Source organism: Humulus lupulus, chromosome 8, assembly GCF_963169125.1.
Source record: "Humulus lupulus chromosome 8, drHumLupu1.1, whole genome shotgun sequence".
In the NCBI taxonomy this organism is placed as follows: domain Eukaryota; kingdom Viridiplantae; phylum Streptophyta; class Magnoliopsida; order Rosales; family Cannabaceae; genus Humulus; species Humulus lupulus.
Window position 1 is genome coordinate 159,552,685 of NC_084800.1, and position 72,089 is coordinate 159,624,773.

The 72,089-nt window shown below is 42.4% G+C and overlaps 1 protein-coding gene across 1 annotated transcript; it reads left to right on the forward strand.

The window, feature by feature from the left end:
- Nucleotides 1-26,283: 26,283 nt before the first annotated feature.
- LOC133796203 (uncharacterized) lies at nucleotides 26,284-26,784 on the forward strand. The gene has a single exon (XM_062233683.1). It carries the CDS (start codon nucleotides 26,284-26,286, stop codon nucleotides 26,782-26,784), a length of 501 nt encoding a protein of 166 aa, XP_062089667.1.
- Nucleotides 26,785-72,089: the final 45,305 nt, after the last annotated feature.

The following is a 72,089-nucleotide window of genomic DNA, read 5'->3' on the forward strand; positions in this document are numbered from 1 at the left end:
ATGGAGGTGACTACCCCGAACTCCACTAAGGCCAAGATGGCATTATACGCTAAGGAGAAATCCACCACCACGAAGGTGCAGTACTTAAAGGCCTGGTGAGGCATTTCTCCAAGTGTTACGAGGAGCTTGATCTGGCCCATTAGTATGGTACCTTCCGTCGAGAACCCATAAAGAGTTGAGGTGCACGGGGACAGGTCACTTATGGTCAACCCAATCTTCTTGTAGGTTAAATTCAATAGGATTTTCATTGAACTCCTATTTTCCACCAGAATCTGAGCCACCATCTTATTGGAAACCTAGATTTTGATCACCAAATGATCGTGGTGTGGAAAGTACACTCTCTGAGCATCATCCTCAGAGAATGTGATGACTTGCTCGGTCATCCTTGGCATCTAGAATATCAATTGAGCTAATGCCAACACCTCATTGTTATGATTTTTAAGGCCCGCTCATACCTATTCTGCCAGCCCCGAGAGGTGCCCCCCAAGTGGGGATGGTTCATGGACTATCTGCTGCTACGAAGCTGTGGGCACTGCACCTAGAGCCTGTAGAGCTACGGACTGTGCGAGTGCTCCTGCGGCCGGGGCATGAGTGTGGCATTCTCCATTCCAAGCATACTGATGGAGGTGTCCCAGTTTGGTGAGGGTTTTGATCTCATCTTTGAGTTGGCGACACTCATTGGTGTGGTGCCCCACATCGTTATGAAAATGACAAAATTTATTGGGATCTTGCCTTTCCCTGTCTCTCTGAATGGATTGTAGCTTCTGGTAATGGATGTGCTGGTTCGTGGCCACAAAGATGTTCTCGCGAGAGTCCACTAAGTTGGTGTACTCAGAGTATTGTGAGACATACTTCTCGTCGGGGGCACCTCCTTGTCCCGTCTACACTATCCCATTTCCTTTAGACTTTCTACCATTGCCTTTGCCCCCACGTCCACTGCTGTTGGAGGTGCAGCTGACTAGGATGGAGCAGCAACTCCAGCACTGAATACAGGCTTATAAGAACTGTATCTAGTGGGCGCTGCTCCATATCCCGTCGGAGCGGCACTGAAACCAGCGGGTGGCACGACCCTAAAGCCAACTGGCGAGACAATTGGACTAGATTAGGCTCTCACCACACTCGGTTGGATAGGAGTGTAGGGCAGATACTGGGTCCCCGAAGCCAAGGGTCTTGGTGTCGTTAGAGCATGAAAGGCCATAGGCCCACCAAATGCTCCAATCTGGGCATCATCCCAATTAATACACTCTTGTGCTCGATAAATGAAGTCATCGAGCCTATGGCATCCTCTCCGTTGGAGGTCATCCCATATCAGGGATCCCGCGTGGATGTTGACCTACAAGGCCATCAGATGCTGGCCATCTACGACTGTAACGCCCTAATCTCCAGGGAATGTTACGGTGGGCATTTTAAACAGTGTTAAACTCGCTAATCGAGTCATTTGTCCATAATTGTGTAATTAAGTATGATTAACGATTTAGGATTAAAATTTTTGGTTAAGATACAACGTTTCACTAAAATGTTTATTGTATACATTAGGATCCCAAAAATATAATTTCAAGTTAACTACAACAAAAGATTTATAACCAACCGACCTAAGCGGCAAAATAGGGTTTAACCCTAGTTCCTCTTTAAACCCTCGGCCGTGGCGGTCGAGCAGCCGTATATGTACACATTGTCACCTAAGCTCTCCAACTCAATGATGGTCCAGCTTTCTTTTGCCTTTACCTGCACCACATAGCACCCGTGAGTCGAAGCTCAAGAAGAAAACTCAATATGCTCATAAAAAAGTAATAACATGTTACTAAATCATAATAGGCATGCCTAGCAGTAATAAGTCTCTCTCTGAATAGAAGACTAATAAGTCATACTCTGTTTATATGACTGATAAGTCTATCTCTGTATAGATGACTGATAAGTATATCTCTGTGTAGATGACTAATAAGTCTATCTCTGTGTAGATGACTGATAAGTCTATCTCCGTGTAGATGATTGATAAGTCTATCTCTGTGTAGATGATTGATAAGTCTATCTATGTATAGATGACTGATAAGTCTATCTTTGAGGTCCCATACCCTCCTAGCCATGTGACGTGTAGGTCACCTTAGCCTTTCGGCTCTAGCTCTAAATAACTAGCCTTTAGACTAGACAAGCACTTTTAGTTTTCATCGAACTTAAGGTTGGTCAAGCATTTCATGCTGTTTACCGAGTTTTTCGGAAACGAATACAAACAGAATAATAAAAAGATAAGAACTGTAGAAGTGCTGAAATGTAACTAAACAAACAGTGTTTTTACGTGGTTCAGGCGTTAACAAGCCCTAGTCCACGAGTCGATGTTATTATACTTGGAAAAGGTTACAGTAAGATGGCTGGTGTACATGAACTTCACACACTCACAGTGTTTCTCTCGGGTTCCCTTGAAGAAGATGAAGCTAGAGATATTTTAGTAGAGTTTTTGCTATATGATCTGTTGGCCGTCCCTCTTCTTGTAAAATGAAGGGATCTTTATAGCTAGGGTTTTGGATTAGGGTTTTTCTCTACGTACAGGAGTCTTAATTACTCCAGCCATAAATAGGGAATACAATTACTGTAGTAGCATGGCTACAAAACTCTATGTGGGTATATTTCCATGAAAGTATGGGGAACACACAAAGTCAGCCGTCTTTTCCAAGTTGTCAGCGGAACAGTAGGCGAAAAGGTACCCTTAGGCGTGCTGGGATGTGTGCGGCTTTGACCTGTTGGGCGTGTCAGGCGGGATCCTGTGTCAGGTGGATATCATTCCAAATATGCCTCCTCCATGACTCGACCGCTTGGTGTTGTTCCGTGCGAGGCACGGAACCGTTTCCGCGAAGAACACTCGAAGAGCTTCTCCTGGAAGGAGCTTCCCCGAAGGATACTCCTTCGGGAGTCCGAGGGGGTTGACGGGTTTCCGTGTCGTGTTTGCTTGGAAGAGTAATCCGGACACTAAACAGGAGAGGCGAAGCCTTTCTGTCCATCCGCGAGCTCTGGTCACCTACCGTGAAAGACATCGATAATTCTGCTTCCCCGAGGACATCAATCTAAGCGCTATCCGGAAATCTGGATAACATTTACCCCCCAAGGTCATGGAGCTTTGAGAGATCCAGGAGCTTGTACAGTCCTCCGGGTATTTTGGTCTCTTAGATTAGGCGAGGGGCCACCTTCTGTGTTCCCGGAAGGGTTCCTTTATCCCGCCTGAGTGTTAGTATGAAAAAGAAAGGGAATTTCTTCTGTTTGAACTCAAGTACTCAAGTGCGGCAAGGACCACGTGTCATGCTGGGAATGGTTCTGCGACCAAGACGTGTGCGTGAGGCGACTGGTTGAGTATGCGTGCGTCAGTCATCTGAGTAATGATTTGACGGTTTTTAATGGTACTCCGGGCCCGAGGTGGTGTAATGATGGGAAATAAATACTTTATTCCCATCCGAGGAGTCATAAATAGGATCGTCGCTTCATCTCCAGCCGTTGGATCTGATGCACACGGAATGGGAAGATCGGGACCGTCCATTTGAGGAATTCGAAACGACTTCTTCCCTGCTATAAAAACGAGGGAAAGGACCTTTCTTCCTCTTTACGCTTTCAAATTCTCTGTCTTTAGGATTTTCAGATTTCCAAACCTTCGAACTCTCAGGCTTCCCAGCTTCCGTTCCTCCGAACTTGCCATTTCTTTTGGTAAGTATCTGGAAACTTTTCTTTTGATTTGGCAGTGGGTTTATTCGCCGAAGTTCCTGGTTTGAATCGCCGTTCGTCTTTGCAGCTTTTACTTCTCGCGATCGTGCTGTGCAGTGATCCAGTTACTCCTTCAACCTCCAACTACCCGAATATCAGTAAGTATTTCTACTTTGCTCTTTCCTCCCAAACCTTAGGTTGTTGGTAGTTGTTAGAGTAGAGGTTTCTGCCATTATCGCTTATGTGCATGCGTGAATAGGGCTTTGGTAGGCATGTGATTGATGTGAGTCGATAAGTAGCCTTTTTTGCATGCTTTGGCGATTTGCGTTTGGAAAGTCGCTCCTTGTTTTGCTGTTTTAGGGCATAAGCATGAACGCCTTTAGGGTGTTTTTCTCTGGAAAAACACTTCTTTTGGTGGGCTTAGGCTCAGAGTCGGAGTCTGGTTCCTTGCTGCCCTTCGGGTGGCATGGTGCCAATCCCTCGGTAAGCTCGGTGGGAGCCTCTCCAAGCAGTTTTCGGGGAGGGTCTCCTCGACGCCTTTGATACCACTAGGGTATGACAAGGGTGCTGACTGCTTAGAGTGTTTTCTTCTTTCTTTCTTTTGTCCAGTGACGAACATCTCAAAGGAACAACTCCTTGCTGTGGGGGAGGCTGATTCTGCCCAGGAGAAGGGTTCCCCTGTCGCTGGTGCAAAGGGGAAAGGAAAGGCGAAAGTGGTTGCGGCTAGTCCATCGACTTCCAATAGTTCCATCTGGGAGATGGACCAAAAGCCGAACCTTTTCAGGAATTATGGCATGCTGGAGCTGTATTCCTCCGAGGCAGGCCTGAAGAACATCCCAGGTCTGATGTGGCATCGTCTGTCGGTGCTGGGCGAGTCGGCTAGCCAGAGTCACGAGGGCTTCGGTGCCTGGAGCTGGGCACACATAGTGTGTGGGGCGCACTTGCCCCTAAGGAGTTACTTTACCAATTTTTGTGTGAAGGCGGGGATTGCCCCCTTCCAGTTGATTCCTCCCAGCTACAAGCTCCTAGCAGGGTGGTTCATCTTTTGCAAGTCCCGGAAACTGGAAGCTCCTACCCCGGAGGAGGTGCTGTACTTCTACGGGTTGAAGTCTCAGCCTATGAGGGGTCATTCAGACAAGGTGGGGTTTTACAGGCTGGAAAGGCACCCGGAAGTGATGTGCCCCACCTGTCATACCGCGAGGGTTCCAGACCTCCGGGAATACTGGTTCCTGACGACTGGCTTTCCGTTGAAGAGGGTGCCAGCCCTATCTTTGGACTTCCAAATCCCTGGTAAGTGTTCCTTCCTCTCCTTTTCAACTTTGTTTCTCTGCGTTTGATTTGCCTTTTGGTAGGATCTCTAACGCTCGTATTTGAATTTTGCAGAGGCTGTTCCGCGGACACCTCGCTGCGCGGAGATGATAAGGAGGTCCAAGTTCTACGAAGGGCTTTCTGAGGAAGAGTTGAAAGTGGAGGGACTTGTGACCTCCGAATCGTTGAGGGAGTATGGGCTACTCGCCTCTTTCCAAAACATCGAGCCAGTGAGTGGCAGGGGGCAAAGTCAGGTGTCAGCTGACATCCGGGAGCAGATTGCCCTGGAGCTGTCCAAGGTGATAACCCAAGCAGCCCGGGACGAAAATACTTTATCTCCTAGTTGGGCGGAGAGGTTCCCCGACCCCCAGCTGGAGGGAGAGGAGATCGAGGCTCGCCACGCCGCGGCTTACCCTAACAAAGTGGCTCCGGGGGCTAGTACCTCCGTGAGAGGTAAGACTAGTTTTCGATTGATCCACACCCCCAGCCTGTCTGAGGTTTCCCGGACCTCTCAGATGGGGTTTGATCCCCGTTTCCTTAGGCTAGATCCGCGTAGGATACCCTTCGACAGATATTGCGATAGGGTAGATGAGCTCCTCGGGTGTCTGAGTGACGGTAGTCTGCCAGAAGGTGTCATCATGGTTGACCCTTCTTCCCTCAGCATGTCATTCCCGGACTTCAAGGAGTACGGGAGCTTCCTGGAGCAGGAAGCGGTGCTTTGTTTTGCTCGGGGAAGGCCATCCACGTTTCTCGTGCATGGTCGTCCCTTTCAAACTTTTCTTTTTCTTGTTTCTTGTTCCCTGCTGGCGGGCTTGCTTGTGCTTTTATGTTGTTGATTGTCTTGTCTTCCGCTTATCTTCTTTCTCATTGCTTGTTGGTTCGTTAACCTTACTTTGTACGTTTCTTGCAGAGTATCCAGAAGCCAAGATGTTGGGGAGGGTTACTTTGCTCATTAAGAAGGCTGCCACCAGCCAAGACCCGTCCACGGGGAAAGGACGGAAGACCAAGGCTGGTAGGGGAGGTAAAGCTGCCTCCCCCAAGAAGACAAGTGGCGAGGCGCAAGCGTCTCCGAGGGTAGAGAAGTCTTCTGCGGACGGGCCTTCCGAGACTATGATGGTCTCGAGTAGCAGCAGCGACGGGGAAGGGCTTGTGTTCCCCGTGAAGACAACTGGGGTGAGCAAGCGTCCCGGAGAAGATGCTGAGGGCGCTAAGAAGAAACGCCTTAGACACTCTTCTCCTGGTCGAAGGCAACAACACCAGCAACGACAGCAACCACAACTACAACAACAGCAGCAACAAGAACAACAGAGACAATCACCAACATCACAGCCGCAGCAAAAACAACATCCAAACCAGCAGCAGCAACAAGGGCAATTACTTCTGCTGCCGCAGCAGCAAAAGCAACAGACCGGGGCCTTAATACCCCGTCTGCCTCCTCCCCCAGCCCAAAGGGGGTCCACCCTTCCGGGGTCTCCTTCTTCTCAGACAACCAACCTTCCTCTGCCTGGCCTGAAGTTCCACTTCCCGCGGAAGCCAACCAGTTTCCCCGCTGCCCTCCTGGAGGGTGTAAGACGGGCCGACAGTTTTTTGAAGAGGCGGTTAGAGGCGGAGAAGGCTGTTACTCAGGGAAGGGCAGATAACTTGTCTGCCGTGAAGAGAGCTGAGCTGGCCGAGGGGGTGAGATCCCTTCACCCGGCCGGAGCGGTTTTGGATGGTCCAGCCTTGGAGAAGAGGCTGGTGTCTAGGCTCGGACGTGCATTGGCGCCGTTTGGAGCTGAGATAATGGAGGACATGGCCCTGAGCTTGTGCGAGCTCAATTCTGAGAAATGGGCCATCAGTAGCAGTAAGGATCCGCTGTTGCTGACACACGCTGTGAAGCAGCAACTGTCCGGGGTAAGCCGTCAGTTGTTATTTTTTGGGATCATCTGTCTTTTGGTCCGGCTTTAGCTCATTCTGTTGTCTTTCCTTGCAGGCCTCTATGATCGCGGAACGCTCGTTCCGGGAGGTTGGTGCAGTTCTGGTTCGACTGGAGGAGAGCCAGCTGGCTCGCCAGGCCTTGGAGTCGGAGAAGAAGAAACTGACCCAACAGGCCTTGGAGGCTTCGGAGAAGATTGATCAGGCCTGGCGCACGGCTGATGAAGAGGCGGACAAGAAATATCTTGCCAAATATCAAGAGTACCGGGCCAAGGCAGAGAATGAGTTTAGACAGCGGTCAGATGGGATGAAGGCCGAAAACTCCAAGCTCCGGGAAGAGCTGTCCCAAGCCAAGGTGGAGAAGGATACCCTGGAAGCTCGCTTGCAATCAAAAAATGATCTCCTCCTTAAGCAGCAAGAGGAATATTCCACTCTTCAGAGTAAGCTGCACGAGGAGGAGCAACTCCATAAGAGGAGCAGGGATCTCGTGTCTATGCTGCAGTTGGGGCTCGCCGAGAAGGATAAAGAGATCGGGGCCTTACAATTCACTGCCAGGGGGCATGTGACCAAGAAGCAATCCGTGCTGAGCCAAAATATGGAGCAGCGCAAGGAGATTGATTCTCTTAAGGGGGAGCGTGATGCCTCCAAGGCCGAAATGGAAAAATTGAGGGCTCAACTAACTGTCGCGAAGGCACAGCTGGCAACCTCCGAGGCGGAGCGCTTGAAGGAGAAGGAAGATGTTGAGGTGATACTGAACAGGACGATTAATATATCGCATGTGGTCCTCATGCATCAACTCTGGAAAGTGAACCCGGAGGTATTAGGCTATCTGGGAGATGATGCCGAAGCCATGAGGGAGAAGCTACTCGTGTGGGATCAAGGCCCAGAGGCGTATGTCCAAACTTACAACATTGACGAACGTGCTGGAGCTCCTGAGGTGGGAGATCCCGGAGAGGCGGGGACCTCTGAACCTTCTCATGACAAAGTTCCGCCTTCCAATGAGCCGACTCCGCCAGCCTCAGTTGAAGACGATGCCCCCGAGGCCGCGGTCGTGGAAGCTGCAGTTACCCCCAATGCTTGAAGGGGTTTTATCTTTAATTATTTTTCATTTTGAGTTTTTCATTGCGGACATATTTGCCATAATTATAGCATTCTCCTTTCTTTTTTGCCGAGTTCTTTATTTATTTTTGCTCTTAGGGTAGACTTTTATACGGTAGAAACTATTGTAGGGGCGTATGAGGTTTTGGTTCCAACGGCCAAAACCTATGCATTTCCCACTTGAAGTTCTAACGGATGATGTCTTTTCCCACGTAGTTTCTAGGTTACGAAGGTTTCCTGGTTCCAACGGCCAGGCTCCTTTCACCGTATTTTAGCTTTCCTAAGGCAGATAGCCAATCCCGGGACTTGTAGTTATACTGTTCGCTGGGATTGCTAAGGTGAGCCGTTCCATGGTTTGGAACGGGAGTTCTTTTGGTGAGCGTTGCTAGACTTAAGGTTAGATCTTTGCGAAGCAAAACTAACTGTTGTTGCGAACCTCATGGTGGCTGACTTCAGGGACCTGGCATGGAGCCCTGCGAGGCAAGGCTCGTTGCTGTCGGGGAAATCGCCACGCCCACCAGGTGTGATCCCGGAGCAGGGGCTTTGCGAAGCAAGGCCTGCTGTGAGTGGGGGATCGACCATGTCTACTCTTGGAGCTGAAAATTGCAATGGTCGAGGAGCTCGCCATGCATTATTTTGTGAGATCCGGAGCTGGAGCCTGCGAACCAAGGCTTACAACGGTCGCGGATCTTGCCATCTTTCGCCTTGCGGGACCCGGAGCTGGAGCTTGTGAAGCAGAGCTCTACAGCGATCACGGATCTTGTCATCTTTCGCCTTGCGGGACCCGGAGCTGGAGCTTGCGAAGCAAAGCTCTACAGCGATCGCGGATCTTGCCATCTTTCGCCTTGCGGGACCCGGAGCTAGAGCTTGCGAAGCAGAGCTCTACAGCGATCACGGATCTCGCCATCTTTCGCCTTGCGGGACCCGGAGCTGGAGCTTGCGAAGCAAAGCTCTACAGCGATCGCGGATCTTGCCATCTTTCGCCTTGCGGGACCCGGAGTTAGAGCTTGCGAAGCAGAGCTCTACAGCGATCACGGATCTCGCCATCTTTCGCCTTGCGGGACCCGGAGCTGGAGCTTGCGAAGCAAAGCTCTACAGCGATCGCGGATCTTGCCATCTTTCGCCTTGCGGGACCCGGAGCTGGAGCTTGCGAAGCAGAGCTCTACAGCGATCGCGGATCTTGCCATCTTTCGCCTTGCGGGACCCGGAGCTGGAGCTTGCGAAGCAGAGCTCTACAGCGATCACGGATCTTGCCATCTTTCGCCTTGCGGGACCCGGAGCTGGAGCTTGCGAAGCAAAGCTCTACAGCGATCGCGGATCTTGCCATCTTTCGCCTTGCGGGACCCGGAGCTGGAGCTTGCGAAGCAGAGCTCTACAGCGATCACGGATCTTGCCATCTTTCGCCTTGCGGGACCCGGAGCTGGAGCTTGCGAAGCAAAGCTCTACAGCGATCACGGATCTTGCCATCTTTCGCCTTGTGGGACCCGGAGCTGGAGCTTGCGAAGCAGAGCTCTACAGCGATCACGGATCTTGCCATCTTTCGCCTTGCGGGACCCGGAGCTGGAGCTTGCGAAGCAAAGCTCTACAGCGATCGCGGATCTTGCCATCTTTCGCCTTGCGGGACCCGGAGCTGGAGCTTGCGAAGCAGAGCTCTACAGCGATCACGGATCTTGCCATCTTTCGCCTTGCGGGACCCGGAGCTGGAGCTTGCGAAGCAAAGCTCTACAGCGATCACGGATCTTGCCATCTTTCGCCTTGCGGGACCCGGAGCTGGAGCTTGCGAAGCAGAGCTCTACAGCGATCACGGATCTTGCCATCTTTCGCCTTGCGGGACCCGGAGCTGGAGCTTGCGAAGCAAAGCTCTACAGCGATCACGGATCTTGCCATCTTTCGCCTTGCGGGACCCGGAGCTGGAGCTTGCGAAGCAGAGCTCTACAGCGATCACGGATCTTGCCATCTTTCGCCTTGCGGGACCCGGAGCTGGAGCTTGCGAAGCAAAGCTCTACAGCGATCCCGGATCTTGCCATCTTTCGCCTTGCGAGACCCAGAGCTGGAGCTTGCGAAGCAGAGCTCTACAGCGATCACGGATCTTGCCATCTTTCGCCTTGCGGGACCCGGAGCTGGAGCTTGCGAAGCAAAGCTCTACAGCGATCGCGGATCTTGCCATCTTTCGCCTTGCGGGACCCGGAGCTGGAGCTTGCGAAGCAGAGCTCTACAGCGATCACGGATCTTGCCATCTTTCGCCTTGCGGGACCCGGAGCTGGAGCTTGCGAAGCAAAGCTCTACAGCGATCACGGATCTTGCCATCTTTCGCCTTGTGGGACCCGGAGCTGGAGCTTGCGAAGCAGAGCTCTACAGCGATCACGGATCTTGCCATCTTTCGCCTTGCGGGACCCGGAGCTGGAGCTTGCGAAGCAAAGCTCTACAGCGATCACGGATCTTGCCATCTTTCGCCTTGCGGGACCCAGAGCTGGAGCTTGCAAAGCAAAGCTCTACAGCGATCGCGGATCTTGCCATCTTTCGCCTTGCGGGAGCCGGAGCTGGAGCTTGCAAAGCAAAGCTCTACAGCGATCGCGGAGTATTCTGCAAAGGACTTGTCAGGGAGTTGGGGGTGTTTCGGCGTAGCTCTATGAACGTGCCTCAACCCCCAGTCCTGTCCATCGCTGGGCTGCACAGGAGATAATTTTCATGATACATAATGGCAGGCATTTCCATGGCAAGTTTAACATAAGCACATAATGCACATAGGACACGTAATGCAAGCATGTTCATGGCAACAAATAAACCTAAGCATAACAATTTAAACATTTCAAGCAATTTAAAAATTTCAAACACAATGCTAGCACAATAGTGGTGTTCTGTGTACGTTTTGTTCAAGGGGCGTATGGCTATGCCTTAGCCATGTATACCCCCCCAAGTGAGCGTGGGGTCCGGACGTCTCCGGACCGCGTGGTCACTTGTTAAAACGCAGCTTTGAACATAGGGATGAAAAGTGTAGTAAAAGCAGAGTGAATCTCTCCGTGTTTCATTACATTGGCCTGCTAGGCGTGAGTTTTACAACAGGGAGGATTATTTCCACATTTTTCACTTTTGCTAATTTCACCAAGGACTTCCGACTAGATGGTCCGGGGCCTACTGGTAGTAACGGCGGAGGTGCTTCGCGTTCCAGGCGCGCGGGACTTTAAATCCGTCGAGTCTCTTTAAGTGATACGTCCCATGGCCCACTTTTTCTTGGAATTCGTAGGGGCCTTCCCAGTTGGGTCCGAGGACCCCCACTCCCGGATCCTGCGTAGCAGGAAATACTCTCCGTAGGACAAGATCCCCAACTTCGAATGTACGGCTCTTGACTCTCGTGTTAAAGTGTCGGGTTATCTTACCTTGGTACATTTTTAGTTGGACCTGCGACTGCTCCCGGGGCTCTCCGATCATGTCCAAGGACTCCTGGAGAAGGGGATGGTTCCGGGTAGGGTCGTAGGTATCTCGCCTGTGAGAGGGGATCATAGTTTCTACTGGGATGACGGCCTCGCAACTGAAGGTCATGGAATAAGGCGTGTGCCCCGTCGAAGTTCTCTCTGTTGTGCGATAGGCCCAAAGTACTCGCGGAAGTTCTTCCGGCCAGTGAGCCTTGCAGGCTTGGAGTTTTTTCTTCAACGTGGTCTTTAATATTTTGTTTACAGCTTCCACTTGCCCACTAGCCTGTGGTCTGGCGACTGCGGAAAAGCTTTTGATAATTCCATGCGAAGCACAGAAGTTCGTGAAGTGTTCACTGTCAAATTGCTTTCCGTTGTCGGACACAATTTTTCGTGGAAGCCCAAAACGACACACTATATTCCTGATGACAAATTCTAGTGCTTTTTTAGATGTGACCGTGTTCATAGGTTCAGCTTCAGCCCATTTGGTGAAGTAGTCTTCCGCGACTATGGCATACTTCACTCCACCCTTTCCAGTTGGAAGGGAACCTACTAGGTCAATGCCCCAAACGGCGAACGGCCAGGGGCTAGTCATTAGGGTAATTTCTGTAGGCGGCGCTCGCGGAACCTTGGCGTACCTCTGGCACTGCTCACATTTCCTGACATAATCCACACAATCCTTCTTCATGGTGGGCCAGAAGTATCCTTGTCGAAGGATCTTTTTGGAGAGGCTCAGCCTGGAGGTATGATCGCCACAGAAGCCCTTGTGAATCTCATGGATGATGGTGCTGACTTCGGTTCCGGCAACACACCTAAGGAAGGGTATGGACAACCCCCTGCGGTAAAGCTTTCCATCCATAACCACGTATCGGGGAGCTTGATATTGGAGCTTCCTTGCGTCAGCTTTATCAGTGGGGAGCTCTCCGGTGGTGAGAAATCTGAGGATGGGTCCTATCCAGGAGTGGGAATGGTCGATGATGGCGTTTATCCTTCGTGTCTCAGTACTGGGGGCTTCTAAGTGCCCGATGGGGACTAAGCCATACTGTTCAAGCTTGGCCAGCGTGTCCGCGAGTGAGTTCTGGTCCCGGGGGACCTGGCGGATTTGGTAGCCTCTGAAATGCTGCAGTAGGTCGCGGGAGAGAGACACGTAGGCAGCCATTCTTTCGCCTTTCGTCTGGTATTCCCCGGATATTTGGTTTACCACAAGTAGGGAGTCGCTGTATACTTCGATTTTTTGGGGGGAAGGCATATCTATGAACGCCCTAATTTTCTCAGGGTTGGCTTCCACTCCGCGGGAGCTGTCAATGAAAACGAGGAACTTCCCAGACGAGACCCCGAAAGTACACTTCTTTGGATTCAGTTTCGTTCCGTACTTTCGGATCACGGCGAAAGCTTCCTCAAGGTCGTCACTGTGGTCCCCGGAGGTCTTGGAATTTTCCAAAATGTCATCCACGTACACCCCCATGTTCCTCCCCAGTATCAGGTAATTCTTCCGCCAAAGGAATGGCAGCAACCGTCTCCTGGACCGTGTAGACGGATCGGACGGAGACGTTATAACAGCTTCGTGCACTTCGCTGGTCTCCTCGGAGAGTGCCGATACGCCCATCGTCGCATGGAAACTTCAAGCATAAGTGGCGTATCGAGGTTATGGCCCCACAATCTATTAGGACCGGTCGGCCTAGGATGGCATTATACGCCGTGGGGCAGTCGACCACCACGAATGTGCTGTGCTTGAAGGCACAAGCGTCGCTTTCTCCCCTGAGGGTGACTGGAAGTTGAATTTTGCCTAATGGCATGAGTGCATCCCCATTGAACCCTTGAAGCTGGATGGGGCATGGGGTCATGTCTGCCTCGGTTAATCCAATCGCATGGAAGGCCGCTTTGAAGAGGATATTTACGGAGCTTCCGTTGTCGACCAAGATCCGTGAGACCTTCTTATTGGTAATTTGGGCTTCCACCACGAGGGGATCGTTGTGGGGGAAGTGCACATGTCGAGCATCGTCCTTCGTGAAAGTGATGGGAAGGTCCATCATTCGGGGACGTTGAGCGGGTGATTGAACCAAGGCGCACATCTCCCCGGTGTGTTCTAACTCCCTCAAGTACCTCTTCTGGGAGTTGCGGCTGCTTCCGGCAAGGTGCGGTCCTCCGGAAATGGTGGCTATGTGTCCGTCAACGGATGGCGGAGCAAGGCCGGGCGGATATGGGTTGCCCGGTCCTGGAGTCAACAAGGCAATGGGTGCCGGAGCGGGTGGAGCAGGAAGCGCTGGGAACTGAGACCCGGGAGCTCGGGGGTGACCGGCTCCAGGAGTGCTAACGGTCCCCCTCTGTCCCTGGGAATATGCAGCTCCGTGAACTACACCCTGTCCGGGATAGATAATGGGTATCCTCACCCACTGACCGAGGTGTCCCGCTCTTGCCAGGGACTCGATCTCATCCTTCAGCTGAAGGCACTCATTCGTGGTGTGCCCCACGTCTCCGTGGAACTCACACCTCTTATGGGAGTCTCGCGGACGCATTCCTCCGTGAGACACTTTCGGGGGCTTTCTGTAGTTGACCATATTACAGGTCGCCCGATAGACATTCTCTCGCGAGTCTATCAAACTGGTATATTCCGTGAATTTGGGCTCATAGTCCTTCCGGGGTTTCTTTGAATGGTCTCCCCGGTTGGAGTTTCTTCCGCTTCGTTTGCTCCGCGATTGGCTCAAATTTCGTTCTGGGGCTTCTGCTTGCGGCTGCGGCATGCCAGGAGCGATACTACATCCGGTTTGTACAGCTTCGTACCCAGAGAAATGGGTTTGACTCGGCGTCTGAGCAGACGCGGAAGGCCCATACACACTTGGAGTGAATTGGGCTCCTAGAAGCGTGAGGGCTGGTGCGGGAGCTTGCGAAGCAAAGCTCGGCGCAGTCACGGAAGGCGTTGGAGCTGGGGGAACTCCAAAGGCCTGCTGGTAGGCATCCTCAAGGTTGATGATTCCCTGAGCCTTTGACATGAATTCGGACAGCGTTTCTGCCCGTCTCCTCTGCATTTCCCCCCATAGCAGGGAGCCGACAGTAAGGCCCGATTGAAGGGCGATCAGCTTCATGTCATCGCTGACCTTGGTCTTTGCAGCAGCTTCCATCATTCTCTGAATGAAAGCTTTGAGGTTCTCAGTGGGTTGCTGCTTGATGTTGGTTAAGGAACCAACCTCCATGTCGTGGTCGCGGGCAGCAATAAACTGCCTCCTGAATGCGGACTGTAGCTCCTTCCAACTGTGGATTGATCCGGGAGCTAATCTTTTCCACCAGTCCTCCGCGGACTTGGTAAGGGTGAGTGAGAAGCACATGCATTTGGCGTCCTCACTGACACGCGCCACTTGCATCATTTTGTTGTATTTAGCTAGGTGGGTACGCGGGTCTGTCCTCCCATCATATAATTCTATGTGAGGCATTTTGCAGTTATCCGGGAGGGACGTTTCCGCGATCCTCCGAATACATGGTTCCGGGTCTTCCTCCTCAGAGTCTGACAGGGCCCCACTTTGCTTCCGGACCAGTTTGGTCAAGGCAGCAATCTGTTCCTCGAGCCTCTTCGTATCACTCTCCGGGAGGTCACGTCCCCAGAGCTTGTCATTAATATGATTTCGGAGGTCATCTCCGCGAGGCCGGGCCTTTCTCCTTTGGCCTTTTCATACTTGGCCTCCAACCTTCTTCTTAGGTCCACCGCGGACCAGATATCTTCGGAGTGCGAGTTCGCAGCCCGACCGTCCTGGTTGACAGAATCACTGGGGCGGTTGTTCCTTCCCCTAGGCCTGGGTGCCTTAGCACCGGGCCCTTTAGGCACAGAGTGCCCCCTTGGGGCTGAAGGACGTCTGGGCCTAGGAGCGCCAGAGACCTTCTGCGCGTGGGGGGGGGGGCAGTCGGCCTAGTGATTCACGCCTTTAGGAGGTGCAGGGGCGTCAGCGCGTACAGGCTCTCCAACTTTTTCTTTGCCCTTGTTAGGGGCGGCTTTGGATGGTGCAGCAGCGGCTGGATCCGGCATAGCGGCATCAGCACCACCTAAAACAGAGGCGTCCTCGTCCGAGTCGCCTAAGTCTCCGAACTTGGTTTGGAGGCGCTCCATCATGCGCTGCATTTTTTCGGAGAGGCGCTCCTGCTCAGCAAGCTTGGCTTTGGTGACCTCCAGTTCTTCGGCTACTTGGACCAGTTCTGGGTCCTTCTCATAGTAGCAGCCGTCCTTGTAATAACCGTCTTGGACATACTCTTCTTCGTCTTCTAAGTATGTCGTATCCTCGGTACTGACCCGATCCTGGCGGGATGTCGGGTCTTCACCTTGGTAGTCCAAGGGTTCGCTTTGTACCGCATCTTCTATCACGGTATCGGGGTTGACCGTAGCATTTTTGTCAACAGCGGATTTTCTCGTAGTCACCATCTCTTTAGCACGAAGTGAATACAAAAAATGTACACAGAAAAAGAGCTGACTAACAACTTCCTATAGCTCTCAATGAAAGCACCAAAATGTTTACCGAGTTTTTCAGAAACGAATACAAACAGAATAATAAAAAGATAAGAACTGTAGAAGTGCTGAAATGTAACTAAACAAACAATGTTTTTACGTGGTTCAGGCGTTAACAAGCCCTAGTCCACGAGTCGATGTTATTATACTTGGAAAAGGTTACAGTAAGACGGCTGGTGTACATGAACTTCACACACTCACAGTGTTTCTCTCGGGTTCCCTTGAAGAAGATGAAGCTAGAGAGATTTTAGTAGAGTTTTTGCTATATGATCTGTTGGCCGTCCCTCTTCTTGTAAAATGAAGGGGTCTTTATAGCTAGGGTTTTGGATTAGGGTTTTTCTCTACGTACAGGAGTCTTAATTACTCCAGCCATAAATAGGGAATACAATTACTGTAGTAGCATGGCTACAAAACTCTATGTGGGTATATTTCCATGAAAGTATGGGGAACACACAAAGTCAGCCGTCTTTTCCAAGTTGTCAGCGGAACAGTAGGCGAAAAGGTACCCTTAGGCGTGCTGGGATGTGTGCGGCTTTGACCTGTTGGGCGTGTCAGGCGGGATCCTGTGTCAGGTGGATATCATTCCAAATATGCCTCCTCCATGACTCGACCGCTTGGTGTTGTTCCGTGCGAGGCACGGAACCGTTTCCGCGAAGAACACTCGAAGAGCTTCTCCTGGAAGGAGCTTCCGCGAAGGATACTCCTTCGGGAGTCCGAGGGGGTTGACGGGTTTCCGTGTCGTGTTTGCTTGGAAGAGTAATCCGGACACTAAACAGGAGAGGCGAAGCCTTTCTGTCCATCCGCGAGCTCTGGTCACCTACCGTGAAAGACATCGATAATTCTGCTTCCCCGAGGACATCAATCTAAGCGCTATCCGGAAATCTGGATAACACATGCTTATGATGATAATGCTTATTTAGATTAGATCTAATATTTTTGGCTTGCGTTAAACATGCTAATACAGTTCTTAACTCATGATCCAATACCATACGACCAGTGCTCAGTACTACTGCCAAACTTGATTAATAAGTTAGAGCTTCACAATTAATACTGACACCATTGCTGATTCTGACTAATAAGTCAGTACCATTCACAGATAAGCAAATTTCCAAGCATTTGATATGCATTCCAAATATACAAATAGAGCATTCAACATGCTACATCAAAAACCATGCATGTCACATACTGGGTGCAGTTCTCTTACCTCTGGTTCGAGCGAGAAATAATAAATGAACGACCCTTGAGAACGATTGATCCTTTGATCCCTTAGCAATCACTTAGTCATAACCAAATATAACTCCAATCAATGAAAATGAGCAATAAAAGGTTCTTGATCTAAACCTCACTCCTGGTACCTCGAATCGTACCAAAATGGTTAGTAGATTCGATCCTAAGCCTTAGGAATTGAAACCCCGAGCCAAAAACCCTCAAAAGTGCCCAAAAGAGGACCCTGGAAAAATAGGGTAGGGCTACAGCGCTACCCCCTGGTGCCTAGGCACTACAACTAGAGCTGCCATGCCATGGACATCGCTAGAACCAGGGTATTTCAGCCCTGGTTTTTCCACCTTCGTGCTCTCCAATTCCAAGCTTCAAAACTTGATTCCAAACCTTATTCAAACTCACAAATGAACCCAAAAACTAAACATACAAATCCTGGGCATCAAAACCCAACCAAACTTTGCTAAAAACTTCCATCAATTCTCAACTATCAACTTCAAAATCCTAACTGAAAATCAAGTGAAAAACAGAGTATAAACCAGGTTTTCTATGGTTAAAAACTTACCTAAAGCTCATAATTACACCCTCTTCAATGATAGAACACAACCCTAGAACCTCAAGGCTTGATTCCCTAGCTTGAATCTTCAATTGGGGCTTCAAAAATTCAAAGGAAAAGGAGAAGGAAATGATCGGGAGAAGAAGAAGTAACATGCTCTGTTTTTCTTAAGCTTTCTATAGCCTTCTATGGTTCATATAATCCCTTGGTCAAATGACCATATTGCCCCTAGGTTAAGTAAAGTCCTTTAAAGTCTAGCAAAGACAAAATCGTCCTTTCCTGTCCATCTCGTTAATTATAATTAACATCCTCCAATTTCCATTATTCCCAATATTCTCAAATGTTAATAAATCATATCCCATTACCCTTTAATTCCCGGTAATGTACTAATCATCAAATTGCCCCAAGACTCACCCTACGCCCAGAAATTAACCCCGTTATGACCAAACCGCTAACTTGCATTCAAAGATCATCTCAGGCTGAATAGCTCGAACAAATCCACATTATAATGTGGCCTATTCATAATTCACCAACATGCATGAAAATATACAAATATGCCCTCAACGGGCCAAATTACAAAAATGCCCTTATAATGAAAAGTGGATCCATATGCATGCATTTATCATCATATAATAATATAATTCACATAAACATGCATATAATTGTTTAGTTTCATAATAAATCAATTATGGCCCTCCTGGCCTCCTAATCAAGGTCCTAAACCTTATTAGGAAATTTGGGTCATTACATTAACCCTCTTGGTCCTCGCATTTTCGTCCTTGAAGCGCTTGATGAATCTTTGAGGGTTTAGAAGGGTCCCTACTTTATGGTGGCCAAAGTGCTGAACTCAAGGCTCACCTCCGAGTAGCTACAAATTGTCTTCGGAATGAAGACGACAGCTGGTACAACAAATGAATGGATCCCGGCTTGTGTTTCTTGAACCATTCATCTGCTAGTCCCATCAAGGTTATCAGGAACACTTGATACTTAGCAACTTCAGAGACGTGATGCATCGATGTCAACCTATTGAACTTTGAATGATGGTCGGTGGGATCCATGCTGCCATCATAAGATGTGATGATAGACATCTTAAAGCCTCGTGGTAATGGGGCTTCTACAATGTGAGGAGTGCATGGTTCCCCATCCTTATCCTGTGAGTTGTAGTCATGGCCTTGTCATCGAGCCATTCTGAGCATTATCCTCTTTAAGCTCTCAACCTCGGCACAGAGAGGGTCACGGTCTTGGTTGGAACTTTGTGCCGAGTTATCTCTCTTTCGCGCATTGAGGCATAACTGAAGGTCTGGTTGGTCTTTCCTCTCAGGTTCACGCCCGTAAGGGTTGTTACCCTTACGAACATTCAGGTCGTTTCATATGTCAGTTTGACCTCGAAATGCACAACAGCCCTCGGGGTTTTCTACTTATGTATCCCCTTCGAACTCAATATTTTTGTTGTTAACCGAGATGCTAATGTCGTTCTCTCGGTTAATGGAGATGTTTTGCTTGTTGGACATTGCTCCTGTGGTGATGGCGAGGTGTTGGGGGGATACCACCTCCAAGCCTCGTGCGACCCATATTGGCGCGCCTGGGCAGAACTCCCTGGGCTCCACGGACGCTGGCGACCTGACTATGTCCTTGAGCACCTAGGCCTTTATCCCTACTAGTTGGCCTCAGGGCCTGGTTGTCTTAAGGGTCTGACAAGCCTTCTTTTGCTTTGGAGTAGGATTTTCATCAACCTTAACTTTGCCACGATCTTGTGGTACAGGTGGGGCTCCAACTCCAGCTGGGTGCACGGGAGGAACGCCAGCTAGCGAATCTTACACCACATCAGCCAGTTGCTCGGGAGGCACATTGGCTAGATTGACAGGTGGCACTCTAGCTGGGTGCACATGTGGGACACCAACTTGCTTCTAGATGGTACTTTGCCATGGGGGTCCACTCGCAGCCCTTGGGCTGCCAAAGTAGCCTTCATTCCATTAACCATCTCCTATAGGGTGGCAATATTACCCTCCTAGGTGTCGAGTTTATGCTGCTGAGTGGCCACCTGATCGTGGAGTGCCACCACTTCTAGCATCTCCTCTGTGTCTGTGGACTGAGGATATTCCTCCTCATAATATTCTTTGTCGCCTCCATCGTCTACGCCGTCATATTCAACATATTCATCATAATCTTCCACCATCTCAGGGAGGTCCTGCAATGGTGGATAGCTCGTTTCTCCTCTCTCAACTTCGGCTGGAGGAACTACATCGTCCGGTGCATTTCTCCTAGTGGTATCCATGACTATGTTCTTCAAGCTTTCTTCATGCTCTCAATGAAAGCAACAAAATGTTGACTGCCTTTTTTGCTATCAACCTGTTCTGAGAGTTTAAAGAAAATAATGGAAAAGAACACAAGGATATTACGTGGTTCAGGCTATAAAAGAGCTTTAGTCCACGAATCTTTTTTATTTTGTGAGCTTGAAGCTTGTTTGAGCAAGCTCCAATGGTGGTTCTCATGCAGCATATATATTGCATTGAGTTACAGAGTTCCTCTCTCTAAAATCTGGACCCTTTACAAGGAGATACCCCGGCACTATCTATAGAGGCTGGGGTCATTAATGTATTATTAATACAAATTTCCCCATTATCGGGGTATTAATGTTGAATTAATTAAAAAAATGCTGCACTAAATAGAGACTACGACCCAGGCGGATTGCACAGGGCCCATTGCAGAAAGTTGTTTACCAACTTTATGGGGAACATGCCTCTAACAATATTAGGGTGTGGCTGCACGTTTCTCCATGTCAGGCGCTGTTGTGGGAAATGTTGCTTGTCGAGTATACAACTAAACACCACACTCAAGGCTCTCCAAAGGGTTGCTAGATGATCTTCTAGTGGCACATATTCGTAGTGCTTGACACCTGGCAACTCTTCTAGGTCCCGAGGACAAAATCCTAGTCTTGGAGGATAGTTGACTGAAGAAGATGTTAGGACCTCTAAAATGGTCCTCGGGGCGTGATCTCACTTGGAGACACCCACACCTTGAGGATGAACCTTGGGGGGTGGCCTCCCCTGGAGACATCTGCGTATGGGCGATTCAGGGTACCTGGAGGAGTTCACACTCTAAGAACACCATGCCTTGTCTTATTGTTAATTACTCACAATTGCCACGTGTCAGGTGGTAAAAACACGGACAACAAAGTGCTTTAAGGAGTCTAATGTATTACTAGTAATTCAAGTGTCGATTGGTTCACATAAAATCATAATCTTTATGATTTTATGTAACTTAGCTTTCTCTCCACAAAGATCTATTCTTTCTCTTGATCTAATTTGTGTTATTCTTTCATTAAATCCATGGTTATATTGTGATTAAATATTTCTAAATTCATGTTATGATTATTTAATTATCAAGATTTGCATTCATACTGTGAATATGTTTATCTAATTATCAAGATTTTCATTCATACTTATAATATGGTTATTTAATTATCAAGAATTGCATTCATACTTTTGATTAAGGTTCTTGATTAAAGTTTGACATATTAAATTAATTCTCATTATTCATTGTTGGACTAAAAAGTGTAAGCCATAAATTCCCAACAATTAATGCACTCAATAAAAAGTGTGTGTTATCCTCTTATCTAGGCATTCTTGTTAAAGAGATCAATTTCCTCTATAATGATGTTATTGTTATTTCTTTTCAGCATTGTCCTAGAGTTGCCAATAGTGTTGCCCACTCTTTGGAAAAACTAGCACTCACAAAGGAAAATCATCATGTATGGTGGCCTGGCTACCCTCCTTGTATTGATATTCTCTATAACGACTCAACTATTCTAGACTTTGGACCATTAAAAACTACTATACTTAATCATAAGAAAATGTACATATGAAAACATCATAACCTTATTAGATAAAGAAAAAGGTTTGAATACATAAAAAAAATGTGTTTAGGATATGGGATCCCATTGTTTTAAAAATAAAAACATAATATAATCTAAATAAATTAATTACAAAACTAAGTGCGAAAAAATACATAGAAAATCATAACTAGAGACTTAAAAACTTCATCCTCAAATCGAACGCTCGGCCCATCGATTCCATCCTGCCTCAATACACATTCCCAATCTACCAAGAACCTTTCCCGCCGCCATAGCTAATTTCCTGCACATATAAACATAAACGAATGAGCCTAATGCCCAGCAAGGAAAATCTAACAACATAAATCATATACATAAAATTCATATCATATGCTAAAAACATACCATAACATATACCATAAGCGTATCATAAACATATGTCATATATACTATAATGGCCATTATACTACTTGGGGCTTGTTAACTAATCAAGTCATATGCCCATTAGATTTATGGGGCTTGCTAGCTAAGCAAGTCATATGCCCATAAATTTATTGGGGCTTCTTGTTAGCTATACAAGTCATATGCCCAAGTCTACCAACATACATACTATAACATTTCATAACACATAAATCATAAGATAACATATAACATATAAAATACTATCCTATTTTCCTTACCAATATACCGGGATATGAGAACAGTATCGGGACTCTGGAACACTCCTAAAAACCATCATAGAAAGGTGAGTATACTAAAGAAAAAGGGATGAAAAGAATGAAAGAACTATAGCATCGAAAAGATACTTACCAAGAATCTTACGTTCAAGATCTTAGATTTCCTAACCAAGAATAAATAATAGCGTTAGGATTTTGAGTAGAAAACTATAAAAACTTAAGGAAACAATACAGAAGTGAACTTGAATTTGGAATACATTTAATGCTTCTATGACCAAACTACTCCTCGAAACCGAAATATACTATAAACCTTACTTCCCGAGTGTTTATTAAGCTTATAAGGATAAAGCTTATAACCTCAACCCAAGTGTTTATCACTCTAAAATAACCTAGCAGCTTGCAGACTCTGAACTTAGCTTGATGAATGAATAAATGGCTGGGTACTAGGTCATATTTATAGAGATCAAGAATGAAAAGATCTTCATTTAACTTGAATCAAATAATGGCTTTTTAATTGAAAAATATTTGAATTATCGTTCAGCAGAGGCTGAAGGCTCGGCCAGAAAGAAGCTGGACTTATCAAGAGGATAAAGAATATATTAAGCTCGGTTTCAAAAATATTTAAAAATCTGGTACATGAGCTGATATATCGCCCCTAGTAGGCGATATATCGCCTGGACCAAAATGCCCGAGGCTCGTCGAGGTGGCCGTGCGAAGTTACGTGTTTTTTGTATCCCTGTATGGCGATATATCGCCCCCTATAGTTACGATATATCGGCATACGCTGAAATATTAAATACGTAATTACATTTTTTCAGCCTGTTTTGAATTGAGTAAACAACCTTGACTAAGTCCTTTAACGATTTCAAAGCTGTTGGCAAACTCTAGGATATTCAAATATTGATCTTAATAAACTTATTCCTCAAAAATACTTAATTATCATTAAACATACACAAGACAAGTGTTACTATCTTATTGGGTCTATCTAAACCTTATAATATAATATATATCACCATCAATATCAGTCATATTAATCAAACCTTAGGTTAAAATTAATATTCTTAAACTATAGGTTAAACTTAGAAAATCTACAAGTGTTACTATGAGTGTCCAACTAAATCCCGGTCTGAAACAAAATCCATAGTCATAAAAATACTACAACTATTACTATAACTACTACTATCTAACTAGCTAAGAAAAGTTCTTGGACTCTACATTCTCATTAGGGCTGATGCCCCTTATCAATGATATTCTCATGACACTCATTTTTCCCTTTGAGATTTTCCCACTGGGGTGGTTTAAATGAAGCATTTTTCAGAAGAAGAAAAAGATCCAATATGTTGGATAAATAATGATGTTTCATTCCACTCTATAAGAGTTATATGGTGATATTTAAAAATCATGATTTATAATATTACAATAAATCATGTCGAAAATTATATGTGAAATCTAATCATCGAAGTAACTATAGGTATTTGCATGAGGGAGAGACAACGAGTTGCACTCTTTTTCCTTTAGTTCAAGTTTTGTCCCACTAGCTTTACCTGACAAGATTTTAACGAAGCAACTTAAAATGTGTATTACCCATAGTGCTTTTACCTAGTATGATTTTAAGGGTGCATGATTTTGAATAAGAACAACCAAGGGGGAGTGTTATATGAAACTATGAATTTAGTTGTGTGGTTGTTAATATTTCATAACCTCTATAACCCTCATTTATATTATGATATATATTTACAATAAATATTATGAGTTATAGATTAATATACAATTAAGTGGTATTTTATATTTGTTGTAACCTATAATCTTTTGTGTTCTATACTTTATATTTCGTAGACTATATGTATGGAATTTGAGAGTATGTATTATATACAACAACAAAATATTGAATGATTAAAATTTTCTCCATTTCTTATATCTCAATTCTTTATTCTCTCTTTTCTATATGGTTTTATGCATGCCTTCTAAACATTGTCTTTATTTTATAACAATAATAATATTATAAGGGATTTCACTTTTTCATTTTGTGATATTTTTTCATTAGTTGGCATGTTCTATCCCCTATTATAAGTGTTATAGAGTTTTTAACACTTTTTAATTGGATATTTCTTACACTTTATAGCTCTGCTACACACTATATATAGTTGTTTAAGGCGCTAATTATACTTTTTTTTGTAGAATTTACACATATTTGTTTTATTTTTGCTAAATTAGATAATTCATCCTAATTTTTGAAAAAAAAAATCCCTCCTCTAATATCAATTTATAACTATGCTTACGTCTAAATAAAATTGCAAAATATGAAAAGGAAAAAAAAATGCCATGTTCAAAATATAAATCTATATACCCATATATAGCTAGGTCCCAAAAAATTCATGTGGCACACCAAAATTTCTCAAAACTATTCTATATATTTTATTATTTTTTATTCATTTTTATGACTTTTAACCAATTAACATAAATTAATAATAATATACCTATTTTCTTACTTTTCTTTTCTTTTATAAATCTATAAAGCTATTTCGAGATGCCTTAGTTTAGGTCCAAGAACAAAACTAATGATTTCAAACACATTATGGATCTTCTGGCCGGGAAGCTAGCTAGATGGAAATCTAAGGTATTTTCTAAGGCAGGTCGAGCCACACTTGGAAGTCGCCTTACCTATCTACTCAATGCAGAACACTTGTTTCCTGGAAAGGCACCAGTTTCTTCTGATTCTAAAGCCTCAGTAGTGTGTGGGTTCTGTCTACCTTCTCATCCCTAAGTCATCACCATTGCATTGCCACTTGTGATGACTTGCTTTCATTAACTTGGAGTTCCTCCCTATTCGTCGTGGTTTTTTCTGTGGTTTGTTCATCTCATTCCACCATTATGTTATCCATCCTTCGGCAAGATTTTGTGTGAAATTCCTAGAATTCCCTTTGTATTGGACGACTGCAGGTGGCCTTAGGCACTTACCTCCTAAACCACATGGGGCGAGTAGCTTCTTCCGATACCTATCCCTGATTGGTCTTTGTGTGGGTAAATGCGCCCTCGCCCTTGGAATACCTGACATTGATTGTTCTTCAATTTTTGGCTGAGGCCATTTTCGATTAGCCTCACCCCGGGAACTTCTCTGTTTCTTTCTCATTTTTCTCCCCTTCATGCTTTCTCTTTGTAGATTTTTAATGACTTTTCTCACTTTACGCCCAACCAACCATTGTATTGTTTCAAACACGCTCTCGCATTTTTCCCCCGTGTTCATTGTTTTTCCCAGTTCTTTTTTTTTTCTCTCTCAATGAGCTATCTTTCCATTTTTGTATTCGGTTTGTGATTCTCCTTTTGCCAGGTGTTTTCTATTCATAATATGTCTCTCTTTTGTTATTTCTAGACTTCATACTATAATAAATCTAGAGTGTATTTGTTAATCTCTATTTCAGATCATGGCAAATGAAACCTCATCTACAAGCTCTGCAAACTCAAGTGCTCCTATAATATCACCCTTGTCACTTACTCCTTCCCCATCTTTCCGTAAGTCCACAGCCAACAAACTTCACTTTCTTTAGGAATTATCATATGTTCCTAAAGAAAACAAGATTACCAATAACAACCTTCCTTTGATTAACCCGTACCAAATATTGCCAAATTCCATTACTCCTTTTACCCGTTCCATTAAAGCACTCATCAAACCATCCTACAAAGCCTTAAAAGAATATATCCAAGCCTCTAAATTTAGCGAGTGTCAATTGAGACCTACTCCTGAGGTCCAATTTTTCACTTTACAAATCCCTCCAGAATTTATTCCCAAGTGGATTGCGCAAGGATTCACCCATATCCATTTTGGTGCCATTCGCTTAGCTATTTCCCTTCATGGCCGAACAGGCCTTCCAATCGGCTGCCGAATGGGTCTGCTCGACACCTGAATGGGGAAATACCAACATGCAAGCATTGCAACCATAGAAACTACATTAAATGCATGAACAGTAATAACTACATTGTTTCCTAACTTTAATATGTCTCTCAAAGACAACAATTTAACTGATGCCTTCAAAGTAGAGGTCCAACTTTCTGGAATTGACCAAGATCTTACTTCGATTGGGGCTACTCTTCACTACTAGATGGCATACAGACTCCAAGATCACGCTCTAGATCTTTCTTTGCCGACAGCTGAAGAAGCATTACTGGTCTCGGTAGACTCTACCCAAGTCCCAACATGCACTCATATTCCAAGGCAAATCTCTACAGATGATCTTATGAAGATTTTGCCCAATTCATGGATAACAAACTATGAGATGCTCCATCAACCTCAGAAAGTTTTCCAGACCCTTACTGGACCATCTTATCACAAAAAAGAAGATGACTTTGTTGAAATAATCTTTGACAGAACTCAAACAAAGGCTCCTAGTTGCTCTACCACCCAGTATATGATGACCTCTATCACACCCGCTGATGTGGAAATCCAATCCTTCGATTCTCAAGGCAGCCCTATTTATGCTTTCGAATCTACGGATGGACATAAGTATTGGGATGTTTACGACTGCAAAAGTTGCCTAAAAGTGGAAGAAGACCTCCCAAAGCCCAAGCGACGTCCGAGCTCAAGAAAACGACTTAAGCAATGACTAGATCAAGGAGAAAAGGAAATAGGATTCTTAGGCCAACCCTCTGGAAAGTTTGACTACATAGTCAAATATTCTACTCCCAAAGACTTACCTGACTCTCCTTCAGAACCAACCAGATGGGACATTGAGCTTCCTCCAACAGGCTCCCAAGAGCCTCCACTTTCGGCTCCCCAACAGAACATTTTGCCATGCTACAAAAAGGCGGCAAAATGGATGCAACATCATGGAGAAGTGTTTCCTGCTCAAATTCAGTTACAACAAATTCCACAAGTATGTATGATGACTACTACTGATTATGAGTCAGATTTTCCTCCTCTCAAGAAATTTGACAAGCAAGATGACCAAGGTACGGTTTCTCACCAACCAAAGGTTCAAAACCCCACAACCAGGAACGCAGATGGGTCTCTCAAAAAAAGTATCTTCGACCGAAGAAGTTCTCAACTGGAAATCAAAAAATATGATTGCCCAAAACAAGGTCTTAAAGCAAGTCAAGTTACAAAATACCAGAATAGAGACGGCAGTAAAAAAATCTCAGACTACTGTCATCGACAAACTCACTGCAAAGATCCAACAGACTCATGAAGAGCTTCTAGCCATCATCAAAGCAAACTCAGTTACGATGCCAGTATTCTTGGCAAAAGAAGCCGAGATGAAGAGCCTTAAAACTCAATATGAATCCCTCAAGAACCGGTTCTACCAAAAAGAACCGTTAAAGGCTCCTTCAACTAGCTATTTGGGAACCTCGTCTCCGTTCGGGATAACTACGACGCCGGTCCCTTGGCAGTTTACTACAATCCCAAAAACTTGTCAGCCTTTTCCTATTACTGGATTTGTACAAGAGGACTCTGTTGTAAGATTAAGACGAATGCTTGATCAAAACCAACAACAGAAGACAAAAAAGGGGAAGAAGAAAGAATCACCAAGCCAACCGACAGACAAACTAAAGAAACTTATGGTTTATCCAGCCACAAATCCTCTGTCACAAATGATTCGACGTACAAGCACTCTCCACATCACAGAAAATGAAACGGACTCAGACGATCAAAGTTCTTCGGCTAGTTCAGACAATTCTTCAGATGACTGGTCTGAAGAAATGAGCTCAACTTCTGATGTTCTATACCGAGTGACCCCGAGAGCTTATCCAATAAAACTTTATCCAGCGATGACGATGGAACATTTCCACATCTGATGTTTCAACCAGCTGGATCAAACTCACAAATCAAACCAATTATCACAAGCGAAGACGAAAGTGGAAATGAATCAACAACACCACATGTTCCCCAAAAACGAAAGAGTAAAGGTTCAAATTTTCAAACTTTTACTTTAGCTGACCACCCTCCATCAAAATGGCGCGAAAGGTTCCAAGAGTTTCAAGCTTGCTCAACCTAGAATCACAGAGACCAGAAGCACAGACATGAATGATTCTCCTCAGCTTTGTTTCCCGTTTTACAGGCACCCTAATGACTAGTGGACAAGTCTGGGCGATTACAGGCAAATGACATTTTTACAACTTCCATCTGTCACCAATGCCCTGACCTATCTGTATATTGAGTACTGCAGACAGGACGCTCAAGTCACTGAAAGACTTCGCGCATAATTCTTTAAACTAAAATGTTGTTAAATGAATAAGAGATATTTGGAGAAGCATTACAAAAAGATGACTCAACGGTTCTACCAAATAGGTGGAATTGATGACCCAAACCTAAAACAGGCTTTCCTCTCTTCCATACCAGAACCACTAGGAGAAGAAACCTTCAGACTTCTCTCGGGAACAAGAAGATGTTGGGGGTTTTATGCCCTAATTAAAACTCAAATTCTTTGTAATCTCATTTTATTATCAATAAAAGAATAGAAATCATTTTTTGACTTGGTTAATTACTCTGCTCACATGTTTTATTTTCATGATTATTTTTTTAATATAAACTTCTATTAAATCCCGAGCATATAGCTAATCTTATTTATAGTGACATAATCACAATGGAATATAAATATGATTATATGTTCAAAATAAATTAGTCCTAAGATTAGTCAGTGCACAGGATTTACACTGACTTTCCAATCTACGATATGATCTTCTTACACATTATAGTGTTATGTTATTTCTAGAACATTAGCAAAGTAGATAAGATTGGATGTATTTGTTACATCGGACTAGACCGATATTGACAGTTTATAAGATAAGTAAACATACCTTGATTATCTATTCTAGTCATATCATATAGTTGACCATAGGTCCATTCAATCTCAATTCTAAGGGGTTAGTATTCTAACTGGTTGTATTATTTGAGTTCTTTCACTTGTTCGTTACCAGCTTACCCTACAAACTAGCGCATACTTACATCTTGGGAACTCGGTAGAATAATTGAGTGGGAGGGTTAATCATAGATATGAACATCTATAGCTTCTGATGAAGAAGTGAAACGATAGTTTCCTTTTAGTTTGGTTCAAGGTGTTAAATGATAGAGATCTCATTTCAGTAATTAAATTAGTTTACTGAAATATCATTTACAAGGAACTAAGTGTTTTAAGGATAAAATACAATGAGGGGTAAAACAGTATTTTAGTCCTATCTCATTGTAGACCGTCTATAGATGATTGAGTGACAATTATGGTTGTAACAATAGATAATTAATAATGTACCTATATTTGTTATAGAGTGTTCTATGAATTCAAGAGTGCAATTCCGAGTCTATAGTGGAGTCACGAGGAATTAATAAGTTAGTAAATTTATTTGTTAGATTTATGATAACTTATTGGAGCTTGATTTCATATGCCCATGGTCCCCATTGTACCTTTAATAAAATCATCTAGATAGTCTCAATTAATTGATTTAATTATTAATTAGAATTATTAAAGTTGACCAGGTCAATTTTGGATAGTTTCACAGAGTTATGTAATTTTGAGAAGAAAAGAGAAATTATGGCAGATTTATTAATTAAGATAAATTGGTATCTAAATTAATAAATAAGTTTAAATCAAGGTTCAAATTATAAATAATTAATTTGATAAAGGATTTAAATAATTATTTAATTAATTAAATCAATAGAAAATAATACAGGCCTTGATTTTAAGTCCAATGGGCTTATAATCAAATGAGAAATTTCACGGGCCTAAAGCCCATGATAATTTCGACCTAGGGATTTAAAATGGCTATTATTTTATTGATTTTTTAATTAAATTAAATGGCCTAATTGATTCTATAAAAGGATTGCTTAGAGAGAAATCAAAACATAAGTTTAATCACTGGTTTTCTGATAGTTTTAGATTCTCTCTAAACACAAGTCATTTTCTAAGCTTCTTTGTTATTTTCTCTTCTTCTCTCTATATCTATCTCATGTGTTGAGAATTTCCCACATTAGTCTAGGTGATTCTAAGGATACATTGGAAGATTGTGAAGAAAATAGAAGATCGGTTCAGTTTCTTGATAATACTCTGCGACAGAGAGAATACAAGAGTTAGAGAAACTAAAGGAATGACTCTTTAATTCCGCTGCATATATTGTAAGTATTCTAATCATTGTTTCTCTTTGAATTCAATTTTAGAAACATGTTCTAGGCTATTTCATATTAATTTGTTTGATATTAGATATACATGAAAATAAATAATGATTCTGTATAAGTTTCCTAACAAAAGAACCCTAGCTGATGCTACGATTGGAGAAATCTATCAACTAGTTCTAAAGGCATTGGAGAAGATGTGCTCTCAGCACAAATTTATCCAAGAATTCATGAAACAATCCAAGAAACTCAAAAATGTTTGCAGCCAAAAGGACCTACAAATCAAATGTCAATAAGAATCGGCATGTTCTTGCCTTCCAGAAAAAAGGAAACACAACAAAAAGTTTAAAACCTTTAGGACCTTTAAATCCTCAAAGGAAAAATGACGCTGCTCATTCAAGTTTCTGAGGAGGAAGCGCTTTTTCAGGAAGAATTCTGACAGATGTTTCATCTGTGGTGACAAAGGACATTATTCCAAACAATTCCCCAAAGGGAAAACTGCCAAACTAATCACCCACATTCAACAAACAACGGGCATATCTCTCGAAGAAAATGATCTAGAATCCATCTTCTCTATTGATGACGAGATAAATCTAGAATCCCTCTGTGCATTCGAACAACAGAAGGCTTCAAATGAATTCTACCACATGGCAGCTATCAATACAATACAACCATCGCCAATCATCTCTATGCAGATCCTCTCTACAAAGTATGCTCGGCCAGTCAAAGTAGCAGCCTTCTTTGACACAGGAGCATCATACACCATGATGAACCCTGATGTTCTCCCTCCAGAATATCGGAGGAAAGAAAAACAATTCTTCCACGCTGCAAATGGAAGCATCTTCTGTACAGAGCTCATCAGTAAACCAATTAAATTATAGTTCTTCCCAGGATGCTTTATCATTCATAGAGTAATTGGTTCAAAATTACGAGGGAAAGATCTAATAATTGGTTTTGATGTCTACACCAAGAAAAAGTATTTACGAATCCTTCCTTGTGGCCTTGGTTACAGACAACATTTTTCTCCATGGGAATCCATACCAAACTATTTTCTCATGCCTCCTGATCCATTCTCCAAGGTCAGACAACGGTACATAGAAAATTCTTATGCCGCAAGTCATGTTGAATTCCTCTAGAAATATGAACACCCTCTTTGGTAAAATTATCAGTTCTTCATCAGTTTACCATTTAAGCTCAATGAAGATTATAACCCTACTAAGGCAAGCCACCCAGGCATGAACCCAGAGCATCAGAAAATGGCAACTGAGGAATGCAAAGAACTATAGCAACAAGGATTAATCGATCCAACCACCTCTTCATGGGCATGCCATGCTTTATACGTTAATTAGAAATCAGAACAGGCTCGAGGAAAATAGAGGCTGGTCATCAATTATAAGCCCCTGAATGAATTCTTGGCAGATGATAAATTCCCCTTACCAAAAAAAAATTCCCTATTTGCAAGCCTGTTAAAGGCCCAAATATTTTCAAAATTCGATCTAAAGGAGGGATTTTGGCAGTTGGGTATCAAAGAAGAAGATAGGCCCAAAACGACCTTCTGCATTCCAAATCACCATTATCAATGCACTGTCCTTCCCTTTGGTCTCAAAACTGCCCCATCACTGTTCCAAAAGGCCATGACTAAAATCTATGGCCCCATTTTAAATAAAGCCCTAATTTACATTGATGACATATTGCTCTTCTCACAAGATGAACAAGCCCATCACAATCTTTTGACCCAGTTCATTTCCCTCACAGAAGCCCATGGGGTCATGCTCTCTAAAAAGAAGATGATCATTGGACAAAAGCTTTTTAAAGGCCAATATGAATCCCAACTGCACATAGCCCAAGAGTTCTTAAAGTTTCTCGAAAAGGACTTCACAAAGGTCCAAATTCAACAGTTCCTAGGAAGTGTAAACTATTTACGGGATTATGTCCCGCAACTTTCAGAACTGACAAGACCACTCAGCAACATGCTTAAAAAGCAAACTCCACCATGGTCACAAGAGTAAACTGTAGCAGTCAAAAATATAAAGGAGATAATCCAGACACTACCACCTCTGCAGATTCCTTCTGATGGAAAAAGAATCATGCAAACAGACGCTAGTGATCGGTATTAGGGACCGGTCCTACTTGAACAAGACAAGACAGGGAAAAGAAAAATATGTGGATACAAGAGTGGCCACATCAAGGACTCTCAGCTCCATTATCATTCTACCCTTAAAGAATTATTGGCGATAAAGATGCGTATTACAAAATTTATATTCCATCTGATAGGTCATCATTTCTTGGTAGAAACAGACTTTGCCACGTCAAAAGGAATGATAGGTCTAAAAAAGAGCAAAACGGCAAATGCCCAACTTTTGAGATTGGTAGTTTGGTTTGACAACTACTCTTTTGACATTAAACACATTCAAGGCAAAGACAATATTATGGCTGATTTCTTATCCAGATCACCCTTGCTATAAATCTAGCCTCAGGATACTCGCCAAGAACCATCCCCATTGTCATCCAAAAATCATCATATTCATGATGGCCTCTTCCTCTTCTATCACACACAACCAATCTTTTCCCCTAGATGCAAAGAATATCCTTTCAAAAACATCCAACAAATTAGCTAGAGAAAGAGCAACCCACAGAGCAATCTTTCTCTAGAATCTTATGATCTCCAAACTTGGACCTTCTATACAAAATGACTTTGGAATCCACCCAAAGTTTCCATTTGCCCAAATCCTACCTCTTCAAGATGCTATCTTCACACCAAAACCGGTAGCTCACATTTTCTGGTATTTGGCCAGTGTTTTTACCATAGCTGTCGAAGTACAAACTATGGACTTGCACACATCCATAAAATCCTTCTTGGAACAAGAAAGGTTCAAACCAGCCTACCAAGTCCAAATGGATATTTTTTCCTGGTTCGCCCCATTGGAAAAATGGAAAAGGGTCTTATCAGCTGAATGGAAAAATTTCCAAAATAACATGCCCACTTGTATCTACCCACGAGGCCCAAATGTTGCCAGCCTAATGAACTGTTATATTGTTCTCTTTCTTAGTCTTAATGCCAAGCTTGATGAAGAACAGAATATAGTTGCAAATCCAACATTCGAAGTCTACGGGTCAAAAGAAGAGCCATTATGTGGTCTTGGGGGCCAAGAATACATGGACATCCAAAAGAATCTGTTTGAGAAAAATCAGATTATACCTCCTGAATTATGGCCCAAGCCAGAAGAAGATGCTCCTTGGGAGACATTCCCTTCAGAATTTACTTGCAAAATAACAAGGGCCTTTGAAGCCTTCCATATCTCAAAAAAAGAAACAGATCAGGCCACCAAACTCGAAGAAACATTAGAGCAAAAATATCAGTCACTATACAAATTGACCAACACTGAAGGGGTAATATGTTAGGAGTGTGTCCTAAAAGCATGTAAAGACATTTGTTTTTTCTGTGAATAAATAAATGCAATGTTTTATTATTATTTTCATATTTAGATTGTTAAATTATTGTTTGAATAATTTTGTAAATATCAAAAAAATTCCATATTCATTATTGAGGATGTGATCTTGTATTAGTACGAGAGAATTAAGGTCACATGAATGAATAAAAATAGTCAACAACAACAAATTAAAGTTATGAAATTCTTTAATTGGAGTTGTAAGTACGGTTTACTGAGTATCATAATGATACAAATAATCTAGATTCGGATTATTGATGTGGAAAGACATCTCGGTAAAGGTGCTTTATACAATATGATTATATATGACATGGACCGATATGAATTAAAGTCTTTATCCAAAAACCATTTAACAATAAAGACTTGTAATTCATATCATAACAGATGATCATTTATAGATCAACCTAAATCCTGAGTGTTCATGAACTCCTATTCATGTTTATTAAATCTTTTGATTCATTCGTCAAGGTATCTTCAAAGAATGAGGCTAATGACTTTTGTTTTGGAGATTTAATATCATGGATGGCTGGGAACATGTATCAACAATACGGAATCTAATCTTTCCTAACGGATCGTATATTAGTTCCCTAAGGGTTAATTCTGGAACTGAATGATTTTGAGCTCAAATCTATAATTAGATTATAGATTAATTATTCACTAGTGAATTAATGGTACTTAAGGAATAAGAAGTAAATTAGAAATGTTAAATGGTAATTCTCCCATTCTAATTTATGAACTAATTAATTAGAGGGTTGAACTATTGTAAGATGGTTATATCAATGGACGACTTAAGAAAAAGATTTATGTAAAAGTATATCTATAACATAAAGAGTGCAATTCTGAATTTATAGTGGAGTAATATCAGAATTAATAAATTAACTATTATAATTAAAGAGTTTAATTATTTAGTTTCAATTTATTGGAGCTTAATGTTATAGATCCATGGTCCCCGAAATGGCTCAAACAATCACTGTCAAAGGCAAATACAAAAAATGGGCAAAAAGGACTTATGTGATAAGTAAAAATATTTTTCTATGTATCAAACATAATTATTGTTTAATTATGTGTAATTAATTAATTAAGAATTAATTAATTATTTGATTTAACAAAAATATAATTAATTTTGAATTAATTTACTTTTGGGATTTTTGGTATTTAAATAATAATAAAAATTGGGCAAAATCACATGCCTGCACAGGCATGTGGTTCACGTGTGGCACAGTGCACAGGCACTGTGCTACACGCATAAGAGATGGACTTAGTCTCTTGATTCCACAATTTTAGTTATTTAAATATTAAATAAATAATGAGATATTTTAATATGATTAAAATATTATTATTCAAAAAAATATATGATAACTGATCAGTTATTTTGAATTTGTTTAAAATAACAACTATTTTAATATATTGGATATTATTAAATATTGGAGATCAGTTTTCACAGAACGTAATTTTTCAGGGATAGAAAAATATCTAGGATTCTCTCATAGAAAAGAGAACAGTGACAAAAACAAAGGTTATTGTTCTTCACAAAACCTAGGTCCAAAACTTTATCAGATATCATGTGTTGAGAACATCTGATAAATAGTTATTGCCTATTATTTGTATAGCGAGCCCACACTCGTTCTTTGTGTGCCTGAGAACATTTTGGAAGATTTTGGTGTGAGATCTCAAGGATTCAGCCATACGAAAAGATTGCAGCAAGGAAGGACCTGAGGTAATTTTTCTATTCTTGTCCTTGATTCAATATATATATGAGTGTGAAGAAGTAGATCTAGAAATCTTATGGGATTAATCTGACAATTTGATTGTTGTTCCGCTGCGCATAATCTCTTATTTGATCAATAAAAACCAACATAATATTGCGAAAAAATGATTGCTTCAAAGATTCACAAGACTCATATGTTGACATTGCAGATATGCAAGACCCTTATCTCTTCCAGTACACAGGAAAAGAATGGAACATGACGTATACAGAATACGACGCCTGCCCTCCAGCTGGTAGTGATCAGGATGAAGAAGAACCGACAGGATGGAACCCACTTCATGAAGACCCAACATACGACTTTGACTATGGAGCCAGCCATGAAACAATATTTAAATAATTATTGTGTATTTCAGCCATAAGCTTTTGTTGTTTAGCCTTTTACTTTTTTCGGGGAATCTTATCCCTTATCTTTATGCTTTTTTTTTTGCCGGGAAATCCTATCCCTTATCTTTTCTAGGGAATCTTATCCCTTATCCTGTCCCAACTATGGTTGGTTTTGACTAGGATGGGTTAAGTTTGTATGCAGGAGTACATGGCTATATAAGGCCATCATCCCTCTTTGTGTAAGGTAGAGAATTACTAAGCAATAAAATATCAGAGTGTTTATTGTCAAAAATGTTCTTCTAAATCCTTCCTTTAGAGATTTATGAAATAGAGATAGTATGCAATATGGATCATAACTGAAGGCAACTACTGTTATAAGTTTTTAGATTAAACCTTCGAGTAAATTAATCTAGCAATCTATCTTTTATGATCGTAAGTCACGCAATTTGGAGTGTGTATGTCGTGCAGATCCGTGTGAGAAATTGTTGGGTTTATTATTTCGTTAGTTTGTCTAATTAACTTATAGCAGGAACACCTTATGGTATATATCATTTATTGTCCTAGGTAATCCACCGTTTTCCTATTTTCTCTTTTGACCATCTCTTACTTTGTGCTCACTTGGTCAGTCAACTATCTACGCTACAAAAAGATACACAAGGATTTTTTCCAAGGAATGACACTATGTCAGAGATCCCCTAGGAAGTAAGTAGTAAGTACTTCTCGTAATTTTTGCGAGGTTGGCTAAAAAATAACGATTATAAATAATTAAATAAATAATTTGTTTGTATCAACTATTAATAGAATCACTTAAATTTTTGTTTAAATTAACTTGTAAATTTGTATCATGCATTCAAAATAAATTTTTATAGTGTTACAATTCATTCAAAATTAGCTCTTACATCCTCACAGTCTTAAGATTCATTCAAAATAATCTCTTACATCTTCATAGGGGATTTATGTAGTAAAAGTAATATTGTTCTAAAGACATTGAATTCCAAGTCTTCGAGACTCTCTTCCCCCATGTATTTTTTTTAGTACATAATACCATTTTCCTAAAACCTCTACAATTACAAAAAGGACCACCCTAATTTGGTTCAAGCTCTTTCTGATTTATGGTGACTCTTCTGAGGATGCAATCATCTTTCTTGAAACTTCATGGGTTGTAGCATTACAAATTGGCTAATAAGGCTTAGGACCTTGGTTAGCATGTCAGGAGGGTAATAATTGATTTAATTATGCTAATATGTGATTTTGATGATTATATGATTAGAAAAGCATGCTTAGGTGAATTAAATATGCATGTGGGCCCCATTTGGCTATTAGGGGCATATTTTTAATTTCAACCATTGAGGACATGTATGTGATATTTGTGTATGTTATGATTGATACAATCTGAGACAGTCCCAAGTAGCAGTTTAGTTAAATAGTCACAACGGGGTCGAATACTCGGCTCGATGGAGCCTATGGGTATTTTGGGAACACAATTAGTGTTCGAGATTTACTGGGTGACGGGTAGAAACTTAGCAATTATTTGGACATGTCGGGATTAAACGGGGATCTATAGGAGCACTCGAGGAATTAGCAAGACATTGAAAATGACGGAATTACCCTTGGGAGAATTAAAGGATTTAGATAAGCTTAAGGGGTATTTTGGACTTTTTGACTAGGGATGGGTTTGATCACTTAGGCAGTTGAAACTCTAGAATGATAAAAATAGAAGTCTCGCTCTCTCTCTCTTGGTGTTTGAAGGCTCGGATCATTTGGAGGATTTTTGGCATAGTTCATTGAAGAATTGGAAGCTTGCTGTGGTTGGAATTAGCTCAAGGGTGACGAAGTCAACAAGGTAAGGAATTTCAGCCATTGAATCTATTGAATTCTGCCTAATTTTGTTAGAACCTTAAGCTTGCATGAAAATGGACTCTAAGATTGGTTTTGGGTGTTTGGTGAGTGTAAGGAATTGTTTATAGGTTGGTTGGGATGTTTAGGCTATGAGGATAAGGATTCTGGACTTAATTCTGAGTTTGGTTGATGGTTGGGTATGAATTTGGGGTTTAGGCTCGAGGAAAAACGCAGAAAAAAGGTTGATTTTCTGGGTTTGGGGGCTTGGGTCGCGGCCCTGCTCTTCAGGCGCTACGGCCCATGTGCTCGAGGACTGGAAGGCCTCTATTTTTCTTAGGCACACCGCGACCCTGAGGGTGCAGGTAGCGGCCCATGTCCTCCAGCAGGGAGGGCCTTGCCCTCTGACCAAGTAGTGGGTCTCAACCCTTAAGGGCATGCCGCGACCCTAAATTGGAAAAAAAGGGAATTAATGTTTTAAGGGTTGGGAAGAATTCTACTACCCAGTTTGGTAGAATCCAAGGTCCTGGAGGCTAGATTAATATTATGAAGTTATTTATTGGTTTAGAACTTGATGGATGGTTATTATGAATGTGTTGTGACTAGGTGTTCAACGAGGCTTGGGTTAGAGGACTGTGCTCCAGATCGCGATGTTCAGATAGCTCAGGACACAGTTAAGATAGATCTTGTACCCATAGAGTATGGTGTGGCCCTATTGTTTGTTTCGTAGGGTGCGACCCTAATGTTTATGTTTAGTATGCGTTTAAATATCTGTGAATATTATGTGTGTTTATGAATGAACGACGAGCCTGAGAATGGCGAAGGCCAAGTATGGCGAGGGCCGGGAACGGCGAAGACCGAGAACAGCAAGAAGCCAAGTACGGCAAGGGACCGGGATTAGCTTTAAGCATGCAGAGTGCAGGAAACTAGGGTGAGACCATCTTAGGGTGTTGTATCCACCCGCTCGGTGAAAACCGCGGACCCAAGGCCTGGTAAAGCGCTTGGGACGACGTAGGCCGCTATGTGGTTAGCCCATTGGCTGCTTTTCTGTATACTATTGAATATTATGTTATATGTTATATGTTGAGTTTTCTTGCTGGGCTTCGGCTCACAGGTGCTCTATGGTGCAGGTAAAGGCAAAGGAAAGGTCGACCAACCATGAGTACGGAGAGCGTTGAGTGACGGGTACATGTTCGGCTTGCTTGGCTGCCACGACCAGGGTTATTTTTGGGGAAAATGTACTGTAATGGTTGTTTTGTCGCCTAGGTCGACCATGTGTATATTTTGAGTTGTAATACAATTTTCTAATCAATATTTTTGGAATCCCAATTGTATAACTTTCTATAATTTCAATGAATGTCCAAATTTTACAATTTTTTGTCATTAAACGAGTTTAACTTTAGTTTAGTCACACTTTTAACCTAAAACCTCGATTAGAGAGCTAATAGCACATTTTTAAATCACATGATAATGGCTCTAAGGAAGTAGAACGTTATAACTTGGTATCAGAGCGTGCCAAGTTTTATGGTTCCTGAAGATCGGTCGAACATGTACGCTCACTGCCAGTTACAAGATCGACTCAGGGTTGGTTCGTAATTAATGAATGATATGCCTAATGGCTTGTTTAATTGCCCTGTTTGCCTGAATATATAGATAGAGGATGATGAATGTGTTGATATATGCATAATGCTAGGACATGGCCCCTTGATTGTTTTATGATGTGTGTGACTTATGGACTTGCTGGTTGAGATTGGTTGATGAGATTAGGAGGTTGTTTGGATGTTGTCATCATGTATGATGTGCGGCATCATTGATTGCAGACATATTGCGGTAATGCCTCAACGATCAATCAGACTCCGCAGCAATAAGGCTGAGGATGACAACCAGGGCCAGGAACCTCCACTTGCCCCACCGAATTGGCAAAAGTTATTTGCTGAGATGGAAGCTAGACTTCACCAAACAGAAGAAGAGCTTCGATAGTTGAGGTAGTAGGCCCCTCCTCAGGGCATTGGGTTACAGGTTCCATAGGCTGTGGCACCAGTGCCAACCCAGCCTACTGTGGAAAACAGGTGGGAACCTTTATGTGAAAGGTTCAGGAAGCAACATCCTCCCACCTTCGAGGGTGGTCTAGACCCACTGCAGGTAGAGCAGTGGATGAAAATGATTTCTTTCATCCTAGACTTTATGTGGGTGGAAGGGAATGAGAGAGTAGTCTGCGCCAGCTACATGTTGAGAGAAGATGGTCGCATCTAGTGCGATGTGGTTTCTCAGAGAAGGAATGTTGCAGTCATGACCTGGGAAGAGTTCAAAAATATATTCAATGAAAAATATTACAGTGTCGCAGTCTGAGCTGCGAAGGTAAATGAGTTTACGAACGTGATTCGAAACCGGATGACAGTTACTAAGTATGCTTTGAAGTTTAGCCGGTTAGCGAAGTTCGCGCCGGATTTGGTGCCTACCGACACGGCATGAAGATATTAGTTTTTGCAGGGATTGAATTTTATGATCGCTCGTGATGTCAAGATAACTTTGGATCCGGGAACTACCACCTATGCTCAGGTAGTGGAGAAGGCCCTTACAGCTGAAGGGGCGAGGATCAGATAAGGAGAGAGAGTGCTGCTAGGCACGATTCTCAGAGGACAATGCCTCATTTTTATGGATCTAGCCAGGGTAGTGGCCTCAGTGAGCAGAAGAGAAAGGTCCCAGGGCCTGGTAAAGCGCCTGGGATGGCGTAGGCCGCTATGTATTTAGCATGTTGGCTACTTTGTTGTATATTGTTGAATGTTATGTTATATGTTATATGTTATATGTTGAGGTTTCTTGTTCGGCTTCAGCTCATGGGTGCTCTATGGTGCAGGTAAGGGCAAAGGAAAGGTCAGCCAACCATGATTACGGAGAGCGTGGAGCGAAGGGTTCATGTTCAGCCTGCCTGGCTGCCACGACCAGGATTATTTTTGGGGAAAATGTACTGTAATGGTTGTTTTGTCACCCAGGTCGACCATGTGTATATTTTGAGTTGTAATACAATTTTCTAAACAATATTTTTGGGATCCAAACTGTATAACTTTCTATAATTTCAATGAATGTCCAAATTTTATAATTTTTTGTCATTAAGCAAGTTTAACTTCAGTTTAGTCACACTTTTAACTTCAGTTTAGTCACACTTTTAACTTAGGTTAAACCTCGATTAGCAAGCTAGTGGCACATTTTTAACTCACATGCAACCGACTCTAAGGAAGTAGGGCATTATATGGGTTTCCTTTTTTTGTACTGACGCTCTGCTAAGCTCTGGTACTTGGCAATTCTAATTTGCGCTGCTTGTCCGAACTTTTCCAAAATAAGTAAATTATGAGCTATCTACATTGCATAACTTGTTTCATCAGAGGCAATCTCAGTTTGCAATGTAGGTAATCCGACCTCTGTAGAAATTATAGCCTCAGTTCTGTATACCATTGAGAATGAGGATTCTCTTGTTAACGTTCTTTTAGTAATTCTGTATGTCCATAGCACTTTTGGTAGGTCTTCTAACCATGCTTCTTTCTTATCTTCTAAATATGTTTTAATGTTGGAAAAAATGACTTTGTTCATAGCTTTTGCCTGGCCATTTCCTTGAGGATTACTAACTAAGGGTAAGCTCAACTTTATCTTTAATTTGTCACAAAGTTCTTGAACTTTCGAATTCTGAAAAGGTATGCCATTGTCCACTATGATCTCTTTAAGAATACCAAATTGACAAATTATGTGCTTCCAAATGAAGTTCATCGTATCCACTTTTCCTATAGTGACATAGGCTTCTACAACTACCAATTTGGTGAAGTAATTCGTGGCCAAAAATGTGTATCTTTTTCCTCCTACTGCTCTTGGAAGCTTACCTACCACATCCATTCCCCATTTTGCAAATGACCACAGGGCCACCAATGAGTGTAACTATTAAGCAGGTTGATGTATGAATGGGGCATGTCTCTGACGCTTATAAAATTTTCTTGCATAAGCTCCCACCTCTGTCATCGTGCATGGCTAGTAATACCCTGTCGTGAGTGCTTTATGAGCGAGGCTCTCCCTCCTATGTGATTACCACATACTCCTTCATTTATTTAATCTATTATCTTTTTCTTTTCTAAAGGCCTCAAATACCTCAATTATGGACCATGAAATTAGTTTTGGTACAACTATCCCATTATCATTTAGTATCCATCGAACAATTGGATCCATCCAACATTCTTGTTTAATCTCTTTGAGGCTATTACTTTACCTTCCTGTTTGTAGTTCAATACGATGCTTGATTCCCTTTTACATTCTCCCATGAATGTCTTTATTGTGAGCTCATCTGCCCTCTAATTCAGTTCTCGTGGAACCTACGTGAGTTCGTGTTGGGATTAGTTCCCTTTAAAGCATATTTTTGAACAATGTTTTATGAAATAAATAATTGAAATAAATTTTTGAATATATTGTTTGTTTATTATTATTATTAAAATAAAATTATACGAATATCAGAAAATTCCCAAATTTGTTATTGTGACTACAATCTTGTATTGGTACGAGAGGATTAAGATTGTAGGGAACTAATTTAAACAATTTGAAGTAAAACAAAGTTATATGGAATATTTGGATTAAATACTATAAATACGGTTCACTAATATTATGAATACACGTAATCTAGGTCCAGATTACTGATGTAGTAGGACATCTTAGTGGAGGTACTTTGTATAAAGTGGTTATACACGAACCTGATATGTTATTAATAATTAATAATACCGTTTAATTTATAAGTATTAATTAAATATATCAATAAGATGATCATATACAAATTGATCTTAATCTTGAAGTTATTATGAACTCCTATTTATGTCATATGAGTTCTTTGATCAGGTTGAAAACTTTTGTTTTGGGAATTCATTGATGTAAATGGTTGGGTACATAATATACAGATATGAAATCTATACCTTTCTGAGAGGAATTATGTACGCCCTAATTTTCCCACGGGCTGATTAGCAGGCCGAGCATCGGACTAATCATGGTTAGTCCATAAACATCCCCCAGGTCGGAGATCCTGTCCTAAGGTCGTACCCCCTTAGCTCGAGGAATCCTCAAGGACTCGCCAAGACTCCCAAGACTGGAGCAAGGAATTGAAAGGCCGAAGGTCGGGTCAGATGCACAGCTCGTGGTACGAGCTAGATATGGAGGCCATGACCCCTTGTAAAGTCAACACACGCAAGATAAACGTGCATATATCTTACATCACGTGTCCGATATCTCCCTGACTTCTTGGACACGCTGCAGGAACGTGCGTGTTCAGACACCCACGGCTGGGTTGGGCCGTGCGGCCCATTATCTCCTTATCTATCGATTTGACCATACTTATGTGTCAGGTTTAGGAATTAATCATGAATGTCACAGAGTTGATATGACAAATAAGAAGGTCACGGGATGACCTCCTTACGAACTTCCAGGTGCCTTCTCCTATAAATATGGAGACCCTGGGAGTTGATGAGGGTTGGAACAAATAGTCTCTGTAGAGATATACTTTGTAACAAAATACCCAGAATATATCAATAATATTGACTAGTGGAGTAGAAGGATTTTAACCTTTGAACCACTTAAAAACGTGTCTTGAGTCACCTATTTCATTCACTAAGATCTTATATCTGTTACGGTTCTATATTTGGCACTAATCCTCTTCTCTCTTTCTCTTAATTACCTGTTGGCGAAGAACCGCGTCAACAGTTTGGTGCTTTCATTGAGAGCAAGTTCGATTAGTGCTGCTACAAACATCTAACTATGGTGACTACTCGATCCAGGCATGGCAACGAGACAGAACAACATGATGGGCAGGAGGCCCATCATACCGCCATCCCTGATGAACAAATTCCTGAAGTCCAGCAGCGGCCATGAAAGCAACCGGCGGGCCAAGACGATACTGGTAGTTCGGCGCCCCGGCCACCTAATCTGAACCCGTGTTATTATACTGCGGTGGAGATGGAGAACGCTCAGCTGAGGAGCCAGTTAGCAACTGCTAGTCGGCAAATCCAGGATATCCTGGCCCGATTACCCCCTCTCACAACCAACGTTAACGTTGGAGAGAGGCAAGGTGAGGCTCCTACGTCTCGCCGGGGTAATCGGTCCAGGCATAGCCGTTCGGATAGACTTCCAGCAGCCAACTCCACCCCTTCATTGCACCATCGAGACGCAAACCTCGGGGAAATGCCTGGGACCGGACAACAGCAATACAGCCGTTCGGTTAGGACGTCGACTCCTAGCTCTCAACCATCCTCGAGGATGCCCAGGAGAGCTCGAGGAAATTCCCGGAGGAGATCCGGGGAGGGCCCATGGCGTCAGCCCGTCCCCGAAGACCGTCCTGCGCCTCGTCCAGATCGCTCGGCGTGGGACCAACAAGTTGGCAGGGCCGAAAGGCCCCCACAAAATTTGATCCATCTAGACGGAACCAGGGTCGCTTCTCCAGTCAAGCATCCTCCATCTCCGATCAGATATCCGTCTCCTCCTCGGCCCGTCCGAGACATCCCAACTTACGGGAGTAGTAGGAGAAACCCACCATCAGCGGGACCTTCCCGGCGTAGCAGGGCGCCGGAAGAAAGCTCAGGTCCTCACCACCAAAGACGGACTCAAAGCCTATCCAGCAGGAGTCATTGGACCGGTAGTCGCCGGAGTGATCTCTCTGAAGGAGACCTACGTCAGCGACTAAGTTCGGCACAAAGCCACCAGACCACCCAGGGAGGCGACCTTCGAGATCACCTCAACTCTCACAGAGAGGATCGAGCTAGAGATGGTAGTCAGGCTCGCTCGGGGGAAGGGGGGGGGGCCCGATCCGAAGTACGTAACGGAGGGAATGTCCCAAACAACCTATCTCAATAAAGGAGGGGCAATAACCCACCTAATATGTACAATGGATCCGGAGCTGTTGAACAGCCCCAGAATAACCAAGGATCTCAGGACCAAACCCTCGAGCGCCTAACTCAGATGGAGGAACGGATGAGGAAGCTCCTGTCAGAAAAGGAAAAAGACGAATATGATTCGGGAGATGAGATGGAACTCTTCGCCCCCAACATAGCAGCGACGGCATACCCATCTGGTTTTCGTATGCCTCTCTTATCAAAGTTCAACGGGGACGGAGATCCGTCGGACCATTTAGGGATGTTCAACACCCTAATGATAGCCCATAACATTGGCCCGAAGCTGAGATGCTTGATCTTCCCTTCCACACTGACCGGACCTGCCAGACAGTGGTTCAAGCAAAGTAAAAGACAGTCAATCAGCTCCTGGAAGACCTTCTCAGCTGACTTCAAAAGGGCATTCCGCGCCTCCCAGGCCGCCCGTGTTCAGGCTGACTCCCTGGCCAATGTGAGACAGCAGCCCGATGAGACGCTGAAGGACTACCTGAGCAGATTCGCGAACTTCGCTGCTCGAGCTAGGGACGCGGATGAAAGCTCCAAGCTCATGGCCATGAGAACCAGAATTCTTATTCGAGGAGCTCTCTAGAAGGATATACAAAATAAGGGAGTCAGTTCGGTCAACGAATTCCTTAATAGAGCCCAAGAATGGATAAATTTGGAAGAAGCTGAAGCCTCAGCAGCGAAAACCAGCCAGGTTCCCGAGCAGCCCGCTGGAGTGGGGACGGAGGTCGTGGTAGTGACCCCAAACTTCACACAGAACAACCAGCCCGGTGGAGGCAAAAGAAAGGGGAATGGCGAAAATAATCAGCACGGCCAAAAGAAGAATAAGTCTGTAGACAAGTTCAAGCCCGTGTTCGCGACATATACCGAACTCACCCAGTCAAGGGAAAGTATTTTCCTGGCCAACTCTACTCGGGTCCCCTGGAAGAGGCCGGAACCATTGAAACACCACAAGGGAAAGAGAGACACATCCAAATTCTGTCGTTTTCATAACGACGTCGGACACAATACCGACGATTAAAGGCATCTCAAAGATGAGATAGAGACTCTCATCCGAGCAGGCCCCTTGGCTCAATAGTCATGGAACAGGGTCCCGGCGAGTCGGCCTGCTCCAGACGCCCCGGCCAGTCATCCCGGGTCTCGGATAGATCAGGACGTCCCTCCTCCTGTGGACGGAGGAGAGATATCCACCATCTCTGGAGGTCCGCATATGGCTGGCACGAGCAGAGGCGCCCAGAAGAGATACGTGAATGAACTAAAAGCCCACAACGGAGTGGAGTTCGTCCCGGAGCAGCGTCAGTCAAAACAGCAACGATTAGAGAAGCAACCGATCACTTTTACGGAGGAAGATGCAGGCCATGTCCAGTTCCCTCACAATGATCCCTTGGTTGTAGCAGTCCAGCTCGCCAACCGGAAAGTAAGAAGGGTGCTGATAGACAACGGGAGTTCGGTGAACCTTTTATTCTGATCCACCATAGAGAAGATGGGTCTGACTGTCGCCGATCTAAAGGCAACCTCCATGATGCTGTATGGTTTTTCAGGAGAAGGATCGGCAACAATAGGGACGATCGAGCTGGTGATCACCCTAGGAGAAGAGTCTCGGACAGTCTCTAAACTACTTGAGTTCGTGGTCATTGACTACTCCGCTGCCTACAACGCCATTTTGGGCCGACCTACGCTCATAGCTTTCGAGGCTATCACTTCCATTCGACACCTCGCCATGAAATTCCCTACTTCAACAGGAATCTGCACCATCAAGGGCGATCAGCTCGCGGCCAGGGAATGCTACAGCATTTCCATGAAGGGAAAGTTTAAACCCGGGCAGCTGGCAATGGCCATTCAGGGCGAAGAGGAATCTCAAGAACCCTTGGTGGATCCTGAGATTGAAAAACCTCAGAGCGCCGAAGAGGAAAAGGTCGCCTCGAGTGAAGACATTGACCCCCGAGTAGGCAAAGACAGATCCGAGCTCCAGGCTATTGAGGAGCTCGAGGAGGTGAACCTTGATCCACAAAATCCATCACGGATGGTCAAGCTCAGGAAAAACCTCTGTAACAAGAGGAAGAAGGAGTTGATTATGTTTCTCCGGGCTAATTTAGATGTATTCGCATGGTCGCACGAGGACATGGTAGGGATCAGCCCGAGTGTCATCATGCACATGCTCCACCTGGATAAAAGCGTTCCTGCCAAGTCTCAGAAGCAAAGACGTTTAGGAACAACCCGAGCTGAAACCCTAGAAGAAGAAGTGACCCGGCTCAAAAAATGTGGCTTTATCCGTGAAGCCAAATTTCCGATTTGGGTCGCCAACCCCGTGCTAGTTCCAAAGCCCAACGGGAAATGGCGGACCTGCATTGACTTCTCCGATCTGAATAAAGCTTGCCCCAAGGATTGTTTTCCACTGCCAAGGATCGATCAACTGGTGGATGCCACGGCGGGACACGAGCTCATGTCTTTTATGGACGCATACTCCGGCTATAATCAGATCGCGATGAATCTGGCGAACCAGGAACACACCAGCTTCATGACCCTGACTAATGTCTATTGCTACAAGGTCATGTCGTTCGGTCTGAAGAACGTCGGAGCTACCTACCAAAGGTTAGTAAACAAAATGTTCGCGGACCAGATCAGAAAGAACATGGAAGTGTATGTTGATGACATGCTCGTCAAGTCAAAGACTGCCGACAACCATGTTTCCGACCTGGAAGAATGTTTTAAAATACTACGAGAATATGGCATGAGGCTCAATGCCCAGAAATGCACTTTTGGTGTCACATCCGGGAAATTCCTGGGGTTCATAGTTAATACCCGAGGAATCGAAGCAAACCCCGACAAGATCAGGTCACTGCTCGAGCTTCCTTCACCTGGGTCGCGGAAGGATGTCCAGGGCTTGACAGGGAGAGTGGCCGTACTGAACCGGTTTATTTCCAAGTCAACCGACAAGTGTTTGCCCTTCTACAACCTGCTCCGAGGAAACAAGAAGTTTGACTGGACAGTAGGGTGCGAAAGCGCATTCCTCGACCTGAAGGTGCATCTGGCTGAACAGCCTGTGCTATCCAAGCCCAAGGCCGACGAGCCTCTTTTTCTCTACCTAGCTGTCACTCAGGATGCAGCTAGCGCCGTACTGGTACGAAAAGAGGACCAAGCTCAGAAGCCAGTCTACTACATCAGCAAGAGACTCCTCGGGGCAGAATCACGATACCCGCTGATGGAAAAACTGGCGTTCTGCCTAATTATGGCCTCGTGAAAGCTCAGGCCGTACTTCCAATCTCACTCGGTACACGTCATGACCGATCAACCTCTAAGGCAGGTTTTGCAAAAGCCTGAAGCATCGGGACGTTTGTTAAAGTGGGCGGTCGAACTCAGTCAGTTCGAGATTTTCTATACTCCACGAACTGCCATAAAGAGTCAGGCCTTGGCCGACTTTGTGGCAGAATGCACGGGATTCCAGGAGAATCCAGCGGAGGACTCATCTCAGCTCACCTCGCCCCAATCGTTATGGAAGATCTTTGTAGATGGTTCATCCAATGAAAACGACTCCGGGGCCGGAATCATTCTGATATCCCCCGAGGGACATAGGTTCCACTCGGCGCTAAGGTTCGGGTTCAAGGCCTCCAACAACGAGGCGGAATACGAAGCTTTGCTGGCCGGCCTAAGGATAGCCAGGGAGTTAAAGGCGAGCTCTATCCAGTGCTTTAGTGACTCCCAGTTCGTGGTTAACCAGGTCTTGGGCGAGTATCAGGCACGAGGACCCAAGATGGCCGCCTATCTAGCGAAGGTAAAAGCCGAGCTGTCCGCGTTTGGCCGATGATCGATCGAACAGATACCTCAAGAATAGAACACCAATGCAGATGCTCTTGCCAAGCTCGCCACCTCGGGAGAGACTGAGACCCTGGGGCTGGTGCCAATAGAATTCTTGGAAAAACCAAGTATAGAAGGATATCGGGCAGAGGTCGAGATGATCGATGCCAGGCCGACCTGGATAACCCCCATTCTGGAATATCTCGTCGAGGGAAAGCTGCCTGAGGGATGTAACGATGCGCGGCAAGTCCTATATCAAGCTCCGAGATATACGACAGTCGATGGAGTGTTGTACCGACGTGGGCACTCTTTACCGCTCCTCCGGTGCGTTCTTCCAAGTGAAGCGAAGGCCATCCTGCAGGAAATTCACGAAGGATACTGCGGAGACCACACTGGGGGGCAAAGCTTGGCCTTAAAGGTTCTCAGGCAAGGTTATTACTGGCCGACTCTGTCCAAAGACTCGATCTCATATGTGAAAAAGTGCGACAAGTGCCAGCGGCTCCTGCAGTTGCCCGATTCGCTGATTTTCCCACGGGCTGATTAGCAGGCCGAGCTTCGGACTAATCATGGTTAGTCCATAAACATCCCCCAGGTTGGAGATCCTGTCCTGAGGTCGTACCCCCTTAGCTCGAGGAATCCTCAAGGACTCGCCAAGACTCCCAAGACTGGAGCAAGGAATCGAAAGGCCGAAGGTCGGGTTAGATGCACAGCTCGTGGTACGAGCTAGATATGGAGGCCATGACCCCTTGTAAAGTCAACACACGCAAGATAAACGTGCATATATCTGACATCACGTGTCCGATATCTCCCTGACTTCTCGGACACGCTGCAGGAACGTGCGTGTTCAGACACCCACGGCTGGGTTGGGCCGTGCGGCCCATTATCTCCTTATCTATCGATTTGACCATACTTATGTGTCAGGTTTAGGAATTAATCATGAATGTCACAGAGTTGATATGACAAATAAGAAGGTCACGGGATGACCTCCTTACCAACTTCCAGGTGCCTTCTCCTATAAATATGGAGACCTTGGGAGTTGATGAGGGTTGGAACAAATAGTCTCTGGAGAGATATACTTTGTAACAAAATACCCAGAATATATCAATAATATTGACTAGTGGAGTAGAAGGATTTTAACCTTTGAACCACTTAAAAACGTGTCTTGAGTCACCTATTTCATTCACTAAGATCTTATATCTGTTACGGTTCTATATTTGACACTAATCATCTTCTCTCTTTCTCTTAATTACCTGTTGGCGAAGAATCGCGTCAACAAATTGAATAATGGTTCCCTTAAGGGTTGGCTTTTAGAACTAAAAGGTTATTGAGCTCAAATTCATAAATCAACTAATAAATTAACATTTACTAGTAAAGTTAATGGTACTTAAGGAAACAATATATAATTAAAGAGGTTAAAAGGTGATTAATTCCTACTTTAATTATGAACCATTAATAGAGGATTGAATTGTATGTAGTGATTAAATCGATGGACACTTTTTATATATTTAAAAATACTCAATAAATAAAAGTTTATAATTACGAGAGTGCAATCTCATATTTGTAGTGGAATAATATTAAGATTAATAAATTAAGGTTATTATATTAAAGACTTTTAATTAACAATCTAAATTTATTGGAGCTTGAAATTATAGATCCATAGGTCCCCGAGATGGCTCTGTAAACACTATTCAACGTAAGAGTTTAAATTGGGAAAAGTCAAGAAAATAGCATATTTGGAAGAAATTTGTTTTTCGGGGTCAAATATGTAATTAAGATAAATTATTTAATTAATGTGGCAATTTTAATTAAGGCAATTTTCAGAAATTTTTTTTAAATAAAATAAGATTTTCTAAAATATCATTTGAATAATTAAAATAATTAATTTTGAATTAATTAGTTTTATTATTTAAATATTGTGAAAAGATATTTTTGATAAATCAAATTAGTTTTGAATTTGAATTAACTTATTATTTAATTAATCTAATAAGATAAGTTATCAGGTTTAGATATTTTTTAATAAATAAATTTTAAAAAAATTAGTTGTAACACATCCCTAAAAATAGGGATGCTACACGCCAACCATAGTCCAAGGACTGTAGTTGGCGTGTACAACATGTAACATATCAATATTGAATCTTGATATATATATATTTATTTATTTAATAATAGATTTATGGTTTGAATTTTAAAATTTTAATTTAAGTAATTCTTTTATAAAGCTATCAGAAATATAGTTTTACAAGAGATGTGATATACATAATATTCAAAAAAGAAAAATATATCATATAATTTTTCTCAATCCCAAAAAATTATCTCAGACCAAATATTTCAAGATCTCATTTGTTGAGAATATCTTGTGAATCAGAAATTTTTCCCTACCATTACTCTACGTGCCCACACACATCTTGAGGTGTAGAGATACATCTTGGAAGATCTTGGTCTGAGTATTTCAAAGACTGTTTTAGATTGGATGTTCGTTGGAGAAACAAAAAGATAGCAATGATTCTTGATAGTTCTTCAACTGGTAAATCCTCATCTTTTATTTCTCTATGATTAATGTATTGCATGTTAATGGATCCAATTATTTAAAGTTTGGTTAAATAATTTTTTTTTGAAATCCCTGGGCCCAACATCCTGTGCTTTCCGCTACACACATGGTAAACCAGTATCCAACAGTTAGAAGCTACTAAAATTTCATTTCAGTTTCATAACTTTCTCCATATATTCCTTCATCTTGATTCTTTTTGTGCCGGAATTGCCACTAACCTGCTCTATGACCAACATAGAGTCTGCTCTGTCCTTAATCTTTTTAATTTAAACTCTTGGCTAATTCTAGTCCATATAGTAGAGCCTCAAATTCTGCTTCATTATTTGTATTATGTTTTTCTAACTATAATGCTTCATTTATTCGCAATCCTGAGGGTACTTCCAATACTACTCAAATTCTTGAACCAAGAGCATTTGATGACCCAATTGTACTCATAACCCAAATCCAATCTTCTTCCTTACCTACATCTCCTCCAATTTCTCAAGCTCGAAAGAATTTTCCTCTATGAGGAAATCTACTAACACCTGGCCTTTTCAAGATTTTTTGGGGAAAATACTTAACATCGTAGGCCCCTAACACGGTTTCCCACTTCGCCATTTGTCCCAACAAGTCAGACTTCGACAAAATGCTCTTTAATGGGAAAATCATGAGAACCTTGATTGATTGACTTTCGAAGTATTGGTTTAGACTTTTTCACGATGTTATGAGTGCCATAACTACCTTTTCCATCATGATATACCTTGTTTCAGCATCTAGCAAGATTTTACTTGTATAAAAGTCTAGCTTCTGTTTCCCTTCTTCTTTTCTAAACGATACCAAGCTTACTGCCACTTTGGACATAGCTAGAAACATATAAAACTCCTCCACGCTAAAAGAGCACTCAGTATGGGTGGTGAGTTCAAATATTCTTTCAAATTAGGAAAGGTTGCATTCTATTCCTCTTACCACAAGGCCCTCGAATTATTTTGAATTCTAGAAATGAAGCGGCTCAAAGATACTATTTTACCCGTTATTTTTTGCATATCTCATACATTCTTATGTTCTAACATCTCTGCAAATGACTCAATTTGTAATGGATTGTCCTCTATCCATCTTCTATTTACAATATGTCCCAAAAACTGTCCAAAAGATACCTCAAAAGCACATTTTGTGGGATTAATTTAAACTAATATCTATCTAGCACCGAAAAACATGTTGCCCAATGTCTCAGATGATCTTTTTCGCTCTTTGATTCTGTTGACCCTTGATTTGGCCAACGACACGGAGTCAAATAGAACAACAATAATAAGATGAATTCAAGCCAAAAAGATAAAATGACAAAAGGATTTAGAGTGGTTTGGCCCCAAGTAATGGTAATGACCTATGTCCACCTAGCGTTCTCATTAATGTAGAACTCCAAAACTCGCGATCAATGAACTAGGGTTCACGAGTTTCACAAGCTTGGAGATGAATACAAGTTTAGTGGATAAAAACACTATAATTCTCCCTCAGTCTTTCAAGATCAAATTTCTAAGAGTAAAAAAAGTCCCCTCTCTTGAGCCCTTTGAATCTTATTTGTTGGCTCAAGGAGTTCCTCATGGGCCAATGGGCCTTAATTACATTTAATACAAGCGTTTATAAATAATAATAGAAATCACAATTATTACATAAATGCAAGATTATATATCTATAGAACATATCTAAAATACTGCGGCCAAATTGGTCGCCCAAAAAATATGCCTTCTTATGAGTGAATTCTCCTCTGGTCGACGGTCGAACAGAACGTACTCACTTAAACAATCACGTGTATCCCACGTGCATCTTAATTTTGCCACGTCATCAGGTGAATATTTTTTGGGAAAACATTTGCCCCTCAAGTTTATTTTATTGCGACCAGCATATAATAAACTTACTCGACCAGCTCTCTGTCTAACTTGTCACGTTTGTCAGCACCTTTTTGAAAAAGTAAGCAATCATGACCGTTACAGTTTCCCAAAAATATTTCAATGGCTAATACGATTCCCCACGCATTAAAAAATTACCCTCATCGTTACCTCTTTAACTGCACCACGATCAGTATAAATACATCACCTCTCCCACTTTTTACTTTTTACCGTCCCCTTCTCTCTCTTCAAGAACTCAGAGAAAATTCCCAAGAACAAATCCAGAAAGCTTCGGCGATATGAGACGCGTTCAATCAGCTCTGAGTAACACCCTTGTGACTTCTTTGAAAACCGCAATCCAAGTAAGTCTCTGAACTCATCTTCTCTGTTGTACAATTTAGAATGAATCTCGTAAGTCCTCTAGTTTGGGTTCGGAATGCTCTTGAGATAATTTTTGGATGATCGGGTTTGTATGCAAAAACATGATAGAATATGAATTTTCGGTAGTGGGAAACATTAGGTGAGGATTATAAAATAATGTGGGAAATAAGAATACTGTTTTGGGGCCCAAAATCGAAGTAAAAATTCGATTTTACTATTTCGGAAAAACTGGGTGTTTCCTGCCTTTTTTCGGAGTATAAAAGTTTTCTCGAAAAACTTTTCCCTTCCACATTTTGATCTTTTTTTCTAAACTGCTTGCATATTTTTAGTATTTATGCTAGGATGTTGCGGGTCATATAAAAACTTAACTTTTATACACGAGCAACGTTATCCGTACGTATCTCCTTCTTCTATCTATTGGTTGTAGATTTTCATTTCCCATTTACTCTTCTCAGATATTCATGCACGATCCATGGGGAGGTGAGAGGCCAATAGACGACGATCTTCTTGCATTCCTATTTGAAGATCAATAACAATCGCCGCTTCCTTTTTCTGACCTTCCATCTTCTCAACAAAACCCCACGACCAGCTTCACAATTGGCCAGCCACAAATGGGTCGTGTTAAACATATAACTTGTAGGAAAAAGAAACCCAAAAATTCTCCTTCTAACCGACCAGCAACCGACAATTAGTGTTCTTCAAATGATCCTCACCCTATAAACATTGCACTACCAGAAATTCAACCCAAAGCCCGGCTTCGCGACAACCCTCAACCACAAGTCGCCTGGTATGTCGCGCCTCCTAGTGTCATATCAACTAGGATGGTGACAAGATACCTCAAGAAGTACGGTCTTCCTGGGGTCACCTTAGTCAAGCCTACACCCAACCAAAGGGAAAATGTGCCCGAAGGCACCCTCAGCGCTTGGTCGAGGTTTCATATCTTGCCCCTGCACGAATTTTTTCAAGGGGTGGCCAATTACTTTGAGGTCGTACCCTCCAAATTATCCCCAACGGATTTAGAGTACTATCAGCACTCTATATCCTTTACAACCATAAAAAATGTCATGTGCCTACACCACACGAGATCAACTACCTGTTCGATCTTAAGTCCAACCCCAACCAAAACAGCACGGGGTTTTTTCACTTCTGTCACCAGGAATCTGCTTGCATATTCCTGAGTAACGTCACCTACAAATATAACGTAGGAAATTTCTTCCAGGAGTACTTCCTTACGATGGACCTGGTCGCCGAAAACCTGCCCTTCACACGAGGAGGTAAATCAATCACTCACTAGTCGTTTATTTTCTGCTAGTTTTTTCTTCACCATCCTTAGAACCTTGATGTTGCATCTACGTCCATGGTATCAACCAGACGCCACTCCAGAGATGGAGATAAGGGCCGCAGCCCTGGCCAGCATGACAAATATCGAGAAGAGCGTCAAGGAGCTGGTCACAAAAAGCAATCTGAGGTTGGTCGACCTTTTGGCACCTCAGCAGGAAGTGAGGGAGTCCACCATAGGAAGTGCTACTAGAGAGGAAATCCCCGAGCAGCAATAGGATGTGTCACAACCCCTGAGATGGTGGGCAATAGGAGTGACCATCCGGGAACCCTCTAGAAACCCTCGAGCTACTTCTGCCCCTGTCCAACATGGTAGAGGCAAGAAAAAACTTCTGGAGTACACCGGCCCTGTACTTAAGTCTTCGGACGAGAATGGTATCGATTTATCACTCTTAGATAGCTTACCTATTCCATGTCATTTATTTGATAGGGATGGCAACTTTAAATTTACGACCAATAATTTAAATTCAGACTTCTTTGAGGCAGAGAGTGAGTGTAGCAGTAGTTCTATAAATAATGTACCGACCAGTAATTCTAGCTCGAGTATATTACTTAGAATTTCTCTTTTCATTATTCCCTTGCTCTTTTAGCTTACATTATCTGGTCATTTGTTTTTGTGTTTCAGTCATGCCTTCTAAGGAAGCTTTCGACATATACACAAATGGCAAAGCTCCTGCGAGAAAAAAGAAAGCGAGTAGGAGGCACCATGGGTAGAGCAGCAATGTGTTGGGAAAACTTTATACATTATCTATATTTATTTTCATGTAGATCAAATATTAAACAAATTAATATGAGATAACCTAGAACATGTTTCTAAAAATTGAATTCAAAGAGAAACAAAGATAAGAATACTTTCAGTATACGCAGCGGAATAAAAGAGTCATTCCTTCAGTTTCTCTAACTCTTATATCCCTTCTGTCACAGAGTATTATCAAGAAATTGAACCGTCCTTCTAATTTCTTCACAGTCTTCCAATGTATCCTTAGAATCACCAAGACTAGTGTAGGAAATTCTCGACACATGAGATAGATACACAGAGAAAAAGAGAAAATAACAAAGAGGCTTAGAAAAAGACTTGTGTTTAGAGAGAATCTAAAACTATCAAAAAACCAGTGATTAAACTTATCTGTCGTCTGTCTTGACTTCTCTCTAAGCACTCATTTTATAGACTCAATTACGCCATATAATTTAATTAAAATAATAATAAAATAATAGCCAATTAAAAGCCCTAGGTCGAAATCATCATGGACTTTAGGCCCATGAAATTTCTCATTTGATTATAAGCTCATTGGACTTAAAATCAAGGCCTATATTATTTTCTATTGATTTAATTATTTAAATCCTTTATCAAATTAATTATTTATAATTTAAACATTGATTTAAACTTATTTATTAATTTAGATACCAATTTATCTTAATTAATAAATATTCCATAATTTTTCTTTTCTTCTCAAAATTACATAACTCTGTGAAACTATCCAAAATTGACCTGGTCAACTTTGATAATTCTAATTGATAATTAAATCAATTAATTGAGACTATCTAGATGATTTTATCCAAGGTACATTGAGGACCATGGGCCTATGAAATCAAGCTCCAATAAGTTATCATAAATCTAACAAATAAATTTACTAACTTATTAATTCATCGTGACTCCACTATAGACTCGGAATTGTACTCTTGAATTCATAGAACGCTCTATAACAAATATAGATACACTATTAATTATCCATTGTTACAACCACAATTGTCACTCAATCATCTATAGATGGTCTACAATGAGATAGCACTGAAATATTGTTTTACCCCTTATTGTATTTTATCCTTAAAACACTTAGTTCCTTGTAAATGATATTTCAGTAAACTAATTTAATTACTGAAATGAGATCTCTATCATTTAACACCTTGAACCAAGCTAAAAGGAAACCATCGTTTCACTTCTTCATCAGATGCTATAGATGTTCATATCTATGATTAACACTCCCACTCAATTATACTACCAAGTTCCCAAGATGTAAGTATGGGATAGTCTGTAGAGTAAGCTGGTAACGAACAAGTGAAAGAACTCAAATAATACAATCAGTTAGAATACTAACCACTTAGAATTGAGATTGAATGGACCTATGGTCAACTATATGATATGACTACAATAGATAATAATGGTATGTTTACTTATCTTATCAACTGTCAATATCGGTCCTGTCCGATGTAACAAATACATCCGATCTTATCTACTTTGCTAATGTTCTAGAAAGAACATAACACCACAATGTGTAAGTATATCATATCGTAGATTGGCAAGTCAGTGTAAATCATGTGCACTGACTAATCTTAGGACTAACTTATTTTGAACATATAATCATATTTATATTCCACTGTGATTATGTCACTATAAATAAGATTAGCTATATGCTCGGGATTTAATAGAAGTTTATATTAAACAAATAATCATGAAAATAAAACATGTGAGCAAAGTGATTGACCAAGTCAAAAAATGATTTCTATTTTTTTATTGATAATAAAATGAGATTACAAAGAATTTAGGTTTTAATTAGGGCATAACGCCCCAATAAACTCCCACTTGCACTAATTGAAACTAATGCATTAATTATACTAATCCCATTTCCTTGATATACATATCAAATGTAACTTCTGGTGTGTATTTGTAAACAAATCTGGAAGATTGTCTTCAATTGCAATCTTCATAACCTTCACATCTCCCCTGGCCACATATTCTCGAATAATGTGATACTTCCTTTCTATATGCTTACTCCTCTTATGACTTCGAGGTTCTTTCGAGTTGGCTATCGCTCCTGTATTGTCACAAAACAACACAAGCAGTTTATCCATTTCTGGAATAACACCAAGATCCAAATAGAACTTCTTTAGCCAGACTATTTCCTTAGCTGCTTCGGACACAGCTATGTACCCAGCCTCCATGGTGGAATCTGAGATTTCATACTGCTTTACACTTCTCCAAATCACAGCTCCACCCCCAAGAGTAAACACCATTCCAGAAGTAGACTTCCTGTCATCGACATCAGTCTGAAAATCTGAATCGGTGTAGCCTATAGGGTTCAGAAAACCACCCTTGTAGACTAACATATAATCCCTAGTCTGCCTTAAATACTTCAGGATATGCTTAACTATTATCCAATTTTTTGGTCCTGGGTTTGACTGATACCTGCTCACTACTCCCACTGCATAGTAGATATCTGTTCTAGTACACAACATGGCATACATCAGACTTCCAACTATAAATGCATAAGGAACTTTTCTCATTGCATCTTCCTCTTCAGGAGTCTGGGGAGACTGCTTTTTTGAAAGATGAATTCCATGGCGGGACGGTAGACGTCCTTTCTTGGAATTTGTCATTGAGAAACGTTCAAGCAATTTATCTATGCAAGCTACTTGAGATAGAGCTAAAAGTTTGTTCTTTCTATCCCTGATGATCTGGATACCTAGAACATAACTTGCTTCACGCAAATCCTTCATCTGGAATTGAGTGCTCAGCCAATTCTTCACATCTGATAATTTCTTAACATTGTTTCCAATGAGTAAGATATCATCTCTATAAAGAACCAGGAATACCACTATTTGATTTTCTTTCAGTTGGTAAACATAGGGCTCATTAATATTTTGTTCAAAGCCATAGGTTTTGATTATTTCATCAAACCTAAGATTCCAGGAACGAGAAGCTTGCATAAGTCCATAGATGGACCTATTCAACTTGCAAACTTTTCCTTCTTGTCCAGCTACTTTAAATCCTTCTGGTTGATCCATATAAATGAATTCATCAAGCTTTCCATTAAGAAAAGCTTTCTTGACGTCCATTTTCCAGATCTCATATTCGAGAGCGGCTGCTATGGATAGGAGGATGCGAATGGACTTGAGCATAGCTACCAAACTAAAAGTTTCCTCATAGTCAACGCCTTCTCTTTGGGTATAACCATTTGCCACTAATCGAGCTTTATAAGTCTCGATATTTCCATCAACACCTGGTTTCTTCTTGTAGATCCACTTGCACCCAATGGCCCTAAAGTCACTAGGTGCTTCCACAAGTTCCCAAGCAGAATTTGAGTACATGGACTCTGTTTCCTGTTTCATGGCTTCGAGCCATAGTTCCTTTTCAGGGCAAGCCATTTCCTATTTGAAAGTCAACAGATCATTATCACTAGTGTCACCAACAACCATATAGGTTTCACCATCCAAACCATAGAGAACTGGGTTCCTAGAAACCCTCCCACTATGACAAAGCTCTGTGACAGTTTGCTCAGGAACAGTGGTACTTTCTTAATTTGAATCGACTTGCATCGGTTGTACATGAAGGGTGGGAATTTCATTATCAATTTTCATTGATGACGATGGAACATTGTTTGGAGTAAATTCATTAACCATCTCCTCTAAAACTACTTTGCTACGAGGTTTGAAGTCTTGGACATAGTCATTTTCCAGAAAAGTAGCATTCGTAGAAGTAAACACTTTCTTTTCTGAATGACTATAGAAAATTCCACCCCGAGTACCTTTAGGATAGCCAACAAACATGCAAACTTCAGTTCGTGGTTCTAGCTTTCCCTCCCTTTTCCTCAGGACGTGGGCGGGACACCCCCAGATTCTATAATGGCGTAGACTAGGTTCATGACCATTCCAGCGTTCTAAAGGTGTCTTGGGGATTGATTTAGACGGCACAAAATTCAGAATGTCATTCGCGGTTTCAATTGCATGTCCCATAATGAAGTTGGTAGAGTTGAGTAACTAAGCATGCGTCTAACCATTTCCAATAAAGTTCTGTTCCGGCGTTCCGCTACACCATTTTGTTGCAGAGTACCTAGGGCAGTAAGTTCTGATAAAATCCCAAGTTTAGTTTAATGATCTTGGAACTACATATCCAAATATTCTCCACCCCTATCAGATCGCAAGACCTTTAACATTTTACCTAATTGATTTTGAGCCATTGCTAGGAATTACTAAAACTTTGAAAATGTTTCTGATTTCCTATGCATTAGGTAAAGACATGAGTATCTAGAGTAATCGTTAATGAAAGTGATGAAATACTCAAAACCACCCCTGGCTTGTACATTCAAATGTTCACAAACATCTGAATGAACAAGTCCAAGTGGTTCTTTGGTCGTATCACCCTTTGCAGAGAATGGACGCTTGGTCAGTTTGCCTTCTAGACAAGATTCACAGACAAGTAATTCACCTAAGGTGAGTTCCCTCAAAGGCCCATCCTTTGTAAGTCTTTGAATCCTATCATAGCCAATGTGACCTAGTCTCAAGTGCCATAAATACGTCATATTATCATTATTGGTCTTTTGACGTTTATTAGTCCTAGGTTTAGCTACTTTGAATAAATCATTGTTAAGAGCGAGGGGTTCGTTAGGTCGCAGAATATAAACCCCGTTTTCCAAACATGCAATACACAATTGTGATCCATTGAAAGAAATAGATATATTAGAACTTGTGAAAGTCATAACAAATTGTTCTAATTGTAACATGGAAAATGAAATTAATTTTCTACTAAAATCCGAAATAAAAAATACATCATTTAAAATTAAAAATTTATTTTCGAACTTCAAACGAGCTCTTCCTCTAGCTTGGACCGCATCGAACGCTCCGTTCCTAACTCTAAGCTTTAAGCCACCTTCGTCCACTTCCTCCCACGATTCAAGAAGCTGTAAAGAGTTACAAACATGGTTAGTAGATCTAGAATCAATAATCCACACAGAGTTATCATTCTCTAATACACATGTTTCCAAGATAAATGAACTATAATCATTACCTTTGTTTTTAGTTGCTAGAAACTTGGGGCAATCCTGTTTCCAATGCCCCTTCTCTTTGCAGTGAAAACACTTACATTTACCTTTCTTGTTTTTCTTGTTCTTCCCCTTAGGCATCTGTGCACTTGGTTGCGCACTCGTCTTTGCAGCCTTTGCAGGTTGGGGTTGTTAACTAATCTATGATATCCTTGTCCCAGTTGGCGAGAGTCAAAAATACCACTAGTTAAATAGAGTTGTAAATTCATTTAATAATGGACACCACTATTAACAACCTACTATTTGATCAAAATAAGAAAACAAAATCTCTTATTTTATGAGCTAGACCCACGGTTTCCATAATCATATATTTAGTCCTAGTAGTCACCGTAGGGGTGAGTCTAGTAGAATTTGACCTATAATTATCTATCTTTCGAAATCTAACCTTGTCAAAATAACTAATAAACACCTTTCGTAGGCGGACGAATCAAAGCGCCTCGAGACCCCATTAAGCTATTGACTATGTTAAACCTACGGTAGAGATCGAATATAAATATCAAAATAAGCTCATTATAAAATTAAAACATAGTATTTTTATTATTTATTTTTAGAAAATTAATGACTATGGTTTTCCAAAAAAAATTAAACATATTAAATTTTTAAAACCAAAGTCCTATAATTTCCTATTAATTCTAAAGTGTCACATTGAAACAAATTCAATTAATTTAGAATTAATTTGTTGCTAATCAATATTTAGGTTTAACTAATATAATGAACCTACACAATTAAGTCTAACTCAGGTAAATGGGCCTTAACAATTGGGCTTGTATGGAGGAGGGTGGGTCCAGTATGTCGTTCCCACTACAAAGGCCCCCTCTTCCATACAAGCTCCAAAAGACAGGAATTTAAACTTTCGTTTTATTAATTGTTATTAATTGATTAGGTCCACTATAGTCATGCAAAGCAAATGAGCCTTCATAAGTGAAATCACCCACAAGAGAGGAATTTAAACTTTACATTTTCTAATGGGCCCAAATAAAACCTATCATTTTATGAATATTTTATTTGGCAAAAAACCATATATCTAACAAACATATGGGCCACTGTATGCATCTACGCCCAATTGCAAAAGAACCACATATAGTGAAAATTGACATGTTATAATTAGATGGGCCTAATCATGTTACTATATGAGCAATTCTATGAATTTATGCAAAAATACCACAATTTATTTCATTTGCAAAAATACCATAATTAATTATCTATAATTTATCAAAAAAAAATTCTAATTAATTAAATTTTTACAAAAATAAGTCAATTTAAATGAAATTTATCAACAATTAACAATAGTTAATTAAATTTCATTTATCAACAATCAACTTTGTTTAAGAACGTTCAGCGCCCACTCCTTCCAGGGCTATGACATCTCTTCCTCCTCCTCCTCGTAGCAGTAACCTTCCCTCTAAGTAGGCGAGGAGACCTTTAGCCGATGACTATCTGAGCAGCGCCTTCAACACTACTTACGAGAAGCTGCAACGGCTTTCAAAGCACCGCCGTAGCCAGGAAGCCTTCTCACATCTTCCTCCGCTACCAAACAGCCAGGTCATCATCCGCAGACTATTTGAAGTCTTCAGCGTAAGTGTATTTCTTTTTTTTTTTTACTTGACCAACCTTTTCTTTAATTGCCCTTGACTAGTTCACTTTTCTCTTTCTGCTCACAAGGTATCATGACCATAGGAGACATCTGGCACCGAACCGAGGAGGACGAGGTCAAATTCGCTCAGGAGATGAAGGCGGTCGAGGCCAGACACGCCGAAGAGAATAAGGCGGTCGTGGCTAGAATTGTCGCCCTGAGTAAGAAGGCGAGGAGATGCCAAGAGGCGGTAGTCAAGATCACTACTGTCAAGGATAAGTTTAAGGAGGCTTCAAAGAAGAACTACAAAGAAGCATCCAAACTCCAAGATGAATTAGTAATCAACCGGAAGGAAACTGCTGAGCTGGAGGAGCGAGCGAAAATTCTTGAGGAATCCTATGCCCGCAATCTGGAAAAGTTCAAATGGCCAACCTTCAACTGCTACTATTTGTTCTGGAAAAACAATCCGGAAGCAAACTTGGACTATCTCCCTAAGCAGGTGAAGAAGGCAGAACTGGCGAAGTGTGCTGCTCGCCTAGAAGAGGAAAAGAAAGCTCAAGAATCTCCTGAAATCTCCTTGGCGACTGGCATCGAAGTCAACGAAGAGGATGCTGGGACTACAGTCGACCAGCAATCCCAGCGAGATCCTCCTGCTGCTCCTGCTGCTCAGTGATTTATTTATTTGTTTATTTTTATTTGAAATTGGGACATACGAAACATGATTCGTGATGTCAAGGCAATTTTTTGCTGCGTAGGTCAACTTCCTTTTAATTATTAATTACATCCGAGCGACAACTACTCATGGTGTAAAACATTTCTTTTTTATATTATAATATTTACTATTACAACATCTATTCACAGGATCGAACTTAGCATAGCACTTTGTTTTTATTTTACAAAATTTTAACTAAATTTTTTTAAAAATACTCGAAGTACCGTAGTATGTTTTCCCTATTTTACTTGTGTGTTTACATATGTCTGTTGATATGTTTACATATGTCTGTTGATATGCTTTGCTTTCTTAGTATCTTATATGCCCCTCAAGTGATCGAGGAGCTTAGGGTTCTTGGTCACTTTCCATGACCAAGTCCTGTTCGAACATTATTGCTCACGAACTTATAAAAAATTATCGATAATATAGCAAAACAACACACGTAATGAGCAAATACTTGTAATAAATACAATAATTGGCAAGAATAACTGGATGTGCACAGTTCCTTTTATTTCTCGTAATAAATGGACAAAATCGTGTATGTACGAGTGATCAAAAATTGATCTTACACTTATAAGCGACTAGTCATATAATTGATGTAGCATCCCAAATTTGCTAATAAGGTTTAGGGCCTGGATTAGCGTGTCGGGAGGGCAATAATTGATTTAATTACGTTAATATGTGAATTTGATGATGATGTGATCAGAAATGCATGTTTATGTGAATTAATCATGCATGTGGGCCCCATATGGCTTATAGGGGCATAATTGTAATACTTGTGAATATTGTGATCTTTACCACGTGCGAGTGGTGATATATTTGTGATGCATAATCTGAGACAGTCCTAGGGGGCGATTTAGTTAGAATGTCACAACGAGGTCAAATGCCTGGCTCGGGAGGAGCCTGGGGGTACTTTGGGGATATAATATGTGTTTGGGAATTATTGGGTAACGGATAATATTTTGGTAATCATTTGGTTATGTTGGGATTAAATGAGGATTTATAGGAATACTCGGGGACTTAACAGTTGTGGATAAATGACTAAATTTCCCTTAGGGTTACTTGATGATTTCAGATAAGCTTAGGCGCATATTGGTTTTTTAAGCAAATGAGATATACACTTAGAAGCTTAGGAAATTGCTAGAATTCAAAAGAAGATAAAGCATAAAAACTCTCGAGACTCTCTCTCCATCGGTTCTCCTTTCTTTTCTTGGTGTTTGAAAGCTTTGGACCAGCTGGAAGATTTTGACTGAGTTCTTTGAGGATTGGGAAGTTTTAAGCTCAGGGAACCAATTCAGGAACTGACCTAAGTGTAGAGGTAAGCTTTTAAATTGAATTAAACTGTTGAATTCTGCTAGTTTTCTTGAGAACTCAAGCTTATTTGAGGTTTGGCTTGATTAGCTATGTTTGAATGTGATTTATGGTATGGGTAAGGATTACGGAGCTGTTCTTAGGTGGATGTGATGCCTATGATGTGTAGATGAGGAATCCAAGCTTAATTGTGGGTTCAATTGATGTTTGAATGTGGGAATCAAGGTTTAGGCTTGAGGATAATGCAGGAAGAATGGAGGTTTTCTGGGTTTGGGGGTTCGAGCCGCGGCCCAAGGCTGGGCATGCTGCAGCCCGTGTGTGCGTGAAGGCCTGGGGAGGCCTATGTTCTTGAGGCGCACCGCGGCCCTAGGCAGAGCATGCCACGACCTATATCTGCCAGCAGGGAGGCATTGTGCTTCTGTTTTGGGGCGCGCTGCGGTGCTTAAGGGGCTGGGCCACGGCCTTAACTCAATGTTTAGGCCTTTTGCTAGTTCTTTGTTTGGCAACCCAAATGCTAGGGCTCGGAATGGATTTTATCACCCCGATTGATAGAACTTGATGAATGGCTATTGTTAATGCTTTGTGACTAGGTTTTCAGCATGGCTCGGGTTAGGGGACTATGCTCGGGACTGTGGTGCTCAGGAAGATTGGGAAACAGGTAAGAAAATTATTTGTACCCATAGAGCTATGTGGGGTATTGTTTATGGTTTGCTATGTCATATATTTGAATGTGACTGATCGGCAAGAGCCAGGAGCGGCAAGAGCCGGGAGCGGTAGAAGCTGGGAGAGGCAAGAGCCGGGAGTGGCAAGGGGCCAAGAACGGTGTTGAGCACGTGGAGTACAGGCCGTTAGGGCGAGACCCTCCTAGGATGCTGGAGTCATCCTCTCGGTGCTGACTGCAAACCCAGTGCTCAAAAAAGCACTTGGGACAGCATGGTCGCTATGTGTTTAGCTTGTTGGCTGCTTCGTTATATGTTGTTGTAACACTGAACTGCTACGATATTATACTGCTAACATGTTATGTTATTGTGCTTATGTGTTGATATGTTGCTACGATACTATGTTGATGTACCTATGTGCTACGATACTGCTATGATGTGAAACTGGTGTGCTACTGTGCATTTGCGTATTCTAATAACAGTTTATAGGTGGTTTATTGCCTTGAATTAAGTGTTTATTTGCTAGGATAAATTATGGTATGTTGTGCTTTAAGGATCTCTTGCTGGGCCTTGGCTCACGGGTGCTCTGTGGTGCAGGTAAGGGCAAGGGAAAAGACCAAACAACCATGAGTTAGAGGGCATGGAGCGCTGCGTACATGTTTTGCCTATCTGGCCGCCACGGCTGGGGTATTTTGAGGAGCTGGTCATGAACATTGATTTTGTCGCCTAGGTCTACTGTAAGTAACTTTTTGAGTTGTAAATATTTTTTAAACGATATTTTTGGGATCCCAATGTAACCATTTTCACGATAAAAAAGAACGACAGACTTTTTACACCGAAATCTTATTTAAACAAGTTTACATTTTAATTAACTACACATTTTAACCTAAAACCTCGATTAGCGAGTGATTAGCACATTTCAAACTCACTTAGTAATGACTCTAAGGAAGCAGAGCGTTACAATTGACTAGCCCTTATTCATAAACTTGTAAAAAGTGAAATTAATACAAGCCAATTCTTTAAAAAGAATTGTTTATTGATAATACTTGTGCAGGTGTTCTCCATTCCAATAGCGAGGAACGAGATCTCCATTTAAGCAAGCAAGTTTATATGTGCCTGGTTGAAGAACTTCTTCAATCTGATATGGACCCTCCCAATTTGGTTCGAGCACTCCGGCAGCTTGATCGCGAGTGTTGAGAAAAACTCTTCTAAGTACCAAATCTCCCACGTTAAACTTTCTTTCACGTACTTTAGAGTTAAAATATCGAGAGACCTTTTGCTGGTAAGCTGCTACTCGAAGTTGACCTTTCTCATGCCTTTCTTCGACCAAGTCCAAGGATTCCATCAATAATTGATCATTATCGCTTTGATAGTATGTCAGCCTTCTATGTGATGGTGGGTTGAGCTTAATAGGCAACATGGCCTCATACCCATAGGCCAAAAAAAAGAGAGTATGGCCTGTTCCTATTCGATGGGATGTTCTATACGACCAAAGGACTTCTGGTAATTGTTCTGGCTATGCCCCCTTTGCTTCTTTAAGCCTTTTCTTCAGGGTGTCCTTCAGGGTCTTGTTGACAACTTCAACCTGTCTGTTTGCTTGCAGATGAGCTACCGATGAAAAACTCTTTATAATCTCGTGCCTCTCGCAGAAATCAGTGAAAAGATCACTGTCAAATTGTGTGCCATTATCCGAGACAATTTTTCTTGGTAACCCATATCGACACACGATATTCTTGACCACAAAATCCAAAAATTTCTTGGTCGATATGGTTTGCCAATGGCTCACCCTCGGCCCACTTTGTGAAGTAGTCAACAACAACTACTGCATACTTAACATTCCCTTTTCCTGTGGGTAAAGACCCAATCAAATCAATTCCCCATACTGTGAATGGCCACGGGCTTTGCATCTGTTTAAGCTCATTAAGGGCTCCTCATGGTATCTTGGAGAATATTTGGCACTTGTCACATTTCTGAACGAAATCCATAGAGTCCTCATTCATGGTAGGCCAGAAATACCCTTGCCTTAAGATTTTCTTCGACAAACTTTGCCCCCCAGCGTGATCTCCATAGAAACCTTCATGGACTTCTTGCATCAGTTCCTTGGCCTTTTCCTTAGAAACACACCTTAAAAGAGGCATCGAGTACCCTCTTCTATATAAGATTCTGTCGACTAGAATGAATCGAGTCGACTGTCTCTGGAGAGTCCTTGCTTTGTTTCTTTCCGCTGGCAGCAATCCTTGCTCAAGGTATTTAATGATGAGCGTCATCCATGGTTCTGTAGCTTGAATCATCAGTGAAGACTCTTCTGTTTGAATGCTTGGTGCCAAAAAATGCTCACTTGGTACTATGTTCAAGGTGTCAGCATCTTTCGCGCTTGCTAACTTTCCCAAGGCATCAGCATTCGAGTTCTGATCGCGAGGTACTTGCTAGAGAGTATACTTTTCGAACTGTGCCAATAAGTCCTTTGCTTTGTTTAAGTAAGCAACCATCATGAGACCCCTAGCGTGATACTCTCCCATAATCTGATTGACTACTAGCTGGGAACGCTATAAATTTCTAGTGACTTTATATCCATGTCCTTGGCTAGTCTTAAACCTGCGAGCAGAGCTTCGTATTCAGCTTCATTATTGGATGTGGTAAAGTCAAACCAGATTGCACAATGGAACCGATGTACTTTGGTGTAATCAAGACCAGTCCTGCTCCAACATTGTGCTCGTTGGAAGAGCCATCTACGAACAATTTCCATGAAGGAGCCTGATCTTGACTTTCAGTTGCTTCCATCGGCTCGCTAATTGGGATCCCGATGAATTCTGTGACAAAGTCTACTAGAGCCTGTCCCTTCACAGCTGCTCATGGAGAATAAGAAATGTCGAACTGCTCAAGTTCGACTGCCCATTTTAGTAACCGACCAGCGGCATCTGGTTTCTGCAAGACTTGTTGTAATGGCTAGTCGGTGAGCACAACGATGGGGTGAGCTTGAAAGTAAGGTCACAGTTTTCTAGAGGCGATAATCAAGCAATAGGCTAACTTTTCAATGGGTGGATACCGTAACTCTGCTCCCACTAGCCTCTTGCTTACATAGTACATAGCTTTTTGAACATGGTCCTCCTCTTTGATCAAAACAGCGCTAGCAGCATATTCCGTCACTGCCAAGTAGATGAACAAAGTTTCTTTTTCGACTGGCTTGGACAAGATTGGTGGTTACGACATGTGGGACTTTAGCGCCTGAAAAACATGTTCGCACTATTCTGTCCATTCGAATTTCTTGTTGCCTCTGAGTAGATTAAAAAATGAAACACACTTGTCCGTTGACTTAGAAATGAATCTACTCAATGCGAAAATCCTCCCAATTAGGCTTTGAACATCTTTAATCTTGGCAGGTGACTGCATCTCGATCAGGTCCTTAATCTTTTCGAGATCGGCCTTGATTCCTAGTGAGTTTACTATGAATCCCAAAAGTTTCCTTGATCCAACACCAAAGGAACACTTGAGGGGGTTCAGCTTCATCTGATATTTGTTCAAGATGTTGAAGCATCCTCGCAAGTCCACGATGTGCTCTTCAGCCTTCTTCGACTTAACCAGCATGTCATCAACATATACTTCCATGCTAATGCCGATCGGTTCTTTGAACATATGGTTGACCAGTCGTTGGTAAGTCACACTAGCATTTTTCAAACTGAAAGGCATTACTTTGTAACAGTAAAGCCTTGTATCTGTTCGAAAGCTAGTGTGATCCTCATTAGGTGGATGCATACTGATTTGATTTTACCTAGAGTATGCGTCCATGAATGATAAAATTTCATGTCGTGATGTAGCATCGACCAGCTGATCGATCCTCGGGAGTGTCCTTTGGGCAAGCTTTATTAAGGTCTGTGAAATCCACCCACGTTCTTCACTTGCCATTCGACTTGGGAACCAGTACGGGATTAGAGACCCAAGATGGATAAAATGCTAGCCTGGTGAATCCGTTGTCCTTCAGCTTCTTGACTTCATCTTTTAGTGCCTTCGATCTGTCTTTGTCAAGCAACCTTCTTTTTTGTTGCATTGGTGGAAAGTTTTTGTCTATATTTAAGACATGGTTGATAACTTCTGGGTTAATCCCAACCATATCTTTATGCGACCAGGCAAACACCTCCTGGTTCTCCTTCAAAAATTCCACCAATTTGTTTTTTGTTGTTGTCTCTAAGTTTTTACCGACTTTCAATACCTTGGTCGGATCTGCCTCTTCTAATCCAACCTCCTCGAGGTCCTCCATGGGTCTAATATTTTCTTCAAAATCCCCAAAGCGAGGATATAAGTCTCTATCCTCACTTTGGGAAACACCTTATTTGGTGACCCAGTCACCTGATTGGGCTTGTGCTTCAATTACCAACAACAACCTTTTCTCAGCTCTTTCCCCCGATCCGCCCCTTTTTTCCTTGCTGATCGAGGAATTATAACATTCTCGCACTTCTCATTGGTTTCCCAACACGCATCCTACCCCTGCGTCAGTTGGAAACTTCATGGCCAAGTGCCAGACTGAGGTGACGGCTCGCAGGTCGACTAGAATAGGGCTTCCAGTCACAGCATTATATGCAGAAGGACAATCAACTACTATAAAAGTAGTGAGTAATGTCCTGTTCGTAGGTGCAGTTCTTGCTGTGACCGGAAGCCTGATCGACCCAGTTGGTGCGAGCCCTTCGTCGAAAAAACCATAAATGGTTTGGTTGCACGGTTCCAAATCTTGCACTAACAATTTCATCCTTTCCAGTGAAGATTTATACAGAATATTGACTGAGCTTCCTTTATCTACCAACACTCTCTTAACCATCATATTGGCAATCTGGACGTCCATGACTAGAAGATCCAAATGGGGAAACCGAACATGCTGAGCATCACGCTCAGAGAAAGTTATGGATTATTCCTCTGTTCGAGCTTTTTTGGGAGTTTGCTCCTCTACGTTTAGCATTTCAATGTCCTTGTTGTGACGTAAGTTTCGGGAATATCTTTCCCTCGCCTTCCCACTGTCACCTACTATGTGGGGTCCTCCATAGATGGTTAGCAATGTACCAACGACTGGAGCTGGTTGTAAAGAGGTCGAGCATTGGTGTACAGGTGCCTACTCGTTGCCTCCTTGAGCCTCTCACTGAGATCCTCCAAATGCTCGCACATATCTTCTTAGGTGTCCTTGCCAGATAAGGAACTCAATCTCATCTTTAAGCTAGTTCCACTCGTTCGTGTCATGGCCATAGTCATTATGAAAATGACAAAACTTAGTAGTATCTCATTTAGAGACATCTTTCCTGATTAGGGTCGGTCGCCTGAAAGGAACAGTAGTGTGATTGGCCTGATATACCTCCACTCGGCTATTGACCAGGGTTGTGTAATTAGTGAACCTCGGCTCGTATCTATTACTTTTTGGGCGCTTGTTCTCAGACGTTGTTGGCCCGTGGTTCGCTCTTTCCTCCATTGGTTTACTCAGATCCACTAGCGGCTTTGGTGGGAGATTCCTTTGGGCCCTAGTTGTCTGTTGGAGGCTTTCCTTCAGTAGCAATGGTCTCCTCGAGCTTGATATGCATGTCTGATCGGTCTAGAAACTCTTGAGTGCTCTTAACTCCATTCTTCCACAAACTATTCCAAAGGGATGAGTGGCGTCGTACCCCAGCCGTAGAAGCCATCATCTTACCTTCATCGCTAACCGTCTTTGCCCCAGCAACTGGTCGCATGAATCGCTGAACATAACCCTTAAGGGTTTCTCCTTCTTTCTGGCGTATCTCGACCAGCTGATTGGCCTCGGTTGGATGTACTCGACCAGCATCGAATTGCCCGTAAAACTCCTTTACAAAAATTTCCCAAGAGACTATACTGGCTGGAGGTAACTTGAAAAACCATTGTTGGGAAGTCTCAGATAGAGTGGCAGGAAAAATCCTGCACCGAGCATCATCTGCACCTTTTGGATGTCCATCTGTATCTCGAATTTGTTCACGTGAGATACATGATCTTCTAATCCAGTAAAGCTGGGTAAGGTTGACATCTTGAATTTGCTTGGGGTCTCCGCCATTGAGATTCTTTAAAAAAATGGAGTGCCCTTTCGTCGGTCAAACTCTATATGGGATGTTCGGTTCTCAACTAGTTCCTGACGACATGATTTAAAGCATCAAGCTGGGCTTGTATGACATCTGGCACTATTGGAGCAACCGGCGCTAGGGGAAATACTCATCGTGTCTTTCCCTTCTATCATTGAGGATGTCCCTCAGGTCTTCCTCCCTACGCCTTTGCTCACTCGCGCCCAATCGATCAATGACGTTGGGCTATTTAGGTTGCCCCCTACATTTTGGCTCATTGGTCGGTTCTCCCTTGGTGGAGGGTTCTACTCTTCGCCTCTCTCTTCTTGCCGCCCACCAGCATTCCTTCTACTAGAATTTGCCTCATCATAGTCATGGCCATCTCTAAACTGTGATCGATGATGGCGCGACCTGTTGTTCGCACTATTTCCGTCTCTCCTTGCTGGAATGTCCCGATAGGTAGGTGGAGGCCTGCGTTGGTTGATAGGTCCCTGGGCATTATTATGTTCTAGGGGACCCCTAACCGCAGAGCCTGATTTCACCTGCCTTCTACTCGCAGAAGGACGCTATCCTCTACTTGGAGGGTTTTGCTCCGCATTCTGGCGTCTAGGGCTTGTAGGATGCTGCCTCGCCCTATCCTGCCTTTGCTGCTGGGGGTTATCTCGACCACCACGAGAGGGTGGCTGCTGCTCAGGGCCTTGGAATGGCCTGTCCTGTTGAGCAGCAGGGGGTTTGTAACGCCCCAACTCCAGGGACCGCTACAGTGCACGTTGCAAACAGTGCTAAACTCGCTAATAAAGTCGTTTGTCCATAAACGTGTAACTAAGTATGATTAGTGGTTTAGGGATTAAACATTTTGGTTAAGATATAACGTTTCACTAGAACGTTTACTGTATACAATGGGATCCCAAAAATATAATTTCAGAGTATTACAAGAAAATATTTACAACAGGCCGTTCAAAGCGGCAAAACAGAGTTTAACCCTAGTTCCTCTTTCAAACCTCACCCAAGTATTGGTCGAGCAGCTGCATATGTACACGACATCACCTAACCTCTCCAACTCAAGGATGGTCAAACTTCCTTTTGCCTTTACCTGCACCACAAAGCACCCGAGAGCCGAAGCCCACCAAGAAAACTCATATGCTCATGAACAGTCATATCATGATATCAAATCTTATCTGGCATGCCTAGCAAACATAGCTTTATTCAAGCATGCAAATGAATTCAAACCAATGCTGGGGTATCCAGGATAAGAAATCCTTCCCTTCTGATTGGAGGACTATCAAGTCAATCCTAATCAGATGAGTGTCTCAACACTTGACGTTCTGGCAAACCATGCTGAGTGACCAACAAGCAAGTCACTACGGGGCTCAGCACCCAAAGCCATGCATATGATGATCAAAATGATCATACAGAGCTCATAGCTTTGATCAGATGAGTGAATATCACTTGAGGTTCTGGTAAACCCTATTGAGTGACTGACA

Coding starts and splice junctions, on each gene's coding strand:
- LOC133796203 (XM_062233683.1), top strand. CDS start 26,284: ATGGCATACAGACTCCAAGATCACGCTCTAGATCTTTCTTTGCCGACA.